The 60948-nt window shown below is 46.0% G+C and overlaps 1 protein-coding gene across 2 annotated transcripts; it reads left to right on the forward strand.

Moving 5' to 3' along the window:
- Positions 1 to 8748: 8748 nt before the first annotated feature.
- On the forward strand, positions 8749 to 60353 carry LZTS1 (leucine zipper tumor suppressor 1). Of its 2 annotated transcripts, XM_032855896.1 has the most exons (5): positions 8749 to 8941; positions 18068 to 18270; positions 50908 to 51385; positions 52684 to 53487; positions 56004 to 60353. In XM_032855896.1, the coding sequence occupies exons 3-5, from the start codon at positions 51041 to 51043 to the stop codon at positions 56673 to 56675; spliced, it is 1821 nt and encodes a 606-aa protein (XP_032711787.1). In that variant the 5' UTR covers positions 8749 to 8941; positions 18068 to 18270; positions 50908 to 51040; the 3' UTR covers positions 56676 to 60353. The 2 variants fall into 2 exon arrangements, with proteins under 2 accessions (XP_032711787.1, XP_032711786.1); XM_032855895.1 differs by lacking the exon at positions 18068 to 18270.
- The last annotated feature ends 595 nt before the right edge of the window (positions 60354 to 60948 follow it).

The raw sequence follows: 60948 nt of genomic DNA on the forward strand, positions 1-60948 counted from the left end.
TCAGGACAAGAGGAAATAACAAGGAAAGAAAGCTTGTCCTTGTGAGATTTTAGTGTTTGGCCCTGAAAGCTTATCAGAATATTGGGGAACAAGTATATAGTAAGGGCTTAAAGCCTGCATCAGTGGGGCAGACCTGGAGTGAAAGGGCTGCATCCGCCTTGTGTCTACAGTGACTTGAGTTTTAAAAGAACTTTTATATTGTCACCTGATTTGGTCTTTGTGACAACCCAGTGAGATATATATGACACATGTGTATGAGGGGTTGCTCTCTGCACTTTATAGGCAATCAGCTGAGGTTAAATGACATCCATGGTCATAGCTAATAAGCATCAGAGCTAGCCATGAACTCTGACCTTCAGACAACAATAGATTTTGTCTTGCCTGTAGGTGAATCTCAAGTACTGACTCTCACTTACTTATAGGAGTATATTTAGGAAAGAATTCTCTTAGGGTCTCCCAGAAATAATACTATAGAAGGAAGCACTGTCTACTATCCTCTTTCTGTAAAAGGCTGACCCTACATTATTAATGGTACATTCACTCACACATTCCCTCTTGAAGGCCAGGGAGACCTCTTTTCCCTAGATCTGGCTTTTTTATGAGAACCCCAAAGACAGAATGTGTTTTTAAACCAGTTAGAGAACTCCTCATGCCCAGAGGGAGAGGCACTTTCCCAGAAAACACTCTTGCACAAGGGCCCCTTCTTTTTTGTTTCTCCCTCCCCCACCTACACCTCAATGGAGAGTTCCTCACCTTCCTCCCAACACCCTCTCACTACCAGAACAGCCAGCCAGCTAGCCTGCCAGCCCACACCTCCTGCCTTCTCACCAAGCATCCTCTTCCTCAACACAGATTAAGGCCAGGGGCAGGCCAGTAAAATCAGGTCTGAGGGTCGGGGGAGTCTGAGAAGTTCTTCTAAGAAGCTGTGAGCCAGAGTGGCCCTAGAAAGCCCCATCCCCCTCCCAGCCCTGGGCTTAGCCCTGCAGCAGTGGCAGCAGGGAACCTCACCACTGCAAGTTGAAACAGGACTCCCTGCCTCCCCTCTCAGCTTTAAATAGGATTAATGAGAGAGAACATTCTAAACACTGCTTTGAGAGGTTCCAGAACAGGCAGCAGGCTACTTCCTCTCAAGCTGCCATTTTGGACAGGGTCCCCTGGTTGCCTCCCCCTTAACTTGGAGCTTTTTTGTTCTCAGCAGGAAACCTAACCTTGGACTCTCAAAGACAGGATGAAATGCTATTGCCCTCCTAGGTGTCTCCTCTACCCACTGATAGTGCCAGAAAATTCACTCTTGCCTCATTCATTAGATTATATTCTTTGAAAAAATTCAAAGATTTTTGGGAAGGGGGTGAAAAGTGGAGCTGGGAAGGAAGCAGTATAAAGCTGTCAGTGTCCATAGTCCATTTATAACATTCACGTATCCCCAATAATTTTAGTAAACATATTTTAATCTACTCTATATTTGTGTGTATGTGCCCTTCCCTGTAGAATTATATTGTCAACAACATTCAAAAGTTCCAGAAACCGAGGATAAGGGTAAGAAACCACCCAGCTGAGTTTCTGACTCGGGGAGAGTAGATGGCAAAGAAAATCATAACTAAAGGGGTTTCCTTTGTGGCAGGTGCTGTGCTAAGCACTGTGAGGTAGGCACGAGTACTAGGAAACATCCAGCAAACTAATGCTATTTGACATTTTGTATTGATTGTTTCATGAAAGTAAAAATCCTCAAAGCTTACCAAGAACCTCTTCTGGATGGAATGCTTACCTGACAGGGGCAACAGTCCTTCTTTCTTGTTTCCAGCAAACTTAGCTAAAAAGAGCCAGAGGATGCTGGAAAAAACCTCAGAGAATACCTGTGACAGACTCCTACCACCTCCATTCCTCTGTCCCTTTCTCTAGCTCCTCTATTTTTGCAGGCAATGAGATTGAAGCCTTTTCACGATAACTATGGTCGGTATGGGGATAAAGCAAAACATGTACTCAACACCTAGCTAGTTTGACACACAAAGTACAGGGAGTGGGGTTAACACCAGAAGACTTAAGGGGAGAATGGCAATGCCTGTTGAGAAGTGCAGTGACCTGGAGGATTCAAATAGAAATCCAGGCAGGCCAGTGGAAGCCCAAGCCCAGGGTAATCCCTCATCCCAGAAGACCAGTGTCTGATTCTACTGTTAGGGTATAGCATTGGCCTTTCTAGGATCACCCCCACACTAGAAGCTTCCTGAGAAATGACTGAGGAAATGTGTAAGTTAAATTTTAGCACTGAGGGTCTCAAGGGCCTCTGATATTTTTTTCTTCCCCCTGGGGGGAAGGAAATGATCATGCCAGCATTCCTTATAGGGGAACTAAATGATTTCCCAGAAGTCATGGTCTCATATGTTCTATTTCTTTAAATGAGTTCAGGGCTACAAGTAAATGTGAGCTTGACAGGGTCCATTTGGTAAATGGACCCCTCAGAACTGACAAAGGTCATGTCAACTTCTTCATCTGCATGCCATTCCTCAGCCCTGGGAGAAATTAGCCTAAAGCCAATTAGTCTATTAGTTACCACCCATGTGCTCAGCAGCAGGCTGAATGTTATTAGGGATATAGAAAAATAAGAGGCAGTCTCTGTCATCATTTAATCATTAAGTATTTGTTGGTTACCTATCATGGGCCAAGCATTGGGTTGAGTACTTAAACACCTACTAGGAAAGCGAGACACATTCACGTGAAATAATAGAACACAAACTACAAAGTGCACAATGAATGAAAGAACAGTGGACATGGATGTGCTATTTAATAAGACTTCAGTGAAGTGGAGATGAGAATCTAGGAGGGTAGGTCAGGGCTTGGGGAGGGCCTTGGAAGACCTCTATTATGGTTTGAGTGAGAGCAAGGGCTGAGAGGTGAATGTGGCCTTGATGAAGATGAGGAGGCAGTATAGAACTGAGACATACATGCTGGGTTAAAGGGTGAAATTAAAGTGAGTAGGTAGGGAGGGGGGCAACACTATGGAGGTGTTGGAGACACTATCTCTTGTGCTTTCAATGGTTCCTGGAAGTTTTCAATTCATTTTGGGAGTCTCTAGCTTGGGTAGAGCTGAGAAGAGTCCTCTAGTGAGATAGCCTGGAACAGTAGAGAGAGCAAAGGCTTTGGATGAAACTGAATTCCAGGCCTTTTTCCTCCACTTACTAGTGATGGGATTTGGAGTACATTATTTAGCCAATTTGAGCTGCAATTTCTTTATTTGAAAAATAGATAATGATTTCTATGATTATTAAATAAGATACTATAGATAAAATGTCCAGATGAGGTACATAATAGGCAAGCAATGACTGTTTTTCTCCATGGCTTCCCTCTTCCCCCTTGAAAACAAAGGTAAAATGCATGGGTATGTCCCAGTATCTATTCCACCCCAGCCAATTGGCCAAAGCCAATAATACTAGTCTCCTTGAGTTTGTCAATGATTGTTAGATGATGTCTCTAATCCTGTCTAGTGTCAACTGAGAGCCTTCCAGGAAAGTTTTCCTTGATCTTAAGAAAGAGATGCAGGAACAAAGGTCCTTTATTCCTTAGCCCATTACTGGTTCTGGGTGTGATAACTAGGCTGGCAGATCCAACCAAAGTCTTGAAGCAACCACCATGAGGGCAAAGCCCATAGTTCAAGAATGGCAGAACAGAGAGATGCAAAGACCTGATCTATGATGACATTGTGAGGCCATGGAATGAACTAACCTGGAAGCTGATCTCTTAATATATTAATTAATGAGATTTTTGTTGCCTGTTATTTAAGCCGGTTTAGTTTATGCTTTTTTTTACTTATAAGTAGAAACATTCTCCTGATTCACAATTTCAGACAAACTAGTTAAAACAAGAGAAGAGATAGATTGCAGAAAAGGTGATAGGCCAGGCCCTTTCACAGCTAGGATCTTGAATTAGAATAGCCTATTTATCCTACTGAAATGGTATTTGGGGTGGTGCAGGACATGTCAAATCATAATACTTCCTCCTTATTTCTCTGTAATCTAGCGCAGCCCTGCACTTGCATTGAATGGTTTGCTAAATGGTTGTCACATGAACCTTGTCAGCTGATGGCTGAAAAAAGCCTATTCACACTAGAAGCTAGTTAGTTCCATTTGAGCCTGGTTTTGCATTGCCAAGGTATCTGGTTTGCTGCTCTCTGCTCAGAGGAAGGCTGCCTTCCTGTGGTCTACACTAACCAAACTAAACCGCAGTCAGGCACTGTATCAGTTATAAGGTTTCTGAGACAGTTACAGGACACATGCTTCCAAACCCTAGGGTCCCAGCTCCAGTAAAGCTGGGAAAATTTCTCAACTTGCTCTTTGACTCAGTTTTCCTTTCAGTGAAAGAGTGGAGTGGACATACTTCTTGACATCAACTTGAGCATGTTTGTGTGAATGAGTCATCACTGGATAGGAATTCTGATGTCAGCAAGTTCTCCCTAGAGCTCCTAAAGGTGTTTTATTCCTTCTCCAACTTCCCTGGTTTCCTGAATATAGATTAAGTACTCAAAATGAAGTTCCAAAAGATAATCCCCCCAATGGTAATGATTAACTGTTCCTTGGAGTCATTAGGTACTTTCTAGGAAAGAAAAAACATTATTTGCATTTTATCCTATTTGTCTTCATAAACCCCAGAGAAGTTAAGGAAGAGATGTTCCTCCCAACACAAATAAGAGTTTACCAAAGTTCAGGGATAAGAGATGCAAGGTGCCCAGGGACATAAGGGTAAGGAATGTAAACTCTGGTTATAAAAACTTCACACCCAGGGAAACTCCAGGGAAATTTTGTTTGTTTGTTTTTGTTTCTGTTTATTCTGGAGGGAGACAGGACACTGGTGGTGCTTCCTTTAAGGTCAAGAGGCATTAGGTTGTTCACCAAGAAAATCAGCCTTCCTATACTTTCCTGGGGTAGCTTGGAGATAAATGGAGTAGTGGCTCGGTGACATATCACTATATTTTCTCATCTATTTTTGCAGCCTCAGTTTAATATAGTCAGCTTTTTAAATTTTTTTTAAAGATTTTTATTTTTTTAGAGGCACCTGGGTGGCTCAGATAGTTAAGCGTCTGCCTTAGGCTCAGGTAATGATCCCAGGGTCCTGGGGCTGAGCCCTGAATTGGGATCCCTGCTTGGCAGAGAGCCTGCTTCTCCCTCTCCCTCCACTGTTCCTCCTGCGTGCGCTCTCTCGCTCTCTCAGTCAAATAAATAAATAAAATCTTAAAAGGAAAAAGACTTTTACTTTTTAAAGTAATCTCCACACCCAACATGGAGCTTGAACTCACAACCCTGAGATAAGAGTTGCATACTCCACCAACAGAGCCAGCCAGGCATGCTACTATAGTTAGGTTTTCTTATTCTCTAACACAGGTATCTGGATTTTTTTTTAGACTTGAAATACTGTTTAATAATTATTTGACATTTTTTACTTTTCTTACCGGCTTCAATCTGACTATTTCTCCTCATCTTTGCATCATTGTCACAAAATAGGTAAGGCTAATGTTAATAGGCCCATTTTACCAATGAGCAAATGGAGTCTCAGAAAAGGTGTGACAAGACCACAAATTTGAAGAAGTGGAAATAGATGTGAATCTTCTGTATTTGAGTCCATGTCTCTCTCTAAAACATTGTCTTTCCCTCCATAGAATTCCTTCAAATATTGTATGAGTGCTTTCTGTATACCAACAATGTCCTGGGAATTCAGTATTGGACAAGAAAGATGTGGTCTTTGAATGAGAAACTTTTAGAAAAGTTGAGCACACAAACAAGAAGATGGGCAGTTATTTAAATTGTAATAGGTGAAAGCACACTGAGAGAGGCAGAGGCATTCTAATCCAGAGAAAATGTTAGGTTAATTGGTCCATGGGCCTGCTCCTATGTGACCAATCTAAGGCCCTAGAAATGAAGGACAAAATCATAAGCCAGAATGGTAAACTGACTGAATCTTAGGTGGTGAACAGATGAGGAAGGTAGGGAATTTTTTACAAAAATATGCTTTGTGACCCAGCTTTCCAGACTCAGCTCAGGCAAGGGAGAGCCTGAAGGAAGCAGAGGTTTGGATGGGACAACCAGGGCCCAGTTGGGGCAGCACTCCTTCACTAACAAAGGAAAGAAGAGGCAACACATTGAGAATCCCACCAGGGGTGTTAGGAGCAGACACACCCAGTCATTGCATTACCATACCCAACAGCTGAATCAGGGAGCTAATTATGGCTTTCTACTTCTGGAGACCACATTCCTGAGGCTTTCATGAACACACACACACACACACACACACACACACACACGCTATACCATGGCAGCTCTCCTCTCCTTACTCTCCTTCCTTACTTCCACCCCCACTTTCAATGCATCCTACTTTACCTCTGAAGAATCCCTTGCACAGGGTGCTTCTATTGTTTCATACTGTATCCTGGTTCCACCCCTCACATACACACCAACACACTGCCCACACCCTTTGTCTAACTTTGTCATTATAGGAGAGCTACATGCCATGCCTTATCTTCCACCTAGAATGTCTCTGACAGAGAACCACAATACATCAGTGCTGGAGTACCCTTAAAGAGTCTCACCTAAACTACCCACTTTGCAGATAAAGATACTGAGGCCTAGCCAGGAACATGGTTTATCCAAGAATATTTAAATAGTAAGTAGTAGGGCCGAAATGAGGAACAGGCTTCCAGGATTATTATCTTTTCCCTTTCATGGAATTCCACATCTAAGAACACAAAAATCTGAAATTTTTGACTGAAATCTGAAGCCTGCCTGATACCTTATTCTACCTTCCAAGATTCTACACCCCCCTTTTTTTTTAATGCTGAGATGTTTGATTTATATTAATCCATTCAGCAAATGTTTCTGAGAAACTCCCATTTGTGAAGCCCAATATCTGTCTCTGGAAATGTAGAGTCCAGTCCCTGACTCTAGATAGCTCATAGTCTAGGGGAAGACAGACCTGCAGTCACAGCCACCATGCAAGCAAGTGTACATATGCTGTGCCAATGAATGGGACAAGAGACATGGAGCTTTAGAAAAAGGAACTGTAATTTTGACTGAGGTGATCAAAGATGGTATGAATAAGGATTGCATTTTAGGTCTCAAATGTTGACAGGTAAAGCAAGGTCTTTCAAACAGGGACAAGTATGTGCAAAGGTGGAAGAGAAGAGGTGATGTTCTGAGAAGGCTAAATAGCCTTTGGAGTTGATACAGAGAAGTTGCAATGTTACCTGTAATAGCTACCATGTGTATGTACGTACCACATGCCAAGGATTCTTATTTAGTCCCTGCAGCAAACCTATAAACTAGGGACTGGTTCATTGAACAAGTAGTTATAACATGACTATGATAGACCAGCCAAGCTCTAGGTGTTGAGGGTACATCTTGTGAACAGAACAGACCCAGTCCCTCATCTATGAACAAAAAAGAACAAGTCCCTGCCCTCAGGAAGTTTACATTCCAGGAATTGTTACCCCATTTCATGAAGGGGAAAAAAACACAACAAACAAACAAACAAACAAAAAACCCCTGAGATATAAGGTGTTTAAAGGCACTGGCTCCAGGTCACACAGATGATAATTAGCAGAGCCTGTCTGTGCTCTTAAACTCTATGCTGTGTTTCCTTCCAGTAAGCCTGGAATTGAGAGTTGGGGTGTTCAGGGTCAAGATCTGAAGTAGTCAGGATCTCTTAGGAGGTTCTGAGCAGCCAGGTGACTGAAACAAAATGGTGTTGCTTCTCTTTGGGCTATCTTCCCCCACAACACTTACAGTCAGAGACCAACCACCTCAGTCTTCTGTCCTCCACACAGACATACCTCTTTTGGCTGAGGATGACATTCCCTGAGTAGAGCCATGCCTGGTTTTAGCAGATTAGCCTGGGTGAACCCTCAGGACCAGCGCCTCAGGCCACACCGGGCACCCCAATTAACTGGCCTTTTGTCCTACCAAAGCTTGTGAGTTTGGTTTCATTCCTAGCCCAACTGCTAGAAGTCTAAAGGGAGCGTGGCAGAGAAAATGATAGCGTTGAAAAGATCCTGGGTGAGATTTATAGCTATAAACTTGGAACAGGCCCCAGTTTTCACCGAAACCTAGTCCCCGGGAGGGAGCTGGCAAAGTTTGCCTTTGAAATGTCTCGGGAGTGGGAGTGCCGGTGTTCTGGGCTCCGGTCTGTAATCCCAGCTTGGTCACTCAGCGGCTCGTCCCGTCTTTGAACCTAGAAATCCAGCCTTTTCGCTGGAATTTGGGGTTGCAAAGACAGGGCTGGGGAAAGGAAACTGGTGAGTAAGAAGAAGCGGTGATAAAGCAAGTAAGGAATACGGGGCGGGGGGGGTGGTGGTAAACCGAAAGCGAAGGAACGGATCCAGGAAACGCGAAGGAATAAAAACGGAGTGCGCGCTAATAAAAGGAAAAAAGGAAGGGACAAGAACAAGACAGGAAAAGTAGGAGAACGGGAAGGGCCGGCGGGTGGAGAGAAAGACTCCGACAGGGCCGCTCGGCGGGGTCTGCGGGAAGTGAGAGCGGAGAGATGGAGGGCAGAGGACGCGGAGGAGCCGAGAGGTCCGGAGGAGCCGAGAGGTCCGGAGCAGCCCCAGCTGTCAGCCGGGAACAAAGGCCGCCGAGCGGCAAGTGAGAGGCTGCGGGCCGCGCCCCAGCCAATGAGCGGCGCCGGCGCAGGCCCCGCCCCGCCCCGCCCCGCCCCGCTCCTCCCCGCCCCGCCCTCGGCTCCGGGACCCGGCGCGGAGGCTGGCGCGCCGGGAGCTGGCAGGCGGCGGACGCGCGGGGAGGCCGAAAGTTTCTCTCGCCGCCGGGTCCGGTGAGCCAGAACCGCGGGCTGCGACGGCGCCGCGGCACCCGCCAGGCCGGCGGCTCTGGGAAGACAGCCGGGAACACGTTGTAAAACACACTGAAAAAAAATTCTCAAGTCAGTCCGAGGAGCAGGGGGGCAGGTAAGGTGCGGTGGACGCGGAGTCTTCCTCGCTCCTGCCGCGGCTGCACGGGCATTCCCGGGGAAAACTGCGCTCCCCGCGGCGTACCGGTGCGTCCGTGCGTCCGTCGGTCTTTGTCTGTGTCAGGGTCTGTCTAGGTGTCTTTGTCTCCGCATGTAACTGTCAGGGTCTCCACTTCTGCGAGGGTGGGTGCTGCTGCTCTGGTCCCAGCCTGGAGAAGGGGATGCTGCGTCTGTCCTTCTGTCTTTGTCTCCGTTTCCGGCAGACTGGTTTTATCTGCTCCCATCCTAAATCTGATCTTGATGGACATTAAGTGTTGGGTGACAATGATGTCTGAGATGAGGAAAAGGGGAATGTGCGTGATCCCGGAGGGACCCTGGCTCCAGACAGAGGGCCTGACAGCTGGGGTCAGGCCACTACACTTTCCGTCTGGAACTTTGGAGATGGGCTGTGTCTGTGCTCACAGGGTGGCAGGGACACTGATGCAGTTAGAGGTTTGGAATGTCTCACTGAAGGAATATGTCACAGAGGCTGAGGTGGATAGAGAGGGTGTTGATGAACGTGGAACTTGGCCCCCTGGAGTTGTGGGCCAACCAGGATCAGTCCTGGACTTGCCATTCAGCCAAATTAACACACACACACAGTCCCACACCTACACACATGCCACATTCACTTCTTTCTCTCACCCACCAAAGGCAGCCAGACCCTGACTCCATCCCCACCCCTACACACACACACACACACACACACACACACACCCTCCAACATGCTGAACTCCAGCTTTCATAGCATACAGCTCAGGAGCAACAGGCATCAAAACATCATAGACCAGATGATCTTTCTCCTTCCTGCTCCAAGTGGAAAGCAGTGAACAGTGGAGCTGTTCTCCTGGCCCAGGAGTGTGTCAGGCCTAGAAAAGTGCTTAGGACTTGCTAGCTTCAGAGCCCCCAGTTCCCCAGAAACAAAGAGTGCTTAGGGATCTGAGCATCTATATTTCCTGGGTCCCTTCGCTCCCATTCACACCTTCCTGCCTTGGGTCCATTCACATCAGCCCTGCTCTTGGGTCTTAAGTGCTGACAAACTAGCGTGGAGGCACTGAGCTCTGGAGAGCTCTTGGCAAGAGCTGTGCCAGATAAAGGGTCTCCTGCTCTGCTGGAAGTGCCACCTAATTGCAATCATGGGAACCAAGGAGTCCAGCCCCAGATAGATGAGCTGTATGCTTGGCAATTCTTCCAGCACCAGAGACCCTTGAGAAGAGTCTGCAGGTAAGGCCTAGGGAGTGTTTGTAACCTGAAGTTGCTCCAAGTTCAAAAACAATTTTCTGTAGGCATGCTGGGGAAAATACAGGTGCTGAAGTGTGTGTGTATATATATATGTATATACACACACATATCTATGTGTATGTGTACACATAGATATGTGTGTACATATACCTATGTGTACATATACATATATGTGTACATATGAAAATAGGTATGAGAGACAGCGTTTACAGGCAGGAAGGGTGTTTGTGTTCAAGGGTGGAGAAGAGCAGAGTGTGTGGGTGGAAATCTGTGGGCAGGGGCATACACACTAATCAGGTGTGGTATTTACACCTTATATTTATCCAGTGCCTTTCTTCTGAGGTGCTTTCTGCACATCACAGACGTTATCTCATTTGTTATCTCCTTTATCCTCACAACGTAACTATCAGGTTGGAATGATAATTCTCTGTGTTCTACCAGTGAAGAACTGAGGCACCAGAGGGGCAGGGCTTTCCCTAAGGTCCACAGCTAATGGGGACAAAATTAGGTTTAGCGAGTGGAAGTCCAACTATGAGGTCTCAGCTGAGAAGATGTATGTGTGGATATTCACTCCTCATGAAATGAGAAAAAGCCCAGGTAAGAGAAAAAATATTTTCTCTCAAGAGTGTGTATATGTGAACAAGAAGAAGGATGGGACATTTGAGATGCTTGTTATTTAACATTTATGGCCCCCTCTGTGCACCTCACAAAGTAAAACCTTTTTGTGCAACAAAAACAATTCAGCTTGTGCATTTGGGTGTCTGTAGAGGAGCCTCCTATCTGTCTGTGTGTGCCCAGTAGATGTGTGTTGCTGCCATTGAAGGTATGCTGCTTAACAGTGTGTGTTGGAGAGAGCCAATGCTTTGGGAGTATGTGGGGGAAAGACTGGCCAGGGAGTTTTGAGAAGCCATGTTTCTGCCTGTATGGACAGAGGTAGAGGTGTTCCAGCCATATAAAAGTGGCTTTCTAATCCTGAAAACGTATTTATATGTCTTTGCACTTATTCGACATTCACTTCATAAATATTCATTGGGTGCCTACAAAATGCAAACCTCTGGGCCAGACAATGAGGCTACAAAGACGAATAAGGTAATGAGGGCAAATCTGTGGTTAATCAGCTTATAGACCGGTGTAATCGGTAATATTTAATGACACATAATACCGTTCACTAAGTGTACTATGTGCCCAGTACTCATTATTCATTATCTCATTTAATTCTCAGCACTGCCCTGCAGGGTGTGTATGATTATTAAATGAGGAGAGTTGAATAATGTAGCTAGGGTAGAGAATGAAAGAGCAGGGGTTTGAACTCCATTCAGCTTAGACTTGGCTCTTTCCATGTTCTTCTCTTACCTTTGAAAATAGAAATACGTATTTCTTCTCTGTCAAGTATTCTTGCCCTGTCCCTCTCCCTCCACCTAACAAGCTTCCACTTGGACTTCTGGTTTTAACCATGAGAATCAACTCTTCCAAGAAATCTTCCCCTCTCCTTTCCCTTAGTCTTCATTACATGCCTTCCTCTGAGTTCCTACCATCATTTCACACTATCCCAGCATTGACCCACTGGTCCTGAAGAGCCTGCAAAGTTCTTAGAGACAAAGATGCCTAACTCAGACTATACTGTTTGGCTACTATGAGTAGGGGGCTAGTAAATGCTTGTTTAATAAAGTAATGGGAAAGGGACGAGCTGTCAGAGACAGTTGGCAGGGAGCATTTTCCCAACAGCAGATTTCTGCAGGGACACATTTTGTTGGTGTGGCCTCTGGCTTTCCTGCCTCTATTACTGGGTCATCTCCTTCAGGGCCTCTGCCTCGACAGGGCTCCTCCATCTCAATTTCTGACTTCAGTTTGCGAACACAAGGAAAACCTAGCCCCCACCATGCTGCCAAGCTGGACACTCTATCCCAGGGTCAGTCAACCAACAAATATATACCAGCGGGAGGTGCTAGGTATAATATAGGGTTAAGGTTTTTAAAATTGTCTACTTGAAACCCAAGGAGGATAGTGGTTCCAGGGCAGTAATGAGGTGTTTATAGGGGTTTGCCAACAAAGAAGTATCCAACTGTCTGGGGAATCTTTAGGCAATTTAAGTGGTAGGTCTTTGAGTTTGCTTTTGAATAGATCTTTATGCTACTGTACTCTGAAAATCGCTGATCTAAAATAGACACGCTGTTGTTTGGAATGTGAATTGCAACCATGTTTGGGGAGGTAATCTGGCCATGATTTGCCCAAGGTCACATGGTTTCAGTCTGGTGACTCCCTTCCCATGCCCTTTACACCACCCCATTATTTCTCATAGCAGGGTTGCCACATGCCTTCTCAGGGGTTTGTGATGATTTTAGTCTCCTTAAAACTGTACTTCATTATTTTTTCAAGGTTTCACCCACTCAAGGTGACAGGAAGGTGGGGGATTTTTAAAAAAATGGTTCAATAATGGCTTGAGACTAAAATTTGTGACGAGAATTAAGAGGAACCAGCATACACGAATCTTGACAAGAACATTGAAAATTGGATTGTACTAACTTTGGGACACAGCAGCTGCTCAACACGAGGGAGGTGAACTCAAAGACACCAAGGAAGAGGTGGTCATGAACTTAAACATTGAAGTTGAACCTCAGGAAGGCATAAAAACAGTAGACATATAGCAGCAAGGTCATAGTTCCAAGATGCAAGCTGAGTCCTGAGGCGATGGAGCTTTTTCTTCCCAGGGGAACCCAGGTGGGATCCTGTTTCCTCCTTCCATGCAGCTCAGCGAGACACCCAGATCAGACAGAGCTGGGAAATGAAGGATGGGAAATAAATCACCTCTAACAACTGCCTCTAGCAAAATGAGTGTGCATATTGGCTCTAGATCCCCTTCTCCAAAGATTTAGAGAAGTGGGTGGAGATGTGTCAAAATCAAGCATGGCTGCATTGGGCTTTGGGCTGGCTGCCGATTGGCAGTGCTACCTCTCTATCGGCAATATCCATCCTGCTTCTGTCGCTCTCCTGCTTCCTGCCAGACATCAACTTCCACCCGACAGTCTATCACCATGTTTAGGCTTCTGGTAATAATAATCTTAATAGTGCTTTTTATTTGTTCAGGACTTCACAGTTTAAAAGGGGACATTATTATTATTATTATTAGTGTTGTTGTTGTTAAGTATCATCAATCCCGTGAGAAGATATATTCCACAATTTGGCATACGAGAAAACTGAATGAGCTTATCCAGGGTGAAGGAGTTCACCCAGGATTTTAAGTGGAATGCTGCAATTCGAACCCAGCTGTCCTGACTCCCAGTTCCGAGCTATAATCACCCAATTGTCAGTCCTCATTAATTAGCAAGCAGAATGTGAGTGTGTGTGTTTGTTAGCTAAAAGCTAAAATTAATTGTTCTAGTCAATCCATTAGACTGGTGATTTTTCTTCCTAAGTGTTAGGCCAAAGTGGTGTCTAAGCAGATATGATATGGGTTTTGTCTAGTACCTGGAACAAAGACAATAAAAAGTTGCCCTATCCAGATCACCCATAGATATGCTTCCATGCACTGTGGGAGAAAATAACTGCCTTCAGGATGACTGCCAGCAGACACACACACATACACACACACACACCAAATTCATTAATTCATCTCTTCCACTGAGACATGCTCTCCTCTTGTATCCACACTCACAGTCACATCCCATAACATGAATCCTCAGACATCCCAAGATAGCAGGACCTGGAAGAGCCACACCTATGTCTACTTGCATTGGCCTCTCTGTGGCATGATATAAAGTGTGCTTGGGCTAATCCTTCCTTGATGCCACAGAACCTCAGTTTCTGCCATGCCCAGAGCAGTCTTTTGAATTGCCATCTTTCTTCAGAACTTCAGAAGCTCCCCAGGCCACAGTATTCACCAGACAAAGAGGGATAATTCTAGGTGAGACTCTGAACGCTGAAGAGTACTCAAGGACACAGGCCTTTCAAAAGTGTCAAAGTGGAGCTGAGATCAGGGTGAGGGTGGGCATTGCTTTGAAAATCAATTGGTGTTTAAGGTTGAACCCTGCCCTGCGCATGAATCCAACTGTAAAGCACAGACTGCTAGGTGGCTGAGGCAATCCCTGCCTGAGGCGCCAGGGCAGGGCTGTGCACTTGGCTCACTGGCCTGTTGGCTTTGGGGGCATCTTCATTCTCCTTGCTATTGCAAAGCCATTTGCTGCTAAATCACCCTCCTCCTGGCACCCTGGACTGCTAAATTGGTCTCAACTTGCTGTACTTCCACCCACTACCTTAGTCATTATTCGCTGGCAGTATTCAGAGAGTGGGTGTAAAGCAGCTGAACATTATATTCCTGCTGAAAAGAGAATTGAGTATAGGCATGCAAGGGAAGGAGGTAAGAGAAAGCTAAGGAGGCAGGGAAACAAAGCTTGGGTTTGCCAGCACCTTTCCCCGGTAACTCCAATAACGCTGGAGTGTTGGGTGGTGAGCAATAGGTGAGTGTGTTCTGGCTAATAGGATGAAACACAGGATTCTAGGGTGAGAGAGGTACACTCACTATTGAGGGGCTACACCTGCCTGGTCTGGAAGGAAGAAAGGACATCAGCTGTGGGGAGAGAAAGACCCCTCCCCCCACCAGCTCCCTGTTCCTTAAATTTTGCAACATGTTCTATCACACCCATTGAGCATCTGTTCCCATGTATAATTATTTAGCTTCTCTATACTTCCTCCCTACCTAGATTTTAAATCCCTTGAAAGGAAAATGTGTCATGTCTCAGGTATACAGCACCAGGCTCTGGACACAGTCAGGGCTCAGCCCCAAATGGCTCAGGGTAATGGTGATGAGGCCTTTGGTGACCCTTCCATCTCAGCCCATTCAGATCTCCCTGTGCTGTCCAGGGACCACAGAGTTTGGGAACCCAGGCAGGCAAGAGGAGAAAGAGTAACAGGGGAACTTTCAAGGCTGGGTCTACTATCTCAGTGGGAAGCTTCAGGGAGGGAAAGGGTTATACCACATAGGAACAGACCAGCTAGGGAAGTAGAAACTTAGAGACTTTCTGTCCTGGTGCAGAGGCTCCACGTGATCTCCAGCCAACAGATGGGGGACTCTTTGTCAGCTCATCAGCACCCGCGATTGCACTGGGGCTGGTAGGAGGTGGAGAACAGAGTTGGTTCTCATGTCAGACAGCAGAGACAGCATCAGGCAGAACAGAGTGACCTTGACAGGAGGTTCTCTGAGTCACTGATAACATTTGTTTGGTCTCCTAAGGAGGGGGTTGGAAAGGGAACACAGCACCAACACAAGCTGGCCTGGAACCTGATGGATCCCCCAACCCAGGTTCCTTCCCTCTCACCCTCTCCTCAAGGAAATTAATAAGAAAACCCTGAGCATAGAAGCCACCACACAACGAGGGAGGCAGGGACAATGGGAGATTCACAGAGTATGTCAAGGGATAGAAGTCTAGGGGAATGAGTCCTGAGATTGGTCTTGACCTTCTGCCAACTTCTAAGATGCAGTCTGACCAGTGTATCTGGGGGATGCCTGTGCTGGGTCCACCCTGGCCACCTCAGCAGCAAAGTCAGGGACAGCATTATTTCAGAAGGATACTTTAACCACTCAGAGCACCTCCCTTATTTATTAAAACCTTCAGACATTCCAGCTTTAGCTTTCTTCTTCTCCTTCCCAGTGAAGGGCATCTCAACAGTGCACACACGAAGGAGCTGGGAAGGATTAGAATGTGCTCACGTCTTGAAGAGACCGCCTTCCCCAGCCCCAGCGCCTGAGTGGCATCAGCAGGCAAACTGAACTGCAGGCAGGTGGGGAAAGTGAGAGCCACCAGGCAAAGCCCCAGCCTCCACCTGCACTGAAAAGGCAGTGCTCCACTGAAGGGAGCTGCCTGCTCACAGCTGCCTACACTTCTCCCCTCCAGGGACCTGCAGCTGCTCTGCTCAAAGGCACTGCTCTAGCAGGGAGTAGGTATGGGCAAGATGCTTCGTCTTTCGTGAGACATTTCTTCATCTACCAGGAGGACCAAGCTTTCAGCTTCCTCAGGATTTAAAAACTTCTTTTGACTGGAGCTACTTCTATGCTAGAGCAACAGATAGGACCTCCAAGCCCAAGGTTCCAAGATTTATCAGGAAACTAAGAAGACTGTGATGATGAAATGTCCAGTACTCTATAGAAACACAAAATCTCAGACTTGAAAGGACACTTAAGTTCTATTCTATGCCCTATTCCCAATCCCCCCAAAACCCTTCCTCTCCAAGTTGTTGTCTTTACTCACCTCCAAGAACTCCTGCTCTGGACCCCAGGAGCCCATTTCTTTCTATTTTAGTTACATTCTTTTAAAGCCAGAGAATGCTAGGTTCATATCAAGCACTCTACCAGATCCTAAGAGGAGCAAAAAAATGAGACACACTGTTCCAGACAGGCTTGGTACTGGGGGAGACAACAGATGCATTGAAAAATATCACTCTACAGAGATGAATTGGTCTAAAAAGTCTTCATGGAAGACATAGAACTTGGGAAGCACCCTGTGGTCTGGGTGTGATTTTAAGAAATGGAATGGGGTAGGTGGCAAAGATAGGGGACAATAAGTGGTGGGAACAAAAGCCGGTTGAATCAGATTGAGAAGGGCCTTGTACATGCCTTAGGAGTTTGCTTGTTATTTGGTAGGCAATGGGAAGTGACTGATGTGATAGGTAGAGGAGTGGTTTATACTAGACCTTGGTTTTAAGACATTAATCTAGCAGTGGAGAAAAGAATAGATTTGAGGGTGGAGAGGATTCTTTCTAGAAATAAAAGATTATTATTAGAATGACTTTCTATCCTCCTTCCTATCTCCTGGTTGATAGCACGTGTTCCCAGAGCTCTGACATAGCCTGGAAACATAGGGTGCCATAGCTTCAAGGAGAGGAAAGCTCCTAGTATAATATCAAACGTCCAGGTGTCCGTATGTCTAGAAAATTATTTATCATGGGGTACATGGGTAACACGTTGCTTTGCACCACTTTGGATGTGGAATCACAGGGGGCCTTTTTCTTGTTTCTTGTTTCTTGTTTATTGTTTGGTTTTTGTTGTTGTTGTTGTTGTTGTTTTTTGTTTTGTTTTGTTTTGTTTTGTTTTTCAACAGGTGAAGACCCAGGTGGAGGCCCAGACTGGGGAGGAATTTGCTCAGGGCCCCACAGCTCGTTAGTGGCAGAACCAGGACTGGTTCTCCCCCTTTAGACACTTTACACTAACCCACTGCTATTTGTGGACAAAGATAGAAGGGCCAGTAGAATTCATCAGATCCTCAAATCTTTAGTGTTAGACAGGTTTGCCTCAGAGGACATATGAGAACTTGTCAATAATGGGGTGTTCTTAGTCTTAGTGGACTTCCCCCGCTCAAGCCAAAGGAGTCCCTTTATTTTGGTGACAGTTAATACTCATGGCCTCCATTTTTCTGTCCTTGTATCTCTGGGGTCTCCAGATGTTTGATTTCCTTCCTTTCCTCCTCCTTTTCCTTTGTTCTAAGAGTTCTGAGAAGCTCCCATCTAATGTTATAGTGAAGGTTTACTATGCCAGTCACAGTTGTGACCAGTTGTCACCTTTCCAAAATGAAAATCAAGTTTGCTGTCTCTGCCTCATATGTACTCAATTTAAACCAAACCTGAACAAAATGGGAAGGTTGTGGGTGCCAGTGAGCTATGCTAAGCACCTAGACAACTGATGCCACATTGGGAAAGAGTCCCAGCCACAAGGCAGGTGTGCCTCCCAGTGCCAGGTCTGGTCAAGTAGGGACCTCCTTTGATCTCAGAAGAACAGGGTACAGGGGGGTCCTCCTGCTCACAGGATCAGTGAAGATCTTAGAACATCACTCTCTCTCTTCCTTTACCTACCCAGGAGCTTCCCTTGTGTTTGCTAAAAGTTGAACTAGACAAGGGCAAGACCATGGTAATGTCCTCTGACATCTCCAGTGAGGTAACTGACCCCTGGAGAAAAGGCTTTGCTCAGGAAACATTTCAGCTCATGCCATGCTCCCTTAGTCTCCCAGAGAAGTTCATCCTCACCTGGACAGCAACCTACAGCCCTGGTAGAGAAAGCGGGTAAGTCCTAAAGGTGAGGCTTGTCCTTTGTCATGTTTGCCAACCCTTCCAGGCAAGTTTGGGAGTGGAGAGCAAAAAGAACATGATTTTTGGCTTTGCTATCTAATAACGGTATGGCATCAGGCAAGTCACTTAGCCTCTCTGAGCCTCGGTTTTCTCATCTATAAAATGTATTGTGTCCTGGGGAGAATTTTTATGAAAATTACATGATCCAATATAAGTAAAGGCATGTGAAATGTAACAGGAGCTCTATTTTCATGTTTCCTCCCTTTCCTATCAGCTTCAGGGGAAGGAAAGCAGATATGAGACGAAGATGTCTGTGCAGAAAGGTCATGAGCCCTTGGTGTAGGACATGTACAGGAGAGCAGGGAGGGGAAACTTTAGGATCAGGCAGTGCTGCCTGACAACTACTCTCTTATCTGCTTACTCTGGCAGAGGGAGACAGTTGTAACTAAAAACAAAATGGGAGCAACACTTCTGACTTTGCCACTCTGAATCTCCATCTGCCTTATCAGTTTGACTAAAGTAAAATTGACTGATGAAATTGTGTAGAGCAGATGAGTGTGGCATCATTGAATGTCCTAAGGCGGGTTCTTGGTATTGAAAGGAGGTTTCTTGCTCACATTGGCTTACACCAAATGTATGGAGGACAGGAGGTAGGAGAGGGGAGGTCTCAGAGACCCTGCAGATCCGCTGGGTTTTCCCTCCACCCTCAAGAAGACCCCACAACCCCATCTGGAACATGTGTGGAATGGAGTTAGGGGAGGAAGATTTCTCTCCAAAGTGAACGTTGGATACAAGGGGGTTTATATTGTGCCTCTTTCTTTTTTTCCTCTCTTGCCTCTTGCTTCAAAGCCAATGCCTTTCCCATCTGGATCATTTTCTGGATTATGTAGCACATAAGGTCAGGAAAAGGGGAGAAAGCAAAACAAATAAAATGAAACTTCTCTCTGCATTTAGTTTATGAGACATGCACAGATGTAAGAAGGCCCAGGCCTGGCTGAGTCTCACATAGGAGAATGAAGAAGGCTGAAGAGTCTACTTCTGCCTTGGGAAATTAGGCAAACATTATTCTGCCTAAATGGCATTAAACAAGATGGGGCCAGGCAGCCTGCATGGACCAAGGAGAAGCTGCTCCTGTCTTGACACACATTCTGTACCAGGGACACATACACGAATCCTCCCATGGGAAATGAGCAGTCTGGCATTTAATGCACTTTCCACCTGCCTTTGCATCTCTCTCTGTGCTGTTGTTTTTTTGTGTTTGTTTGTTTTTCTTCTCCCCCGTCTTTTTTTTTTTAATGGAGGCCACTTTAATGCCATGGCCTAGAGAGTTGAGGTGATTTCTACCATGGCACACAGCACACATCTGTTAGGTCTCTGATCTGACATTAGAACCTGCATCTTCAGAGTTCAGCAGTTTCTCCATTCTAGCAGGTTTAGCCTGCTATCTGTCTATCTATCTATCTATCTGCTGGGGTGAAGACAGTACCTCCAAAAACAAGAGGCTCTCATGGCTTTTAACAACATCTGGGAGAGGTGATGTTAGCTTCGTTTCGGGGCTGTCTGATTCGAGGGCCAGAACAGCTTGAAGAGATCTTAAAGAGCTGTCCAGGGACAAGGGCAGCCATGGGACCTCCCTCCAGCAGCCTCTGCCCTCCTCCGTCAGGCAGTGGTGGGAGTCTCCAGCCTGCAGAAAGAGACAGAGTTCAAAGAACTGCCCTCCGTACCGTCCCTGGGACAGAGGCTATAAACTCCCACTTGACTACCCTTCATGGATTCAGAGGCTGATGAGAGATGTGGAACCTGTTAGAGAAACACAAGGCAGCCTGGAATTAGGCCTTACTTTCATCAGCATAAAGTGGTTTCAGGGACGACTGCCAAGGGTTAAAAATTATGGTGCTATGAGTTCCCTGATTAAGATGCCTCTATCTGCAGGGCACTAGACAGGTGTGTCCCAGGACAGGAAAATAAGATGAAGGAATGAAGACAAACCAAGAGCTCTTCTCTTCTTCCTTCCCTCCTCACAGATTTTCTGTCAGCCACTGAGAACCCCACTCCACTGCCGGGGCAGGCCCTGGAGCAGCTCGGGAGTGGGGACAGGGAGACAGGTGGGGTTTTGGGGATCTGGTCTAATTGCAGCACTCTCTCCATGCCTTGCCCAGACCTGTGCTGTTTGAACAGCCCTTCCAAGGCAGCCAGGATGCATCTGCAGGGGTGCAGTGGTGGGAGGACCTCAGGGATCAGCCACTTTTCCCATGGACCAGAAAGGGTTTTTAGGGTCTCAGTCTTTGCAGAAAAATATGTTTCCACATTGAATCATAAGGGTGTGCCAGTAGAAGGTAGAGTCTGGTTTCTAAGACATGACTGTGAAGCTTTCTCTTTCCAGAAGACCACAGGGTGTTCAGTATGTACCAGAGCCAGTGCAAGACGAGGCATTGCTTCGTGCAAACCAACCCCTGTACTGCTTCACATTTACTCCCCCTGCTCCAAGCCATTGAGTTGATATGATCCTTTGGATACCCCCTCTCTGTCCGCCACTCCCCCCTACCCCTCCATGGATGCAGGTGAGTAGGACTTCCCACAGGTGCTCCTGTTTAATTTTCCTCAAGGAGGTGGTGGCAGAAAATATGGGCTGAACAGTAGCAGCAAGAGACAGGAGCAGGCAAACATCACATGCCTCGGCCCTAACATGCCTCGCGCAAGAGGACCTTAGGGCCTGAGACCTACAGAAATGCCTCTGGGGAAGACAGAGGTGTCTGATCTCATTTACACCCTGGGGCTGGCCTGATAATAGCTGGCTATGACTCAGAGCAGGGGAATGAGGAGATGTCCCCCATCCCATAGCCCTCTAAAGGATGGGGGCTGCTAGCTCAAGAGGCTTGGACTGCTCCCCACTGTTCATACCTGTGCTGCTGGCTATCTACTCCTTTGAATGTACTGAGTTCTGCTGGGCATGGCTCTGTGCTAGGCCCCAAGGATACTCGGCATCCTCAGGGAGTTTGCTATTTATTTGTTACATTAGTGATTTCTAAACACTTTAAGAGCAATTCCTACAAAAAGTGGATAGATGATTACTCATATTTTTAAAAAATCTAATCTTTAAAGGCCCCACATGGAAATGTCCCCATTTCTTTGGCTAATGAAAGGAAAGTAGAACCCAGAGACCAGCGAAGTCGGAGAAAAGTATATTAGGATTAGAGCCCAGAAATGCTTTGAGTCCAAAAGTTCCATATGTTAAAAAACAAAAACAAAGATAAAATCTGTCTCCCATTTACTAAGCTCTTAATTTTATCACAGCTCCTTTACAAATAAAACTTCACTTAATACATACCAGAAACTCATGAGGTAGGTACTACTGTTAGCTCCAAGTTACAGACAGGGACGGAGGCTTGGAGAGGCTGCAGTGGTGGCCCAAGACTAGGAGCATAAAGGACTGAAAAGGATTAGGGACTGAAGCCAGAGTGCAGGGGGAGATGATGGAGGGTAACAGGTCAGGGTTAGGGTAAGGTCTGGAGGAGCAAGCCTGTGGGGAGAGGGTTGGGCAAGGGGCAGCAGGATCACTGGCTGGTGCTGAGGTCTACAGAGCACCTGATGCCACTAGAGGTAAACAGATGGTGTGTATGGCTAGAACACTGTTGACTGCAGCCCAGGTTCAAACCCAGGCATTGACCCTTGTTAGATATGGAAACTGAGACCTCATTTTCTGCATCTGTTTTATGAGAATAATAATAGTGTCCTCCCTCAGTGTTGGGGTACAGCTTGCTCCAGATCATGTATGTATAGTCCTTCATCCAAACCTAAGGAGACACTCAGCAGATGGGAGCCTAAGAGGAACTCTGTCCCTCAGGTTACCAAGCAAGGGGACTGGACTCTGCTAGCTCAGCTTGGGCATCTACCTCTGGCTAGAGGCAGTAGGAAGGTAAACTGGTAAACTATCTCCCAACAACCTTTCCCACGCAGGGGTGACCCCCTTCTTGAGCCATGGGAGGCTGGCCCTCAGCCTTTCAAAGGAGGCTTCTCACAGCATCCAAGTCCTGATTCTTGAGGTGGAGACTGAAGAATCCCCCAGCTGTGTGGGGGAGGGAGCTCTGCTCAAGGATCTGCCAATAGGGACAGTTTCATTCCCTCCTCTCTACAAGAGGAGAAAAAAGCTTCAAGCCTGAAATGGAAGCGGAGGAGTCTGTCCCCCTGCGGACAGAGAGAGGTGGGAGCTGAGCCACACCAGTCTGGTTCCCACCTCATCTTTCCCCACCCTTCTGGATGGTGGCCCAGCACAGGTGGCCTGAGGGATATGAGGGCACCAGAGCAGTTCTCCCACTCCACCTCTGCACCACATTCTGGGAGCACTGCTGAAGCCACTTTGCTGATACCACTCTGCCATCTCCAACCGAAAATTGGCACCACTCTGCCAAATAGAGGGCAGAGTCATAGAGGACAGAGTCAAGAACCAGGCAAGCTCAGGAATACTCTCTAGAGCCAGGAAGGAAAAGAGAGTAGAAGGTAGGGAGGGAAAGGAAAAGGGTAGATGGGCAAGTTTGTAGATTTATCTTCTGGTCTTCTTTCTACTGAATGTCTTAACTTGAACTACTATAACAAAATATCAAGAGACCATGTAGTTTGAATAATAAACATTCATTTCTCACTGTTCTTGGGGTGGGAAGCCTAAGATCAAGGTGCTAGAAGATTTGGTGTCTGGTGATAGGCCACTTCCTGGCTTGCCTTCTTGCTGTGTCTTCATGTGGTAGAGAAAGAGGTTTCTGGTCTCTTACTGTTCTTATAAGGACACTAATCCCATTATGGGGGTCCTACACTTATGACCTCATCTAAACTCAATTGCCTCCCAAAGGCCCACCTCCAAATACCATCACACTAGGGTTGGCGGTCAACATATGATTTAGTGGGGCAAAAACTTTCAGTCCATAGCACTGCACATTTGTTGGGTTGCCATATCCAGCTGAGTGCAGGCAGCAGAGGGAGTACAAGGCAGGTCGGGTTCAGTGTCTCTGCTTCTGAAGGTTCAAAGACCCAGTGAGGAACTAGATGTAAATTCAGGAGACGTGTTAAGGAAGGTAGACATGGTGGGTTTGCATAGCTCTCTGCCGCTCATCCCCATCTGACATTGGACCTGTTCTTTGTTCCCCCTGAGCCTCCTTAGTCATTGGCAAATTGGGAGAAATAATCACTTTCTGCCTGGGTCATTGTGAGAATTTTTTAAGTGAAAATCTTAAGTGCACAAAGCATAGATGAACAAACTGATGAATTTTCAAAAAATTTTTATATAAATAGAACCCAAAGCGAAACATAAAACTTTAAAAGTATCCCCCAAATCCCTCTTGTTCCCCTTACCTCTGTAACTCTGTCCCTCATCCTGATACCATAACTTTGTCCTCTTTATCAACATTTTCTTAATAAGGCCATATAGCATGCACCCTTTTGTGAGACACTGGGCTGTGTTGTCCTGTCTAACAGTAGCTCCATGGATCTCATTGCCCCATAATGTTCTATGGTTTGAATACACCATGGCTCATTTATTTTACTGTGGATAGGACTTGGATTTCTGCGTATTTCCACTTTGGGAACCTTACACATAATGTTGCTAGGTCTTTTAGTAAACACATGGGAACTTTTCTATATACTCACCTAGCAGTGAACTGCTGGATCGTAAAGCAGATATATGTCCATCTTGAGCTGATACCACCATTTTCATAGTGTTGCTGAGCATATCTGCTCAGAGGATGCCTCACATCTACACCAGCACTTGGGTTTCTGGCTTTTTCATTTTGTCATTGTTGTGGTTGTATTTAATTAATGGTTTTAATATGTACTTCCCTGATGACCCATCATTGTGAATACCTGTTTATACATTTTGGCCATTTGCATATTTTTTTAAAAGATTTTATGTATTTATTTGACAGAGATCACAAGCAGGCAGAGAGGCAGTCAGAGAGAGGAGGAAGCAGGCTCCCTGCTGAGCAGAGAGCCCAATGCGGGGCTCGGGGCTCGATCCCAGGACCCTGAGATCATGACGTGAGCCGAAGGCAGAGGCTTTAACCACTGAGCCACCCAGGTGCCCCTGGCCATTTGCATATTTTATTTTATGAAGTGACTAATTAAAATCTTTCATTCATTTTTAATTTGGTTTCTATCTTTATATTATCTCTAATGAGATTGACGAAAGTTCTTTTTTGTTGAGATCCTTTGTCAGATATGTATATTAGAAATATCTTCTTCCACTCTTTGGCTTGTCTTTTCTCTCTCAATGGAGAGATTTGATGAAGAGAAATTCTTAACTGATCAGTATTTTTCCTTTATGATTAGTATTTTTTATGTCTTGGTTAAGAAATTTCTGCCTAGTCAAAGGCCAAGAAGTTGTTCTCCTTTGTTTTCTTCTAGATAGAAACTTTAGCATCTTACCTTTTGCATTTACATCTGCAGTTCATCAGAAATTATTTGTATGTGGTGTGAAGTAGGAGTCAAGATAACTTTTTTATAAATGAATACCAGTGGACCTAGCAGCAATTAATAAAAACAACTTTTATCTTCCAATGGCTCTGTACTTTCCCCTTTGTCACAAATCAACTGACTATGTCCATGTGGGACTCTTTCTGGACTCTATTCCATTGGTCAGTCCATCTACTTTTATGCCAATACCACATTGTCTTAATTATTGCCACTTCATATGTCTTGAAATCTGGTAATATATACCTTCCAGCTTTGTTTTTTTCAGAATGGTTTTGTTTATTCTTGGACCTTTGTATTTCAATATATAAGCTGCTGGAATTTGGGTAGTATATTGACTCTATAGATTGATTTGGAGACAATTTAGTTCTTTAGAATATTGAGTCTTCTAATCGATGAACCTGACATATGTCTGCATTTGTTTAGATTTTCTTTATCACAACAATACTTTACTTTAAATAATTTAAATGATTATTTTATTTTTTTTTTTAAAGATTTTATGTATTCATTTGAGAAAGAGAGTGCATGAGCAGGAGAGAGAGGCAGAGGCAGAGGGGAAAGCAGGCTCCCTGCTGAACAGGGAGCCCGATGTGGGGCTCCATCCCAGGACCCTGGGATCATGACCTAAGCTGAAGGCAGACGCTTAATCATGTGAACAAACCAGGTGCCCCTTAAATGATAATTTAATGTAATATATAATTATATAATTTAATAAAATAATTTAAATAACAATTTAAATAATACTTTCCAGTTTTCAATGTAGAGACCACGTATAACTTCAGTTATTTTTAAAATGTACATTTTTAAATGGTATGTTTTTAAAATTTTTTCTGTTTATTTGTTGATAGTATATAGAAGTACAGTTGGCTTTGTATACTGACATTGTATCCAGAAACTTTGCTAAATTTATTGCAAGGATTAATTGAGATACTGGGTAAACCCTAAACATACCTGTTGGTGGGAGCTCACTAACTCTGATCTGTGTGCTGAAGAACTGAAGCAGGTCAGAGACTCAGTAAGAAGGTGTGGATAGTGAGGAAAACATCAGACTAGGAAGGTCCTTGAGCTCAGGAGGGAATGATTTGCCTGTTAATTACAGGAGGGAAAATCCCTACAGAGAGAAACAATAGGAAAACAAGAAAACCATCTAGAATAAACTTTGAGAGATATTCAAGAGAGCTGAATGGATTCTAATGTTGGTGCTGCACTTCATAGTTTGTAAAGCCTTTCCACATCTACTGTGTCCTTGATTTTCACTGCTCACCTATGAAATCACCACTTGTGAGGTCCTTATGCCATTTTCAGGGATAAGGAAAGGGGCTTAGAGAGTTAAGGGGCTTGGCCATGTTCTCTCCCTGAGAAAGTACTGGTAAAATAAGTTTCAAGCACATGACTTTTGACTTTATTACTTAGTGAGGAGGTTTTCTAACGCTATCAGATGGTAGCCTTGGTCCTAATGAGCTAGGCCATGGGAGCAGGAAAAGGTTATCAGGAAGATAAGTGAGACAAGTGTTGAAATCTGTGTTTATAAGACCTTTGTGCAGAATGGGTTAGTGGGAAGAGGAGGCAGGCCATCTTGAAGGTTGTCACCCACGTTAGGCATGAGATGAGGTAGGCCCTCAGGGAGAGAAGGGAGAGCGAATACAGAGGAAGGAACCACAGTGGGCCAGGTGCCCACTGGATCAGGTCACAGCTCCCCTTGAGCAACACATACTCTCCACTTAAAAAATGGCTTGTGTTTACCCTCTCTTGGCTAATCTCATGATTAAAACCAAAACCAAATCAAAACAATGAACTCTTTTTTCCTCACCTGTTCCGCTAGACAGCCCTCTGCCAGCTCCTATTACACACTGACCTTGGTAACCTTCAGGGGACAGCTCTACTCCAGCCCCCCAGAGATGGCCCACCTTGGTCTATCTTCATATTGGGAGCTCCGTCCTTTCAGCCAATGACTCCCTTTCACATGGCTCTTGTGCAGTCTGTTCTTCCTCAGTGTGAGGCCGAACTTGCTGGTGGGTGTGCACAAGAATTATTTCTCTTTCCAAAACATGTTTAGATGCTGATCTCACCGGAGCTTCTCAAAGTGTCTGCATTGGAAAGAGCAGTTGCAGTGCTGCCCAAAAGCTGATGATCAAAGGGAGCCTCAGAGAGAATGACTCACTCAAGACCACACAACCAGTCAGTGGCCCAGAGGAACAATTCAAGGCCCTAGTATATTGTCCTTTCTACTCCATCTTTAAAAAAAAAAAAAAAAAAAGAGTTGGATGTCTATAGCTTGGACAACTCTGAAATTCCTTATGTGGGGTCAGTTTTGCCTCTCACAGAAGCCAATTGCGGACTTGGAAGATTTCCATATATCCTAGGCCTGAATGAAGTACCACCTCTAGAGACTTCTCTCCTTCCTCTGTCTTCCCACTCCAGTAGGGAAGCCTGGAGCAGGGCAGGCAGAATGTGGCAGCTGCAAAGACCAGATGCAGTGAGGGCAAGGTGGGCAGGAAGGCTGTCCTCTAGGGTCTACAGCTGTCCTCTACAGCCAGCTTCCTCTGAGTCCTTCCTTCCTGCACCCCAACCCAGCTAGTGTCTCAGTAGTATCTTCCACATCCTCTCCTCGCTGGTACAAGCTGCTTCTCTACATGAGACATAGTCCTCATCTGGCATGAGCCATATATCTGCCCCTGAAACAATCAAGTTGGGAGGAGAAACTGAAGCACAAATGGGTGGCCTGCTTACAAAAGGCTCTCTGTCAAAACTGCTGAATGCATGTCTCTCTGGGCCTCCAGCTACACCATCCCTTTACCCAGAGACACTTCTGAGACATACCTGAATATCCAAAAAATGTCTCCTCTGAGGCCATTGAACATGCTGGAGAGATCACTAGGCTTAGACACCTTCTATCGAGCTTCCTTTCTAGAGGCATCCCCACTCCACCCAACTTTTGAGGCCCCAGGGACACTCTTTGGTGGGTGAAGATGGAAGGGAAACTGCCAAATTTGACCTAAAATATCTGATGGTACTAACATTTATTGAGTCCTTATTATATGCTAGATGCTGTCAGATGCTTTACATATGCTATCACATTATCTAATCTTTAGAATAATCCCAAGGTGTTCTTCAGTGGTTTACAACTGGTTTACCTCCCAGGAAACATTCAGCAATGTCTATGGCATTTTTAATTTTCACAACTGGGCGGGGGACGTAGGGCAGATGGTGGGTATAATAGGCACCTGGGAGATATATATATATATATCTACATATATATATGCATATATGTAGAGGGAGGAGATTTTATATATATATATATATATATCCTCTTATAATAAACAATTATCTAGTCCAATCTGTCAATAACACCAAGGCTGAGAAGCCCAACAGCAACTTACAAATGCTAAACGAAAATCTGGTGTCAAAGTAATGAAGTAGCTTCCCCAAGGCTCTTAAAGGTAATCAGTGGCAGAACTCTGCTGCAGTCCATATCTATCTGTTCTTTTAGTTACAAAATGCTCCCTTTCCAGAGCAACTGACCACCAGGTCCTATCTGTCCTGGGAAAGAACAAATGTCATTGTCTCTGACTAAGCAGTCAATTTGCATTTGCCTGACCAGCAGCCCAGTGAGCTCAGGGAGAAGTGGGTTATAGAGGTATGAGCCACTGCCTCTTCCCTCCAGAAATCTGGGATCTCAGAGCAGGTATGGTATGTGCACATGCAGAGGCCTTTTGAATGCCAGGGTACTACCAAGAAGCTCATGGGAATCAGAAGGACTGTGGGCCCTGGTGGGGATCAGGGAATGTCTCCTTCATGGAAGGGCAGGGCTAGAATAGGTCCTAGAAGTCCTGGTAGTGGGGTTTCAGTACTATGTGGAGAACTGGGATCCTACACCAGGGAGAAATGAGCCTGCTCCAGGGCCAGGCTGGAGAGGTACTGTATTGTGATGGGTAGACAACAGATCATAACAAAGCACCACCATTCCCTTAACTCTCTTCTCTTGTATGATCTTACTCTTGCTCTGCTTCCTCTCATGACTTTCATCATAGTCCTAACAACCATCTTATTAATGATTAGCTTTAAAAATGTGGAAAAGACACCATTTTTGCCAAGTTGCTGAGGTAGAGTAATTGTTCTCTATGCTGTTGCCACCACCTGGCCCCTAAACAGTGATTAGAGAGAATATATAAGCAAAGCGTGAGCTAAAGATCATAGGAGCAGACCTAGTTGGTAGGAGTAGAATTCGATTCAAAGAGGACATAGCACATAAGCCTGGTGGAAGATACTTGAATAAAAGGCTAATGGCTAAGAGGAAAGCAGAAACTGGATCTCAAGAACTAGCTGGTTGTGGGCGGAAAGGGGAAAGCGGAAGGGCTAGGGAGCAATATCTTGGAGTGGTATAGCTGATGGTGTTTCAGTGAAAGATGCTGCCAGGAACACCCCCACCCCTCCCTCCCTGCCTTCTCTGCAGAGGTCGCCAGTTCTGATATTTCTTAAAATAATATTAGTGCGGTAGACTCCCCAGCTATTAGAGGGGGAGGGCAGTCCCACATTCAGGCAGTGCTGCTCTTTATTTCAAGTGTCCTCACTGTTAATGGGATGTGGGGTCTGAACACATGTGCACGCGTCTCTGTGCATGTGGCAGCAGGAGGAATAATCCCAGTGAATGTCAATGAATAGACAGGGACAATGAGGTACAGTGAATGAATGAATTGTAAGGCGCCTTTCATGAGGCCTGAGTGACAACTGAACTCCAAAGGAAGGGTGCCAGCGGGAATGGTACCCACATCCAGAAAATTAGAGAGGACTTCTATGCCTGACAAAACAAGGCTGCAGAAGGAGCTGGAGTCCCTCCAATTAGCACTATTACCAGGCAGATAAAAGCAGGAGGGAAGGCACACCCTTGGTGTGGTATCCTCTAAGTTCAGGGCCAATTCCTAGAAAGAAAAGACTGAGAAAAGTAGGGGACTTCAACCTCATCTTTACTCTGATGACATTTGGTGGGGTGGGGTGCGTCTAAGGGAATGAGAACATCTTCCTTGAACAAAGGGTCTTTTGCTCTCCTCCTGTGGTCAGTAGAAGTTCTACTCCTTGGGATGGAAGCTGGCTGGGGAATGGGAAGCTCAGTGCTGATTATAGCAATTTCTGAGGCAAAGCTAGGTAGGTATCTGCCATTTTATATTTTCCTAACATCATCCCACTAACATTTCTTTTTCCAACTTCTTTGAGCCTCTCTGGCTTCCCTCACTCCTTCACTTAACAGTCATTTAGCTGAATATGTGGAGATAAATCAAAGTGTGCGTCTTTGAGAAGCCAAAAGCCTAGAGGGGTTGTAGAGAGGTAAAGAACAAGTGACTTGAGAGAGAACATGAGATCAGTGCTGCCATAGCTTCAGGTCCTCTCTTGTGAAACCATAGACAAAGAGGCAAGAAAAAGACAGGAAGGCTTCATGGAGGAAGCAATATTTTTGTGGGACCCTGAAGAGTGGTATTCACAGGCTGAAGGCTTGGGCCACAGGAGCAAGTTGTGAAAGAAATTCTAAACTGAACCAAGCAAGCTAGGCTCTGAGGGTATTATGTACTGAAGGGTATTTGGAGGAAATGGTGAGGAACCAGTGGAGAAGTGGGGAAGAGAACTGGAAAGGGGGGCTGGGACTTGGGTCATGTGGAGTCATGAATGAGAGTGCAGGTCTCTGAGAAAGGAAATTAAGATAGTTTTTCCAAGGGGAGAAGCTGAAAAGGATTTCAACATGAACTGATCAGGTCTGCATTTTTGCAAGGTAATATCTAGGTGCTGCAGTGTAGAAGATTGATCTGAGCTAGAAGAAACCTAAGGGAGGAAGTTGTTCAGTCATTCATTCAGTGAGCATTTATTGAGCCCCAACTGTGTACCAAGTACTTTCCCAAATGATACAATGGTGAATAAGACATTTCAAGGGACTCACATTTGATGGTATTATTTCTACACTTCTTTCCTGAGGCACACCAGGACACTCCTGAATGAACAGAGGGGGTATCACACAATTCTCTTATTGCCAGCTTCCCTCCAGTCCCAGAATTCCCCAGCTTTGCACCAAGCCAGAATTGGAAATAGACACACATAACTCTCTGGGAAATTTCTAGGATGCTGACGAGTCCTGCTGTTTTGGATATTGTACAAGATTCTAACCCATGAGATAGGTAGAAATGGAGAAAAACGTACTTTTGACAGTTTTCCCACCTGAGGTTGATGGAGTTTCGTACCCCTCTCCCCTCCACCCTTCAACTTTCTGAGTGAAAATCCTCCAGAGTGGAAGCTTCAGAGTGAAAATTCCCAGAGAAAGGCCCAGTTCTTAAACCATTTATTTTTGTTTTGTTTTGTTAAAACAAATACCAGATTTATACTCACCTTCAATCCTGATGTCTGGTCCTGGGGACCCCTTTAACAGTTGTTCACTCTTCAAACCATTGTATGTTAAAATGTACAAAATAAAACAAATATATCGCAGGATTATATTGTTTCTTGATAACCTTCAGGTATCTTATGCTTTTTTTTTCTTCCTTTTTTTGTCCTGGTGGTGGTCCCAGGGTAAGGGATAGGGGTGTGGCTAGTAGCTTTAAAGATATTAAAATGTGCTGCAGTCCCATCTCTTCTACCTTGCTCAGATGCGCTCAGCCACACACCTCCTTGCTACTAAGCCCTGACTTCTTTTAGTTAATAACAGCTCACCCAGCATGTGATGCCTGCACAAATGAAATCAGATCTCCATAACCAACAGCTATGATATAATCTTTGCCTTCATCTCCACTGCTGTTACCCCACTGTACCTTCCCCCTCCCTCACTCAGCTCCCGCAGGCTTTCCAGTCACTGCATTTACATCACAATGAAGGCTCAGTCCCCTCTTCCTGCTGCTATCCACTTTCCCTGTTTCCTCCTTCTTCCTCACTGGTCCATTCTCTTCCCCTCTCTCCTGGTTTCCCTTCACCCTTGTGGATCCCTCCCCTCCCACATCCACTTAGACCTCTCCTCCTGTTCAGGCTCTTGCCCCACTTCCTGCTCACCTCTCTCTGGGTCTGCTTGAAAGCAGGGAATTGAGGAGGTGTGGAGATGGGAGCTAACAGATATGATGAATTCTTCCATTTCTTCCCTCTCTCCTTGCAAATTAACTCACCTCTCCTCCACACTGTTCTTTGCACTCCACTGTAGCCTGACAGACACTTCCCTCCACAATCCCAAGACCTGAGTGGTAAACCATTTGAAACACACATCCAGCCATTCTTTCTTTATTTTCTGTTGAGTCAGCCCAGGGAGCTGCCCAAGGAGGAGCCAGGGCCAGGTCAAAGTGTTATTGAGGACTAATTCAGACTTTTTTTGTGCTAATCCCAATTTCCTGACTAGATAAGGCCACCAACCCATCTGGGTTTTACTGAGACATTCCTTGTTTTAGTACTACAGTGTACTATCCTAGGAATTTCCACAGTCCTGGCACAACTGGTCTCTTCACAGAATTCTATTCACAGAATGGAACTCAGAGTATAGATAACCTAGAAAATCACAGCACCCATATAGACGTTGAATCCAGTGCACACTCGGCTCCATCAGTTTGTGTCATTCAACTGTACTCTTATCCTGCAAGGAAGTCTAACATACAAACCTGCAGATTCCAACACACCTGCAGATGGGTACCAGACACTCAGACAGGAGACCACTCAGGCACTAGTGCTACACAGAGAAGCTTTCTTCTCTAAAGCATGATGGAACCAAAATTGTCATAGCTGTGTTCCAGGCTACCTTGTGTGTTCTGGGAGTGGCAGTTAGGGATGAAAACGTTTGTAAACTCCCACTGTGTAGTATTTTCTGGTGTTCCAGCTTGGAAAGGGTAGCTCGTGGAACCCACAAACCATAATATAGAATATGATTTTTTTTTTAGAATATGATTTTGAAGCACATGCTTATCCATTTATTCAACAAACTCATATTGAGCTCTGGGCTGGGAGAACAGTATATAAAAGTCTCGTGATTTATTAAGAAAGAGGTGTGAATACAGAGGACCTGCACTTTAGTGTAATTAACACTGTTAGAAGAACAAGCAGAGGGTGTGTTAAAGACATAGGAAGGCCTCCAGTGGAACCCCTGTCTCAGGAAATTCTCAGGAACTTGGGCCTAGGGAGCAGCATGGGAAAACCTGTGGAAGAATACTATACATCTCATACTACATATCTCAAGTCAGTCAAAATGGATGGAGGGAAGGGTCAAGGGAGGGAAGGCAGCAGTGCCAGATAATATGGAGATACAAAGATAAACAGTTCTAATCATGAAGGCCTTCTCTACCATGGTAGGAAATTCTCATTTTGTTCCTTGGGCAATAGAGAAGCCTTGGGAGAGGTTGGAAAAGAGCAAATAATTGATATGCCAAGGGAAGTATGATAGAAACTTAGACTAAGGGCAGTAGAATTGGAAGGAAATACTGGTTTTCAGGAAAATCACTAAGAAGATAGGAGTTGGTAATTGATCAGTTATAGGGGTGAGAAGAAGGAACAAAGGGTTTTGGGCTTGATCAAGTTTCTCAGGGTCAGATTTCTGGCTTGGTCACAGTTGTACTATTCTCCAAGACTAGGAACCTAGAAAGAGGGACTTGAGGAAGGTGAGTAACAGGAGAGAGAATGGTGAATTTCATTTTGCATATGTTGACTTTGAGATGTGGTGGTCCATCCCAGTGAAGATGGCTGACAAGTATTTGGATATTGAAGTCAGGAGCTCAGAAGAGAGGCTTGGCTATGGCTGTGGACACAGATCCAAAAACCATTACTATGTGGATGCAGCTTTAACCATCAGAAAGGATGGACAAACCAGGAGCAGAAGATAGGGTCCAGGATGGAACCTGAAGAACACCAGTCTTTCAGATCACAAGAGGGAAAAGTGACAGAGAGAGAGAGATGCCAAAGGGGTAGGAGGAAAGCCAAGAGATCACAGTATTGTATAAGCCAAGGAAAGAGTATCTCAAAAGGAATGGACTGGGGAAAAAAACCTGAACAAACAAACATGGAGTGACTGAGAGATCAGAACTGTTTGTAACTGTTGAAAAGTTGGATTTACCAACTGTTAAAAAGTTGGGTTGGATTTACCACCATCCCTGGAGAGCATCTCTTGTGGATTATCAGGGATAGAGACCAGGCTTTGGTAGACAAAGAAGAAGTAGGAAATGAGCAAATGGCAATAATGAGTATGGTCTTCTCTTTCAAGAAGCTTGTTTGTGACCAGGAAGAAAGGCAGTAATTCGTGGGGGTGGGGGGGGGGATGATGTTTAGGAGCTGCTGTGCTGCTTTTGAGTTGGCAGATTTCTACATGTGCAAATGCTCATGAGATGGAATAATAGAAAACCAGAACTTGGAGAAATAGAAGGAATAGAACATAACTGTTAGTGCCAGACCCCTGAGAAGGTTGGAGCTGATGGAATCATGCCATGGCTAGAAGGATTAGCCTGATGTGAAGACATTCCATTGTGACAGGCACAAAGGAGGCAAGAATCACTTCAAATGTAAGTGAGCTTATGGGTTCAGGGAATTGAGGGAGTTTGCTCCCAGTGCTTCTACTTATCTGTGTATTGTAGAGATGAAGTTGCCTTCAAGGAGTAAGATGCAGAGGTGGTACAGGGCTTACAAGTTGAAGAAGGATTAATAGATGTGACTTGAGAAATACAAAAGGCAGCAGTAAAAGCCTGAGCTTGCTAGGAGATCTTTATTCTTTGGTGTAGACACTAGAATCCAGGCTCAGAAAGAGTTTTTCGATTTAGTTGACAAAATCATTACTCAGGAAAACACAGTGCAGAGTAGAAGATGGCAGGGAGGGCTGGATCCAGTAAAGGCAGAGAAGCATTGTGCCTCAGATGGGAGGAAGCAGCACAAACAAAGGCATGGAAAAGGGGAAGGACTAGATGGGTCCCTGGGAGCTGTTAAAGGTGTTAGGAAGGAGGTCACTCTAGATGTCAGATGCAACTCTGAGTGTCCATGACCCTGAGTACTGGGGCCAGTCAGAAGGAGTGCTTAGCTGGTGAAGTTTGTGATTGTAGGATGTGAAGTGAGAAGGCAGATTGAGGTTAGATTGTACAGGACTTTGAATGTAAGCTAGATCTATCATTTTCTTTATTACATGTTTTCTGTATTTCTGTATTTTATGTTTGTTCTGCTTACTGCTGTATCTATAGAGTCCTGATAGTGACTACACATAGTAAATGCTCTCCAAATACTTGTGAATATCAGACAAAGGCAATGGTACTCCCAGCAGCTCACCTCCACAGTGGCAGATCTCTCTACCTATCCAAGTTACTGCTGACACCTGACTGGGAGATGACACTTAGCTGTGCCTGCCCCACCATGAATTTCAATCCTGCTTTCACCGTTCTTGCCCCATGACTAGGCTGTATGAGGCAATAGTCAAGCTCTGGCCTTTGAACCAGAGTCCTGGGTTCTAGTATCTAGTCCTGGGTTCTAGCTGTGACCCTGGAACTCTGCTTATAATACCTGTCCAGGGTTGTGGTGAGCACAGATGAAATATGAACCCAATACAACAGTTATTTCTCCAAAGAAGACGTATAGTCAACAGACACATGAAAAAAATGCTCCATATCTCTTGGCATCAGGGAAATACAAATCAAAACCACAATGAGATACCGCTTCATACCAGTTAGAATGGCTAAAATTAACAAGACAGGAAACAACAAATGTTAGCAAGGATGTGGAGAAAGGGAAACCCTCTTACACGGTTGGTGGGAATGCAAGCTGGTACAGCCATTCTGGAAAACAGCATGGAGGTTCCTCAAGAAGTTAAAAATAGAGCTACCCTATGACCCAGCAATTACACTACTATATATTTACCCCAAAGATATAAATGTGATGATCCGAAGGGGCACTTGGATCCCAATATTCATAGCAGCAATGTCCACAATAGCCAAATTTTGGAAAGAGCTGAGATGTCCATCGACAAGTGAATGGATAAAGATGTGGTATGTATATACACGATGGACTCAGCCATCAGAAAGGATGAATACTTAACATTCACATTGATGTGGATGGAACTGGAGGGTATTACATTGAGCAAAATAAGTCAATCAGAGAAAGATAATTACATGGTTTCATTTATATGTGCAATATAGGAAACAGCATAGAGATCATAGGGGAAGGGTGGGAAAACTGAATGGGAAGTCATCAGAGAAGGAGAAAAAGCATGAGAGACTCTTAACTATAGGAAACAGAGTTGCTGGAGAGGAGGTGGGGGGATGGGATAATTTGGTGAGGACATTAATGAAGGCACATGATGTGATGAGTACTGGGTGTTATATGAAACTGATAAATTATTAAAAACTACATCTAAAACTAATGATATACCATAAGTTGGCTAATTAAAAAAAAAAAAAGAACCCATTGCAAAGGTGATGAACGTATAAGGTCTCATACAACCCATGTATCACTACAGGTAAAGCACCTGTGTCCCTTAGTTATTTCCTAGTTTCTTCCTGTTCCTTGTTTCTTTTTTTTTTTTCTTTAAGATTTTATTTATTTTTTTTGATGGAGAGAGACAGTGAGAGAAGGAACACAAGCAGGGGGATTGGGAGAGGGAGAAACAGGCTTCCCAGTGAGCAGAGAGCCTAACATGGGGCTCGATCCCAGGACCCAGGGATCATGACCTGAGCCGAAGGCAGATGCTTAAGGACTGAGCCACCCAGGAGCCCCTGTTCCTTGTTTCTTATAATCAGTGAACACTAAGTGGCTGAGAGGAAAGGATGGGAGCCAAAAGATGCCCTTCCTGACATCCTCATCCATGGCCTGGCCCTCATGGGAAGAAATAATGGCTGATACCTAAGGTGACCATATGCCCCAGTTTATGTCTGTTGTCCTGGTGTAAAGGAGATACTAGTGTCTTCTTTCACTTTTAAAAGTGTCCAAATTATATGGTCACCCTACTATAGCCTGTGCTCTGTTTATAGCTTCTGTGTTCACTGGAAAGCTTATGTTTGCAAATCAGTGGCTTTACTTGGACACAGAGATAACCAAGTCTGGCTGTCAGGTTGGCTAAATAACATGTTTATGCAACATATGTATCTCATTGGCTATAGTCACCCCATCTTCTAGTTATGTTACCCCAAGGGCAGAGAATGGGAGCCCTATAGCCAATATGGCAGGATGGGGTAGGTATTAAGGGGAGTTCTCATACCCTCTGCTCTCTTCCACCTGACTATAATATAAAAGGTTATAGTAAGCAAGTTGTTCAGGGGTGTCCTTGAAGGACTCTGTGTATAAGAGAGTTTGGGCCAGACTTCTTTTCACTGGTTTTGCATTTTGAGAGATTAGCTAGATCTGAGAAGCACCTAAAAGGTTTTTAAAGCTTTTGCAACTTTACTGGGGCAGGGACAATATTTTATACTCCTGACCCAAACTTTTTAATATCTGGCTCTTTCTGACACTCCAGAAATCTGTTAATTTCATGAGCCCTGGATTGGGAAGATGGAAGTGGGAGAGAAAGGAAAGGAGGGAGGCAGGAATGAAGGAAAGAAGATAGTCTTCTCTTACTGAAGGCAACTAAGATTTTCCTCAGGGCCTTGCGTGGACAGAAAGGTTGAGGGGATCAGGAGACGGTTTGGGAGAAATGGGGAGTTAGAAATTATTCAGTTGAAATCTAATTAAAATGCTCACTTAACTGAAATTCACAAGGATTTATATGTGCAATATAGGAAACAGCATAGAGATCATAGGGGAAGGGTGGGAAAACTGAATTTCCTCAGAATATAAAACAAGGTCCCTACCCTCAAAGAGCTTACAGTGATAATTCAGGTCAGACTATGATTAATACAATGATAGAATACAAAAAAAAAATATCATAACAGTTCTCAAACTTCCATTTCCTCTGAAAGGCCACCCATTAAAACACAGATTTTTGGTCCCCAGAAATCAGCGTTGGGATGGTTTGAGAATGTGGATTTCTGACAAGGCTCCTGATGAAGCTGTTGCTGGTGGTATGAGGGCCACAATTTGAGTATCGCTGCCGAAGAGGATCTAGAGATTCACATACCTCATATTTATGTCAGAAACTCCACAGAGGAGGCAACATTTGAGGTGGGGCTCAAAAGATAAATAGGATTTGGGATATCAAATGATAGCTGACAGTTGTTGAGCTTATGATAAGCGGGGTACTGTGTCTAAGTGCTCTACTTGCATTTTTCATTTAATCCTCAGAGATATTGGATGAAGTAGGTATGATTATTGTCCACAAAGGCACTGAGGAAATAGATGACCCAGTGTGCTTTACCAGGTCAAAATAGTGAAGGGACGCAGCATAGGAGATGTTGTGCTGTGTTCTATAAGACCCCCTAGGTCTCAACTTCTGTTCTAAGCCCCCCAAGAGGAGCTGCCATATGCCCAACCCTCCACTCCCCTAGAGTGCAGGGAATGGACCTTTGTGGTTTTGGATTTGATTTCCTAGTAGGGAATAAGACTGGCATTGCTTCCTTATGACACAGCCAAGGAAGGCCATGGGAGGAAGAGGTGCTTGTCCACCTTTCCCTGTGATGTAGCCCAGGTCAGCGAGGTCATTCCTGGCAAAGGAAAGTGTGTGTGGAAAAGCACTGACTGGCAAGTTGGGGAACCATAAGCCATTCAGCATCACTGGAGCATGACAGGGAAGGAGGGACAGGAGCAAAGCTGTAGTAACTCTCGATTCCCAGCATCTCCATGTAGCACTTCAGAGTCTCTTTAATGTGTAACACTTACTAGAAGGTATCACAGAGGTGATGAGGAGAGTAATGAGGGACTTAGGAACAGTCATGGGCCAACCTTATAGGATCCCTGGGCTTTGGAGAGAGGTTAATTATCTCACTCTCAGGACCAGTGACAACATCAGACTCCAGGAGGGCAAAAGGATTGCCTTATGCTCACCAGAGGCTCCTTTGCAAGATGTGAGGTTTCAAGTTCACTGACAGGAACACACTCTGGAATAGAAAGCAGGGAGGTTGAGAAGTCAGGGTAGAGGTGACAAAATCAAAATTCCCCAGCCAAACACATCCAATGGCACTGAGAGAACATTAACTCCAGATACGTGGAGACTCATCAGGAATGGTCACAGGATTCCCTTGTGGTGTATACAGATCCTAACAGATAGACCATGCCTTTGAGCACATACAAACACACTCAAAAGCACAGACATAACTCCAAATCTCAAAAGCCACAGTTGTTAAGGGACCAGGCTGAAATTCTTCAAGCCACTCTAGGTCATTTCCAGTGTCCACAGTCAGGAATATGAGCTTGGCCCTCCACCAGGGCTTTCCTAATTCCAATCCCTTTCTGAGTACCAAACCTTCCAGATATCTTCCCTGCCCCCCAGAACACATTTGTATATATTGGATATACTCATTGGGTATAAAAGCCAGTCTGTGGTAGAGATGAGGGGAAAAGGGAAGGGGAGCTTCTTTAGGACAAGCACATTCTCCCCCCACTTCATCCACCCTCCATCCTCCTCTCACAATTCCCTATATTCTTTAAGAGTCATTGCCTTCTGTTATAAGGTCTTCCTATTCAATTTCCCAATTGGTGCTCTCTCCCAGGGGTCTTGTAGGTGAAAAAGGCTAGTTCTCTGCCTGCTTCTTTCTACTCTGTCTTGCTACCTTTTGTACCTTTTCACACCCTCACACCAAGCAAACTCAGGAGCTCCAGTTTTCCACTGATTTTCTGTGGAAAGGTACTACTTATAACCTGGGTTCAACTTCTGTTTACAGCTGGCGATGACCCATGAAGTCACAGGTTGCTGGTATATGGCATATGGCATGGGGGGCTTGATTTCACCTTTTGTCTGACTCTTTTGATCTGAGGATTTTTAAAGAGTATCTCTCAGCATAGAATAATTCCATTCTAGCCCTTTCTTTTCTCCTGTTTAACAAATATGTAAGTGGGAAGAACACCAACTAGGGAACCAGTAAGCCAGTTGTCTAGCCCCAGCTCTGCTCCTACCTTGCTGTGTGGCTTTGGACAAATAACCCAAACTCTTTGGGTATCAGTAGCCTCTTACTGTGGAACACTGAAGCAGTACCCCAGGGCTTTAAAAGCTTTTTCCTTTCTACTGTTCTATCTATGATTTGTTACCAACTGGTTTCTCATCCTGCTTGCCCTGGGGCTTCTGCCCCCTTAGGAGGGGTTTCATGAATAGGTAATTAGATGTTTGTCTCTGTGATCCTCAAAGCCATCTCACTGTCAGGTGGCCCTTTCCCTCCCCCTGGCTCCTGGGATGCAATGGAGGTAGCTCACCTGTCATATTTTTCTCTGACCAAGGAACCTGCTCTGGAGAGAGAAGAGAACCACAGTATGGAGCTGGGGATAGGTGAAGGAAGAATCAGATTTTTGGTGAGGTAGAGCGACAACAGCATTCCACAGAGTCAAAAATCCTCAGGGAACTTGAAGACTCTCCCATCCAAATCAAGATGCTAGGTTGTCTAATTTGTCAAAGGCTAATCAGGTGCCAACTTTGGTACCTGGACCAGGGCTGTCATGTAGTTAACAGTGTGTCATCACCCCCCTTTCCTAGACCATGGCCCACATTGCTAATTTATTACAGATTCTTTCCTACTGAACCTAAATTTGGCCCCACAATACTTTAGGCAGCCACAAAGATGGCAACTAGTAAAAACTTGTTTCAATCACTGTCCAAGACCTTATTGGTTCTGACCATCAGTCACTTAGATGCAGACCTATCTTCAAATCCACCTTTCCAGGAGGTGCCCTACTCAGTATGTACTCTAGGATGGTAGGGGTTTGGCAGGAAGGGGGGCTATCTGACCCCTGTATTCTGGCCTCCAAAGTCCTAAGTGTCCTGGGTTCCTTATGTCTGACCAGGTGAGATGGGAAGGAGCTTAGCAATTTTCCCAGACCTCCTCTGGATATCTCACTCACTCTCTCATTTAAAATCAGAGTCACTGTTCTTTGGATGCTGCCCCCTTCACCAGGGGAAGTGGCTCTCTTCACTGGGTGCTGCCCTGCTCACAGGGGCCCTTGTGCCTACCGGCACCTGAGTCATGAATGTGGATGAGGCTTGCCTTCTGCTTTCTCACAGGGGGAGCAGCTGCTGCACTAAAAGCAGCAGGGTTAAATTTGCATGAGCTTTGCATGTAACTGTGGCTTTATTTTTGGAAGAGAGAAGGGCAGGTTGGGATTGGTGGGTAATCGTGTTCCTGAGGAGAAATGTCAATCATCACAAGCTGCCCACCGGGATGGAGGAAGGCTCTGCCACAGCTGAAAGCTGACGACCTGCACACAAAAGGCTGCCAGGCAGAATGGCTTTTGATTCCTCCTGAGCAGTGGGAAGCAGAATTGCTTCCGATTGTTCACCCCAATGGAATGACTCAGCCTGCCAGTGATTTCCCTTTCACTTTCTGCCTTTTCACAGACCCAAGTGCACTTAATTGAGAGCTGCGTGGGCTTCTGCTCCCAACCCTCAGGCCACATGCTCCCCCTCAGACCTCAGCCACTCCTCATGCTGCCCACACTCCCCCACCCTCTTCCTCCTCCATTCTCCCCTTCTTTTCATTCACTGGTTTACTCAGAAAATATGTACTGATCTTTGCACGTGGAACCAAACCAGGCATCAGCCAACCAAACTTTGGGGACTTGCAGTCTGAGCTGAGATGATTAACCTGCCCCAGCGCTGGCCCCAGGCCCCGACCCTCATCCAGAGCAGTAAATGGGAGGAGAGGTCAAGAACAGGAATACAAACACTGGAATTCTAGATAAGAAAAGCTGAATCAGTCAATATACTGTGGGTGGAGGTGGGGTAGCAGAGGGTCAGGGGGAAAGTCATCTTGAACGGGGAGTCTGTTAACTCTGGGCACCTGCCCCATTTTAATTCCAGAAAGACCTCTGCTGGGGAGCTGGCTAGGGGCCCACCCACCAGCCACCCCACAGCCCCCGCCCCCTCCTGCCCCTGCTGGCAGATGCCACATTGCTGCTCTCATGTCTCTATAAGCCCCAGCTGCCCTCTTGGAGGCAGAGAGGCAGGTCTGGCTGTGGCAAGTCCCCATGAATCCAGCCATGCCAGCCACAGGGAAGTGGGAGTGGGAGTAGGGGTGGTAATCTTTCCCTAAAGACCTGCTTTTTTTTTTTTTTTAATGTAGCTCATACACAATGTCACATTAGTTTTAGTTGTATAATACAGTGATTTGACAAGTTTATCTATACTCACCACAAGTATAGCTACCATCTGTCACCATACACTGCTATTACAATATCATTGACTATATTCCTTATGCTGTGCCTTTTATTCCCATGACTTATTCATTCCATGACTAGAAGCCTGTATCACCTACTCTGCTTCACCCATTTTGACCACCCCCATTCCCCTATGGCAACCCTCCGTTTGTTCTTTGTATTTATAGGTAAAGACCTGCTCTTTTAACTTCAAGACATGAGAGGCTCTAGTTCTAGCATCTTTTCATACTGACTTATAATTTCACAAGCACTGGTTTAAATTCATCCCCTATGTACCATTCTTTCTGGGGCCAAGCATTATCAAATATGTGATTTCATTTAATCCTGTGAATACCTGCTCTGTGAGTTAGGTATCAACTGTGCTCATCTGACACATAAGGAAATAGAGATGCTGGAAGGTTAAATCTCATGCCAGATGACAAAACAGATCCATCAATCTGTGATCCTTTGCTGGAGTCCTAATGCCATAATGCAGGTAGAACATACCTAATTGAATGGTGTTTGAGGATTCCTCCTGTGGACACACAGCTGTGCAGGTGCAAGTCCTGTCTTTGAGGACTTTGCTTAAATGAGCAAAGAAGTCCTAGCAGGTAGTCCAGAAAGTGAACTGCTTATTTATCTCAGAGCTGGGGTGAGGCAGAATTAGAACTAGAACTCAACTTTCTTGACTTCCCACCAAGAATCTTTCTATTATAGAACTCTCCCCAAGAACAGCAGTTCTCTGCATTTTGGGGCTATCAACACCATGCAGACAGAGAAGCAGGAGGGAAGACTATGAAGACAATGCCTGAAAGAGGGTAACCTGACAGACCAGACAGCATCTTCTGCCAGGGTATCTGGTGTGGGTATACGTGTGTGTGTGTGGTGGGGGGTGTCTTAGCTCAGGCTGCTATAATAAAATACCACACACTGGGGGGCTTAATGACAGACATTTATCTCCCATAGTTCTGGGGACTAGAAGTCTAGGATCAAGTCACTGGCAGATTTTCTGGCTTGCAGATGGTCACCTTCTTGTTGTATTCTTACTTGGCAGGAAGAGAAAGAGAGAGAGAATAAGAACAAATGAGCAGAGCAAGGTCTCTAGTCTTTTCTTGTGAGGGCACCAATCCCACCATAAGGGCCCTATCCTCATGCTCATTGAAACTTAATTACCTCCTAGTACTATTAGTTGAATTGGGGGTTAGGGTTTCAATATGTCATTTTTATGAGGGACACAAACCTTCAGTCTGTGATAGGCAGACAATACAGTGAGAACTTTTACCTCACTTCCATACAAAAGAATAAATATTAAAAAGTACTCATGTACTGGGGGTAGAGAGAGCTGGCTTCAATTCAGCAAACTCCTGCCAGTCCCTCCTGTATTTTCAGTTAAACCAGTGCTGCTTTTTAAGCTCTTTATTTAGGTGTACTTGTCTCGTCTCTCAACCAGATCCTTAAAAACAGACACTGCCTTATATTTCTTTGTCTTGGCCAAAAACTTGGAACAGGACTGGGAAATGAAGGAGAGGGTAAACTTACTTTGCCCCAAATGACCTGTTGACTCAAAGTCTAAAAGATGGAAATTTGGATTGAAACTTGATTTGGATTCTAGTTTTGAAGACTTGGTTTCTTATCTACCTGTTGTGCGATCTCAGTTTAAGTCATATATTCTCTCTGTGCCTCGCATTCCTTTCCACAAGCTTGCTCAGTAAATCCTGTGTTTCCTGTGAGCTGATTTTATTAAAATCATGTGTTGAGCACCTACTGTGTTCTTAGCACTGTGCTCAATACTATGTAGGATACTAAGAAGCTTCAGGCTATCCTGCTTTCAAGAAGTTTAAAGATAATTGGAGAGATAACCATTCATCCCTGAAAGATTCAATAGTGTAAGAGCTGTCAGTAGGCCTTGAAGGTTGAGTGCTTACTGAGCCAAGTACTGAGTAGCAACTGTGGGCCCAGCAGAGAGGCTTCGTGTGGTCTTCAGGTCTTCCCTAGGGCCACAGTAGCCAGGCCTGGAAGAGGGCCATATTCTTCCTTTGAAAGGAAGCTACAGTTTCACTGCCAAATCAAATTCCTTGTGAGAGGCCTTGCCCCTCTTCTTCTCAGCACCCAACACGTTGCTTGGCATGTGGTCCACCTTGAGAAACAATGTAAATTAATAGCAGTGTGAAGTTCTCCAACTTCCACAGACAGAACTAAACATGAGGATGCACAGATGTGGTTCCCATGGCTAAGATTCAAACTTATCCTATACTGGTGACATCCCACCAGAAGGAAGGAGGCAGTTGCAATCAGATCTCTGGCCCCAGCCCAGCAAACACCAGCCATTCCTGGAGGCAGGTCAGCTCCCCATCTGTGGCTGGGGCCCATGTGGAGCCTACAGTGACTGCCTTCTCAGTCACTATGCCGACTGAGTGATCCTCTCTGAATGGTACAGTACTGTTAGGCCACAGGATGGACTGTCATTTGTATCAAGCAGCCTTACACACACACACACATTCACTCCCCACAACCCCTCTTTACACATGCGGCCTACATACAGCCCCTCCCCAATCTGGAAACTAGAACCTAGTTGGTCGTATCCCATTGGTAAAATGGGAATTTTGAGTCCAGGACTCCCTGCTCTGGGCTTCCATGTAGCCTCTGTGTAGTAAAGGAATTGGGGTAAAGGATCTCTGAGGTCCTGCTATCTCTAGCATTGTGAAACTTTGACCATGGAAGATGCTGTCCTCATTGTCCAGACTCTATTACCTGCAGCAGGATGACCTCTCTGTTTGGTCAAAACTCCTTTACTGCCCTCCCCCATCACAGGGATGCTGCCTCTCACCTCTGCTCTGCCAGTGGCACTCTCTTAATATCAGCAATGTGCCACTTCCTCACCGCAGGGTAATATGGTGAAGTGTAAATTGGGGTCACTGCTTCACTCTTGCTGCCCTCTTGTGATTACGTACTGGCCAATAAGGATCTCAGATGTCACCTCTCCTAAAAACTAGACATCTAAGACTCAAAGAAAATAAAGCCTAGAAAACTTCCCATCCATGTGGAGAAGTAGTTATATACAAGAGGATTTTAGCAACAAGATGGAAACACCTGAGTAAAGTGCAATGAATGAATGTAGTGGGATTACTGCACAGCATGTAAAAGAAGGAACATGAACTGGTCCCAGATATATCACGTTGAATAAAATAATCAAGGTTGCAGAATGATACATACAGCAGGATACCATTTATATAAGGCAAAAAAAGATACATGTGGTATTCTTTATGTAAAGAATATTTAATGATTTAAAAAAAGGCACACAGGAAATCTACGATAGGGATTCTCCCAGTGAGAGAGATATGGGGGAAAGGAGAGAGAAGAAGTAATGCGGATTTTACCTTTGAGATGTTTTATTTCCAAAACAAGTAACATTTTAACAATTGTCAATTCTGCACAAGTTACTTAGATTATTTTTATAGTATTTCAATATTTTTCAAATGGGTTGAAATTAAAGTTAGTGGACAAAGAAGTCTCTAAGAGTGACATGTCAGGTACCAGAGCAAACACTGGTGAGATACCTTGCCTGGAGGGAGCCTCGATCATTACAGTCTAGGTGGCTCTCTCCTCCAAGGCCTGCTGCCTTTCACCTCTTGGACCGTCTCTGAAGCAGTTCCAAAATCTTTTCAAGTCTTAGAAAGCAGGGTTGCAGGACCCTGGAGTCTGAGCATGGGACGGTGGAGTGGAGGAGGAGGTACACTCAGGTGATAGGAAGTGAGACTAGACAGTTTCTCTAGTTTCACTTCCTTTCCTTGCTCCCGTCTCCCCAGACCCAGAAGGGAAGCAGGGAGTCATCAACGAAGTCAGTAATCTAAGACAAGCAATTTGTTCCTGCCAGAGTCTCCAGTGAGCACGGGCTTTGGCATCTCCATGGGACGGTGCCAGGCCGAGTGCAGAGATGCCCCACAGCAAGGCAGTGGGTTCCTGCTGGACCTACCTGCAGGACCACTCCCTGGGCAGTGACTGGGCAGGGAGGAGAGACAGGAGGGAAAATAACCTTTCAGAGGCTGAGCATGATGATCTTATGAGTGACCGCTCCAGACAGGGCAAGGGGAGAGGAGAGAGCGGGCATAGATCCTCACTCTTCCAGTCCAGAAGTCTGGATTCCAGTGGGCAAGGCCATAGCTGCTTTTCCTCGGGGTTTGGGATGGGAGGGTGAGTAGTATTCTTTCTCACCTTCGTAAGTACAGACAGACCCTTTTTCAACTCCACGTCTCCATCTCTACATTCCATAAGGGGGATCAGAGAGAGATGTCACTCTGGCATGAGCCCTGGCTTTCTTTGGGAAAGAGTACAAAATGGCACAGGGGAGGAGCAGCTGTGCTGGGAGTAGAAGCAGCTCAGAAGGGAGGGCTTTCCAAGATTCCAAGGTCTTCCTGGTTCTGTTGTAGTGGCCATACTGAGGGCAGGCAGGGGGGTGGTCAAGTAGCGGACAGAGAGGACTGGCCTGGTACTGGGCGGTGGGGAGTCTCCTGAATACGCTGGGGCCATATTCTAAGAAGTATTGGCTAGGGGTTCTTTTTCTCCCAGATGTTTTTGGCTATTCTTTTCTTTTCTTCCTTTCTCCAAACCTGGAGTCTAATTCTTGCTTGACTCTTTTTGGAAAGTCAGTAGGCAGTCATGAAGGTCATGAAGGTCGCTATGACATGCTCAGTGAGAGGTTCTGAGGCTCTTTTATTTTTCCTCTCTTGTCCTCTTCCCTCTTTCTTTCCCCTTCTTGAACCTCTAGGATCTGCGTTATTGCTTATTTTTACCCCAAGTACGTACAGTAGTCTGGGCCAGTAGGGATTTGTTTCCCAGGAACACAAATGTGCCTCTTTGCCTTGTCCTTCCTGAGTGCATAGATAGCAAGTCTGGCAGTGGTGGGTGGATGGGAAGACCTAGGGTTTGGGAACTAGGATGGCTCATAGCCACATTTTCTGTGATGCTCTCTCCAACTTCGTAACAGAACAAGTCCAGACACTTAAAAGTAATTAGTTTAGCTTCAAGTGTATCTGGGGATAATATCAAACTTCAAAGCTCTTCTCTGAATCAAGACCTAGGAAGTGGAGAGTAGGGATCTGGGTCTATGGGATAGGAATGCACTCAGAGGTCACCATCCTGCACCCACTCCTCTCCTGTGCTCCCTGGCATCATTTGTCTTCCTCCTCTCAATCCTCTAGGGTGTACCACAGTATTCATGCATCACAGGTCATTCACATTGCTGGTTATGTGAACCAAGAAGCTTACCTCTTCCTAAAACCTTATTGTCATCTTCCCAAAAGGGAAATGAGGCTATGGCTAGAGGCCATGGACCCTGACTTCTCCTCTAGTCTTTCTCTTCCCAATGCCTGGAAAATTACTTCGCTATCCAGGACAGGAGCCCTAACATCTCCCTGCATAGGGACAACAGTAGAATTTTTGCTTCTTAGGATCTGAAGGCCCAGCTAAGCAAGAGATGGCTGATGTGGGGGTGAAAAACACATTTTGTCATTGTCAACTGGTAAATTACCAGAGGAGTTCCATACTTCTCAGTAATATCACTGGAGATTGGGATGCAGGAAAGTGGCATCCCAATGGAATGGAGGGCACTAGTTCTGGAAAATGAGGTGAGGCATTGAGGATAACAGGGGATAATGAATGCTGCAGAAAACAATGATAGATACCAAGGAAAATGCCTGCCAGTTATGGGGTGCCTATTATATACTGGGCATTTAGCAACTGTACCAGTCCTGTTAGCTTATTTCGGTGTCTCATAAACTTCTCTTAATAATCCTATGAGGTAGGCATAACTGTGTTTCCTTGATTCCAAGAGACCATCAATTTAATAAAAGCATTTCAAAGAAAACATACATTGCATTTATGCCTAATGTGTTGTTGTGTTGTGTCTCTACTAATGGAATATAGAATGCACTTATTCATAACCTAACCACTTTACAGTTCAGGCTAAGAATGCAAGTTTGAATTCAGGCCTTCTTATTCAGCATCTGAAGAGTCCTGTCTTCCACTGTGCACATATAGTGCTCTATAATCCACCTGGGACTTCTTTCACAATTTAGGATTAATGGTTTAAATTAGAGCAGAATAAAGAATGCAAGGTTTTGGGGCACCTGGGTGGCTCAGTGGGCTAAAGCCTCTGCCTTCGGCTCAGGTCCTGATCCCAGGGTCCTGGGATCGAGCCCCACATCGGGCTCTCTGCTTCGCAGGGAGCCTGCTTCCTACTTTTTCTCTGCCTGCCTCTGCCTACTTGTGATCTCTGTCAAATGAATAGATAAAATCTTAAAAAAAAAAAAAAAAGAATGCAAGGTTTCTTCTGCACTTCCTATTCTATTAAACTTATAGTCCCCCCCCATCATCTATCTTTTATCTAAGAAATACACCTTCACAGTGCATGACAACAACACAGATTTTCCCAGCTTTGAAAGTCATGTGACCTATGCTTAGAGATTTGTCCAAATTTGCAAATGTGCTGACGTTGACATCCCAATATATTCCTCTGTGTGGTGACTGGCAAGGTTGTTGTTACTTTCAGCATTGGTTATAAAATATATTCCTATTACTTTTTTTTAACTTTTAAAGTTCTAATTCCAGTATAACGTACAGTCGTGATTTAACACTTATATACATCATCTTTTTTTTTAAGATTTTATTTATTTATTTGACAGACAGAGATCACAAGTAGGCAGAGAGGCAGGCAGAGAGAAAGGGAAAGCAGGCTCCCTGCAGAACAGAGAGCCCAATGCGGGGCTCGATCCCAGGACCCTGAGATCATGATCTGAGCTGAAGGCAGAGGCTTAACCCACTGAACCACCCAGGTGCCCCTACATCATCTTTTATGAGTGAAATCATATGCTATTTGTCTTTCTCTGACTGACTTATTTCATCTAGCATAATACTCTATAACTCCATCCCTGTCATTGCAAATGGAAAGATTTCATTGTATTTTATGGCTGAGTAATAGTCCATCATATGTATGTACACGTGTGTGTGTGTGTGTGTGTGTGTGTGTGTGTATACACGCTGTTTTTCACATTTTCTTTATCCATCCATCCCCCTTGGGCTGCTTCCATAATTTGGCTATTGTAAAAAATGTTGCAATAAACATAGGGTACATGTATCCTTTTGAATTAGTGTTGTTGTATTTTTAGTGAAAATACCCAGTAGTACAATTCCTGGGTTGTGCATTCCTATTACTTTTAAAAACATTTTAAACTTAACATTTGGGGGTATAATTATTTCCCTTTTCTTTCTCTTCTGAATCCTCTTCAGTCAGACCTTTGTTTCCAGCCCTCCACCCAAACTGCTCTTGTGAAGGTCATTGACAACCTACCTCCACAGGGCCAGACCCACTGATCAACTCTCAGTCAGCAGCAGCAGCACTTGACACCATCCTTATGGAACAGTTTCTTTCTTAGTTTTCCTCCATCAATCAGAGCCTTCTCAGTTTCTCTGCCTCATTCCTCCTCACCTTCTGACCTCCATGAACCAGTCCTCTGACTTCCCTTATCTTCCTGCCTTCACTTCTGTAGTTATGTTACCTACTTGCATAGCTGGCTTCTATAATAAACAGCTTTTACATGGAAATCTGCATCTCTCCACCCATCCTACTGCCTACTCTACAGCACTCCTTGGATGCCTAAGAGGCTCTGCAAACTTAATGTCTTAAACCAAGCTCTTATTTTCCACCCCCACCTCATCCTAAACTGGCTCTTTTTGTGGTCCTTTGTATCTCAATAAATGACAATTATGTCCTCTTGTTGCTTGGATAAAAATATCGAGGTCAGGGGCACCTGGGTGGCTCAGTGGGTTAAAGCCTCTGCCTTCGGCTCGGGTCATGGTCCCAGGGTCCTGAGATCGAGTCCCGCATCGGGCTCTCTGCTCGGCGGGGAGCCTGCTTCCTCCTCTCTCTCTGCCTGCCTCTCTGCCTACTTGTGATCTCTGTTTGTCAAATAAATAAATAAAAATCTTAAAAAAAAATAATCGAGGTCATTCTTGACTCCTGTCTTTCTCTCATTCCCTGCATCCAGTCCTGTAGCAAATCCTGTCAGCTGGACTTTAAAATTACATCTAAAATGTAAGCCACTGCTACCACCCTGACACATCCATGTTAGTCACTCACCTAATGTATCTGGCTCCCCTTCCATCCAAGCCCATCAGCAGCCATTTTTCTACCCTGCAGCCAGAGTGACCCTCTGCAGCCTAAGCCAGATCAAGTAATCAGCTGCTTAAAGACATGCAGTGGCTCCTTATCTCAATCAGAGTTAAATCCCAGCCCTATGTCCAACCAGGCTCTATGTTTCCTGGTACCTGCTAGTTTTAACTTCTGCCTGTCCTATGCCCCAGCCAGGGGCATATTCTATTCTGCAGCCAGACTTGTCTCTTGACTGGTCTCATATATGCCAAGCACAGACCACTACAGGGACTTAAGGCTTTTGTTCTTGGGGCTTCTGAGCATCTTCTCTCTTCCCCCAGATTTCCACCTGGCTTGCTCACTCATTTTCTTGAGGTTTCTTCAAATGATACCATAACAGCGAGGCCTCCTTTGTGCTACCTGTGAAAAATAACCACCTCCCAGAATTCTATGCTACTCAGTCTGCTTCATTTTTCCCCATAGCATGTATACCACTAAGGATAGTAGACACTGATTTGCTGATAGTCTGTCCACACAATACTGAACACAAGCCCAAATGCAGGGATTGTAGCTGTGTTAGTCACTAGACAGTATCCCATGACTTAGAGGAAGGCCATCCCAAAGGAGGGTGTCAGTGAATGTTTATTGACTTAGCAGACAAAGGAAGAATGAACAAAGAGTTAACAGTCAGCATTGAACTTTCATTAGAGGCTTTCATTAGAAGAAGCATACACTTCTCTGTTTCTCAGACCTAGCAGTCAGAACCAACTCCTCCACATCACCATCGAGGACTGTGGAATGACTGGCCCATCTCAAGCTGACTTTTGCCTTCTGTCCCCTTCCAGGTGTACAGCTCTCCCAGGCTCTGTGAGGCTTCTGCTATGACCACAGTTTCTTCGTGTTACCAGGACTGCCCTTTGCTGCCGCAGCCACACCAGATCCCCATCCTACCCTATCTATCCTTAGCCCCAAGTCAGCATGGGTAGCGTCAGTAGCCTCATCTCTGGCCACAGCTTCCATGGCAAGCATTGCCGGGCTTCACGATACAAGTTGGGCAAGTCTTCCCATCTCAAGAAGCTCAATCGGTATTCAGATGGGCTGCTGAGATTTGGCTTCTCCCAGGACTCGGGCCATGGCAAGTCCAGCTCAAAAATGGGAAAGAGCGAAGACTTCTTCTACATCAAGGTCAGCCAGAAAGCCCGGGGCTCCCACCACCCAGATTACACTGCACTGTCTAGTGGGGACATAGGCGGCCAGGCTGGGGTGGAGTTTGGCCCGTCCACCCCACCCAAGCTTATGCCCTTCTCCAATCAGCTAGAAATGGTAAGCAAAGGTCTCTGGAAAGGGTGGGTGGGTGGGAAAACCAATAGGGAACAAAATGGGAATGAAGAGGATGGAGGCAGGGAGGGAAACGGAGGAGATGATACTAGCATTTAAACCTCCAAGAGGCAAGAGCATGGGTGGTGAGGACGGAAGTGCTCAGTTACACCACAGAGATCAAAGGCTAGATGAGGGAATTGAAGCCCTGGCCAATCCCCTAATCTGGGAGATTACCCAAGGGGTGAGCCCTAAGCAAAAAGGAGAAATGAAAGCCTTTTTGAGCTCTACTAGAATGTAACTGGTTGTCAAAATAGGACCAACAGCAGCATTTTCAAGTGCATGGCAAGAGGAGGGAGCTCTGTTATATCTGGAAGAGCGGATGGGGAATCCACTTGGAGAGAGGTTGCAGAGAAGCTGCTAGCAGACTCCTAGAGATGGGCCTTTCCCTCACTCACTCCTCCTGTGGTGCAGCAGCTCCTCACTCAAGCTGGGCCTTGAAAGTGTCTTTGGCTAGAAAAAAGCCAAATTTGTTATCATCAGGTTAGCAAGGGTGAGGTTAAAAGAGCCCTACATACTCAGAAAACCAGCCCTTATGCCATTTTAGACTTTCATGGGTCCCACCAGTGGACCTGAAAACAATTTTCCTAGTTAGTCCTCTGCCCCCACCTGGGGGGATCAGTCCATGGATTTGATATACTAGGAAAAGACCCCCCTAGTTTGCATCAAGCTTTATGTTTTTCAAATTAAAGGGCTTGTAGACTGTAGTATACTCTCCCAATGAAAATGACAGTTTTCAGAAAAGTTTTATTATTTCAAGTGATTCCTCCCAGCCTTTTGATACTGGTCACAGCCAGTTTTCTCACTCCCAGCCTACTGGAAGGGGCAGTGAAGGTGAAGAAGGGCTTGACCTCTACAGGGACACCTGTTCATCCAGCCCAATGCTCACACCCTACACCACACAGAGACCCAGAGCCAGAGCCCTGGCCCAGGGACCTTAGCAAGTGAACCTAAAAGTGCTGTTCATTTTCTCAGGAGGGCTGGGACAAGCTCATGACAGGTTGGCAATTTATAAAGCCAAGTACCTCAGTGATCCTTAAGGATATCCCCTACACACAAAGGAATTTATCCTTCTTGAAAGGGACTCACCATATTTAGCTGCTTCATAGAAACAGGCAATGTTGCCTATGGCTAGGACCAAGAAGGATGCTGTGTGTCTGGCACACATACCCAAGCAAGGGAGGGAAAGTTGAGAGGGGAGTTGAAGGGAGACATGGGATCAATATGGTTGTTTTCCTCACCAGGGCTCAGAGAAGGGTGCAGTGAGGCCCACAGCGTTCAAGCCTGTGCTGCCGCGGTCAGGAGCCATCCTCCACTCATCCCCTGAGAGCTCCAGCCACCAGCTGCACCCTGCCCCTCCAGACAGGCCCAAGGAACAGGAGCCAAAGCCCAGCCTGTGCTCTGGGGCGCTGTCTGACTCCGGCCGGAACTCCATGTCCAGCCTGCCCACACACAGCACCAGCAGCAGCTACCAGTTGGACCCACTGGTTACACCAGTGGGGCCCACCAGCCGTTTTGGGGGCTCAGCCCACAACATCACCCAGGGCATCATCCTCCAGGACAGCAACATGATGAGCCTGAAGGCTTTGTCTTTCTCTGATGGGGGTAGCAAGCTGGCCCACCCAAGCAAGGCCGACAAAAGTTCCTCATGTGTCCGTTCCCCCATCTCCACAGACGAGTGTACCATCCAGGAGCTTGAGCAGAAGCTGCTGGAGAGAGAAGGTGAGCTCCGGAAGCTGCAGCGCAGCCTTGAGGAGAAGGAACTGGCCTCCAGCCAGGCCTACGAAGAGCGGCAGTGGCGCTGCAAGGAGGAGCTGGAGGGCCTGGAGCAGAAGTGCAGCAGCAAGTTGAAGCAGGCCTCCCAGAAGAGCCAGCGCATGCAGCAGGTGATGCACCTCCAGGTGCTCCAGCTCCAGCAGGAGAAGCGGCAGCTCCGGCAGGAACTTGAGAGCCTCATGAAGGAGCAGGACCTGCTGGAGACCAAGCTCAGGTCCTACGAGAAGGAGAAGACCAGCTTCGCCCCCGCACTGGAAGAGACCCAGTGGGAGGTGAGGCTTTACCATGTAGGCTTGGGTCAGCTCTTTGATGCCAGTCCCTGTTTCTCCAGGTCCTAGCCCATGGTATTTGAACACAGGCTGCCTAAGCAAAGTGAGCCAAAGTGCCAGCCTTGCGACCTAAAGAAGGAGCTCCATGATAAACCATGTTGGGGAATACAATTAGTGTTAGTTTCCTACTCTCTCCTGCCCAGGGCCTCATGGCCTCTGGAATTGAATTTTTTAAAAGAGTCATTGACTGAGAAGCTGGAACCAGGAGAACAGAGGCGTCGTGGGGCAATCTGGGGGCTGACCCACTTCATCTTGCAGGAGGCTCAAAAGAAGCATAAGTCATGCTTGAGTCTGAGTTCACACTGGTTCAAGAGACCACAAGAGAGCATGGTATTTGTTATTTTTGAGAGAAGGGATCTCATCCATTAGTAAGAGTGACCTCACTTATGGCAGGTATCACTGACAGAGTGGCTCATTCCTCACAGAAGTGTAGGTGGGGTTTGATTTGGTGGGCTGCAATGGAAACATAAAAGCACAAGAGAAGGGCACACAACACCTAGAAATAAGGCTTTGCTGGAAAGCCTCCTTAACCTCTACATCCTGCTCTCCAGAAAGTAGCTTTCCTCACCTGAGGGACCTCTCAAGGTGCTGGGAGTGGGGTGGGAAGGTAGGGCTGTAGGCATAGCCACTCTGTCACTCTCCCCAAAGACTCCTACCCTGGAAAGGAACTGAGGAGACATTGTGTCTGGTTAGATCAGTGCCACCCCCAGGTCCAGCTACCTACATGCACTGGAGCTTTCTGTACTTACTCTAGAAATTAGAATGACAGGAATCATCAGGATGGATTTCCTTGGAGGAAAAGGATGCTTTCTGTGGCAGAGATGAATGGGGGACTGGACAGGTGAGAAGGGAAAATCACTTGTGTTTGCCAGGTCTCCTAAAGAGGAAAGGATGCTGGCAGTGGGAGCAGTGCCTTTTTTCTTTCCCATTGATGCTGGGACAGCAGACCCCACCTGAACCGTTGTTTTTCAGCCAGGGCTTAGGACATTTGGGGCATCTCAGAGATATAAACTAGTCCTGGCACTAGGCATCCATCTTTATTTGCCCAATCCCCAACTAAACTGGGCATTGCTGTGACCTCATTCCCAGATTGTCCAGTCAGACTGTATAGCAAAAACAATAAATATAATAACAGATAATATATTACAAACATAGTTAGAATAATAATAGCTTATCAAGTGTTTAAGTGCCAAGCCCTAGAGTCTCCTTTAATTCTTATATAAGCCTATGAAGTAGGTACTGTTACTAATCCTTAATTTAGTTAAGGAAACTGAGGTACATAGAGGTTCTAGTAGCAAATAGCTAGTTAAATCACTTGCCAATGGTCACCACATAACAAGTATCAGTGCCAGGATTTGATCTTAACACTTTGGCTCCAGAGTTCACATTTTTAATCACTACTCTACAGCGCCACAACACTGAAGTAGTGTGTCACCAGGATCAGCTGATCGTATCATACATGATCCCTAGGATTCAAAGGCAGACCCATGCCTCAACCATGACTCTATGTTGTTCCCTCCATGAAGCAAATATAGGCTTAGTCTTAGAAAGGCCTTCTTGGTCCCACACAAGCATTGTCGGTGGAGCTTTGCATTGCTTCCTAAATGGTACGTGAGTACAAGGGGTTGGGGGTTACTACTGTGAGTGAAGTGAGTAGAAAGTAAGGTGACTTCTGGTCTGATCCAAGAATCCATTCTGTAGAGGCCCAGGACATGACCTTCAGTCTGTCCAGCTTTCCCCCAGGCCGGCAAGAGAAAAGTCACTCTTGCGATACCTCCGGTCAAACTGGTCCCAATCTTCTTTTGAGCCACTTATGACCACAAATGGCCAAGACCCTGGAGACTCATGGATCTGAATCAGTGCTTTTGGTTTTGTCTGCTCCTCTTGGCCAACTTTGGAAAAGAAATAAGAATAGTAAGAATGGAGAGGTGGGGCCAGGGGAGAACATAATAGCTCACCGTTTGGCAGATCTGAATTTGACACTCTGAGCCAGGCACATTACTAGTCATTGGAGTGCAGCGGTTAATGATTGAAACAGTCTTTATCCCAGTAGGGAGGGAGGGCAGCTGGGTGTGCACAGGGGTGAGGTCAGAGGATATGGGCACAAGCATGAATGATAGAAGTTTGGCAGACATGGAAATCAGTATCATTGATGTTGAGTGTGGAAGATGGAGCTACCAGTAGTGATCACGGATTTACACATAGCTGTGGCTTTGGGTACAGATTCAGATTTAGACTGTGATTTGGGATTGAGGCGGCATGTGGACAGACCAAGTCAGGCCACAGAATGAAAGGAAGCGCAGAGAGGGGGCAGCCTTCATGGGTCACCCAGACCGTCATGCTCTTGAGACTGTGTCAGGACCAGCCTAATTCCTCAGACAGTTAAGATGTTATTTGCCCCAGGTAAGGACCTCCTATACCTTAACACTTTCTCTTCTCCCCGACCCAACCCTTGGCAGGTGTGCCAGAAGTCAGGTGAGATCTCTCTCCTGAAGCAGCAGCTGAAGGAGTCCCAGACAGAGATCAATGCCAAGACTAGTGAGATTCTCAGTCTGAAGGCGCAGCTGAAGGACACACGGAGCAAACTGGAGGGCATGGAGCTGAAGACTCAGGATTTGGAGAGTGCTCTGCGTACCAAGGGCCTAGAGCTAGAGGTCTGTGAGAATGAGCTACAGCGCAAGAAAAATGAGTCTGAGCTTCTCCGAGAGAAGGTGAACCTGCTGGAGCAGGAGCTTCTGGAGCTCCGGGCCCAGGCTGCCCTGCAGCGAGAGGCTGTGTCTCTGGGGCCAGGACTAGGGCCTGGGCCAGGCACTACGTTCTCTGAGGACATCCCCGCCCTGCAGCAGGAGTTGGAGCGGCTGCGGGCAGAGCTGAAGGAGGAGCGGCAAGGCCACGACCAGATGTCGTCAGGCTTCCAGCATGAGCGGCTGGTGTGGAAGGAGGAGAAAGAGAAGGTGATCCAGTACCAGAAGCAGTTACAGCAGAGCTACCTAGCCATGTACCAGCGGAACCAGCGCCTGGAGAAGGCTCTGCAGCAGCTGGCCCGTGGGGACGGTGCAGGAGAGCCCTTTGAAATTGACCTTGAAGGGGCCGACATCCCCTATGAGGACATCATAGCCACTGAGATCTGAGGGGCCTGCTGGGAGAGGGTGAGCCAGGGATCTGACACTGGGAGGCAGGGGTACAGAGCCTGTCAAGGAGGGCTCCTCTCTCTACTCCCCTGCTCAGTAACTCAGGCCTCTGTGAGAGGCCTTCTCCAGGGCACAGACCTGGGTTTATCCAGGGGAGGGGAGAGGAGAAGGACTGCTACATAACCTTTCCAATCCTTGCCCACATTTTAGCATTTACCATCCCTGCAGCCCACTAGACCTCCAGCTTCCTTAAGAAATGGATTCAAGGATCTCCATCATTTGGTTAAGAGATCTCTAAACCTTGCTTTTTGTTCAAAAATACTTAGACCCTCTCCCAGGTGGTAACTGCTGTATTGGCCGATGGCCACCCCAGGACAGAAGCTCGCTTCTTTCTCTTCCCACAACCACTTTTTTGCCCCTGGACACATTGGGATGACTTGAGAGTAGAAAGAAGCCATCTGTGGTCATAAACCTTGGCACTTGACCCGGTCATAACCTGAGCTGTTTTTCTCTGGTCTCAGAGCTGTAGGGGTTGGATCTTGGTATGGAGGACCTGGCTTAGCAACATCAGAGCTATCCCAACCCTGGAAAGCCACAAAAAGAAGGGGAAATCTGGGGCATCCCAGGAAATGTCTAGACTCAGCAAAGCCCAGAGGGGGTCAGAGGAAAAAGCCAGGTAGTAAGGGTCAGACCCTGCTGGGCCCTGCTAACTGGAGGTAAGCAGCCTTTGGACAGCTGGTAACCTTTGACCTCAGTGACCACTCTTTTTAAAGCCATAGACACTGAGGCCCTGTGGTGGGGAGGATTGAAAGCACTGTGACACAGGGAAGGTATGGCTTTCCAAATGTCCCTGGGAGAGCCTCCAGATCTCTCCTCATGGGGTTAGAGGTAGGGGTTTCCCCACTTGGTTTAAATTGGCCAGTGGCTACTCTGAACTTATTTTCTTCTCAAGAATCCAGCCTTTGCTTGATCCAGAATAACCTCTATACAACTAAAATGGTGCAGGGATGATCTGACATTTCCCTACTTTGCCTGTGGCTCAGTTCATGGGCACACCCTTTCCCCTTTGCATTTCCAGTCCTAAAGTCAGACAAGACTCCTTTCAGGTCAGGAACAATCCCCAGAGTTTGGTGGGCCAGAGCCCCAGGCAGGGAGAAGAGACACAAATACAGCCTTATGAACTACCCCAGGGCCACTGGCTAGCCTCCTTCTACCTGGGCCCCACAGGACTCCCAATTATCAAGAATCCAGGAGCATCAGTTTTTTGGGGGCTGGGCTAGTGCCTGGGGGAGGCTGGTGTCTCTCTTCTGAAGATGTGCAGAGCTGGGGGAGGAGAGAATGGTGGAGTTCCTCAGTAGCTTGGTTCAGAGAAAGAAAAAAAAATATATTTTTTTTTGGTCTTCTTTTTTTCTTTCTTGTCTTTTCAGAAGCAAGCCAGATCTAGCAGGCAGCCAGAACTGTTCCATGTTCTATTTTTGACTCAAACTACAGCTGTTGTTCTTTCTTAGGACAGCCAAGCCTTGCTGGATTCCTGAGCTTCATGCCTGCTTGCTGAGGGGGGGGTTCACTGAGGTAGGAGGGATGAGCGAGTCTGGGTATTTAGCAGTTTGAGACCAAAACCCCTGATTCTGCCTCTCCGACCACAGTCCTTGCAGGACCCAGAGTGGGAGTGGGAGCTGCTTTTCATCACCCCCGCCTTCAGGCTCTGCCTTCTGGTCCTTGGGGTTAAGCTGTGCCTGTGACAGAGGAGCTTTTCTGGAATTTCAAGCCACTGGTCTTAGTCATAGGCCAGATTTAAACCTGAAATGGACAGGCTGAATGGCCCCCTTCTGCCTGGAGGAGAGTACCCTCCACTGAGCACAATGCAGACCCTCAAGTCAAAAATGTCCCACTCCCTGTGCCATGCTGTGAGAAGGTGGGAGAGGGATAGTAAACTCTCTTTCAATAGAGAAGGCACTTTGAGACCAGAAAACAAAGGAGGTGACTCCACACAGTCTACACAGAGTTTTATTCAGAGTAATTTACTGATGGGAGAATTGGGTGGAAGATGACTTATTCTCCACAAAGTCTGGAACTTAGTGCACAGATTTTATAAAGCTGTGGGACACAGAGAAGGGCATTATAGTGAGATCAAAGGGTTTGCATGCCCCTAATTGACAGCTAACCTTTAATTAGATCTGTGGCACCACCTGTGCCTCAGGAAGAGGGAAGACTATGTCCTAACGGATTCACGGGGGGCCAAAACAAGCCTCCCCCAATCCCAGCTTTGGAAGGCATTTCTAAGGTATGTATGTATGCCAACCTCCTAGAGGCCCAGAACACAGCCCCAGGAGAGGTCATCCAGCAAACACAAGCAAGACTGAGGGCCAAAGATGGAGTCTGTATGGTCAGCACTGCTACATACAGCCCTCACCCCCTCTATTTCCACCAGCCTGTGCCTTGTTTGAATTCTTTTTCCCAGTGAGACTGCTGTGAGATAAAGGGGCTACTGTTCCCTCTCCAGGTTGGAGATACACTACTCCCCACCCCCAAATAGCAGCCAAAAACCCTGTGCCCTGCCCTGCCTTGCTGAGAAGAGATGGGTGCTAAGCCCAGGGGAGGACACTCAGGGGCAACAACATCTGTGCTCCACCATAGTGTGACCATACCAAGCACTCCACATCCCTGCCTAAGGCCAGGATGCCCCCCTTGGGTGGCCACCCGCTGAAGACCCCAGGGTGGCCCACAGTGGCACCAGAGTGCAACAGTGTCCTGTAACATAGTGACCTTACTGCCATGTGGTTTTTCTTCCCTTCCCTATGGAAAAACATCCTTACTATTCCTGGACCATGCCAAACTCAGCCTCTCCGGAAGGAGGATCTGAACAAGAGAGGCTGAGCAGGGACTGGGAAGTCAGATGATGGGGCTTCAGAGCAGACAGCCTGGCCCAGGGCCAGCCAGCATGAGCTTGTTGCCCTTCGCTCTGAATACTCCTGCTGGCACGCTTGCTCATTCAGTCAGATCAACCTGCTCTGCTCTTCCAAAGGATGCTTGGCCTGAAGATGCTCTGGCTGTCTACAAAGAGACAGCAGCATCCAGTACCTCCTCACCAAAAAGGGGACTCTGCCTCCAGGCCTTGCAATGACCAGACTCTGGCAGGACACCCCTGGAGGTATGTCTTCTGGCTGCTGTGTCATTCAGGTAACTCCTGCTTGGTGCACTCTGACCCCCATAGGCACTGAGCTCCATAAGGACTGGGGAGGGTTACCCCTCCCTTGCTGACCCTCTACTCCCTGTCCTGCTCTTGTCCTGGCCCAGCCTGGACCATCTCTTGCTGATGAAGCAGCAGCTTTGTGAGAGGACTTTTCCTGTGGATCCTGAGTTCTCCTAAGCCAGAGCTGCCATGGCAGGAGGCTGTGTACCCTGTACAACAGATGCTTCTTGTGTGACCAGTCTTGTGCTGAGTCTGCAGACAAAGCTGGAACCTCCAGCCAAGGCTGGCTTTGGATAGACCGGCATTTGGAAGAATATGTACATAGTTATTTTTCTCTGGATTGTTTCTTATTTTTTTTTGTTTGTTTGTTTGATTTGCTTTTGACAGCTTCATTTTATTTTTGATGCCCCTTTTTGGCCATGTAAACTATTTCTGATAATTTTATGTTTCTATTTATGAATAAAGAATGCCGTTTCTCATGCCCTCCAGAGCTACTTTTGTCTCCTCAAGCTACCCTGCTTCTCCAGGCTATGGCATGGCAGCTCCTCCGGGCACCTCCCTCTGGAACAGGAAAGGTGATGTCTCTCCCTGCCAGTGAAGGCGGTGCAGACAGCTTTGATGAAGGCAGTGTTGGTTGGGGGAAAGCATGGGCCTTGGCATCAGCTAGACTTCCAGGCAGTCTGAACCACTCTCCAACCCTGTGTTTTTTTTCTGTGAAGGACCCTACCCCAGCCCCAACCTAAGGCCTCTCCTCCCTCTCTCCAATTCCTTGGCCTATCAAAGCCAGGCTCTTTGGCTAGAGACCAGAGTGGCTGTTGTTGTTACTACCTCAGGGCCCCCCAGCTGGGAAGGTGCAGTCACTCTGGTGGCCATCTGTCCAGCCTTCTCCATGCCAACCGGCCTCGTTCACTTCAACAAGCATTCCCAACTGCTCTGGGCTCAAATCCTACACACAAAGGGCTTCGAATCATTTGGCAGGAGACAGCAGGGACTTGTAAAAAGGAAATGGAACACATGAGGGATAAATGGCAATGCCTTTGAAGTGGGATAAGTCAGGGTCTCTAGGGAAGGTGGCAGGCA

The sequence above is a fragment of the Lontra canadensis genome, unplaced genomic scaffold, assembly GCF_010015895.1.
Source record: "Lontra canadensis isolate GAN:19392208 unplaced genomic scaffold, GSC_riverotter_1.0 scaffold10, whole genome shotgun sequence".
NCBI classification, from domain to species: Eukaryota; Metazoa; Chordata; class Mammalia; order Carnivora; family Mustelidae; genus Lontra; species Lontra canadensis.

Bases quoted from the DNA above. Each gene is read 5' to 3' on its own strand.
- LZTS1 (XM_032855896.1), top strand. From the start codon at position 51,041: ATGGGTAGCGTCAGTAGCCTCATCTCTGGCCACAGCTTCCATGGCAAG. The intron at 51,386-52,683 runs GTAAGCAAAGGT...TTTCCTCACCAG, and splicing joins TCTCCAATCAGCTAGAAATG to GGCTCAGAGAAGGGTGCAGT. The intron at 53,488-56,003 runs GTGAGGCTTTAC...AACCCTTGGCAG, and splicing joins TGGAAGAGACCCAGTGGGAG to GTGTGCCAGAAGTCAGGTGA.